Source organism: Musa acuminata, chromosome BXJ3-10 (genome assembly GCF_036884655.1).
Source record: "Musa acuminata AAA Group cultivar baxijiao chromosome BXJ3-10, Cavendish_Baxijiao_AAA, whole genome shotgun sequence".
NCBI lineage: Eukaryota > Viridiplantae > Streptophyta > Magnoliopsida > Zingiberales > Musaceae > Musa > Musa acuminata.
The window spans coordinates 23304935-23375424 of NC_088358.1; the positions used below are offsets into that span (position 1 = coordinate 23304935).

The window sequence follows — 70490 nt, forward strand, 5'->3', positions numbered from 1 at the left end:
ATTCGTTTGGGTTGATCTTTGTTTGATCACATGAAGGATAGTGGATATTTTACGTGAGAGACGGCATCGCTTTGGAGACTTTAACGTGGAGTTGGTAGGCTAACCCAAGTTGAGGTCTATTTAAGCCTTTGGAGGAGCCCAAGCTTACCATTATGACAGCATCCACCATCACAGTTGGAGAAACCCTAATTCCATTGCAGCCAAGTCATGCAAGATTTATAATACTGATACAACTGTTAATGTTGACCAATGTCACCTAATGGTTGCCACCTCTTAAGAACTGGATCACTAATAAAGATGCTAATCTTTGTTTAGTTGCATGAATCATTGGGCTACTACTATTAAGTTGATCTCTAGTGGGACACCTAAGTTTGTCCGATCAAGATGATGATGATACGCATGTTCAGTTGGAATGGAATGACGTTTGAAAGGATTACTTTGATCTTTAGGTACGAACTTACCTTTAAACTCTTTGGATTTAACTCACTTAAGTTATTGAGCTATGTCATTTTGTAAGAGTCGACTTAAGAATTCGATATCATAATCATATGGATATGTCAGATTATGTGATAACAAAGACAAACGCGTACTCAATTGGAATGGCATTTGAAAGGATTATTTGAAAATATTTGTAAGAGTCGACTTAGAAATTCTATATGCCATTTTGTAAGAGTCGACTTAGGAATTCGATATGTCATTTTATAAAAGTAATATGTCAAATTATGTGACAACAAAGATAAAAACATATTTTTACTAGTATCGAACGATCAAGCGAATTTGGTCAACTAAGTACATATCAAGTGCGTGAGAGACACGATATCACTTTGGAGACTTCAACATAGGGTTGGTAGGATAACCCAAGTCGAGGTCTATTCAAACATTTTTTATAAATACTATTATTACAATGTCCAACATTATAATTGGATAAGCTGCTCATGAATAAAATAAAAAAAATAACTATTTTATTTATTTATTTTACCACATCTTCATTAATAATAGAATTATATGTGTGTGAATGAACCACAAATGTTTAGGTAATATACAAGTGCTAGGTCATGTATAGAAGAAATAAAACAATTTTCTATGAGGAAGAAAATAAAATATAGACCTTTCTCCACCTTCTCGCGATCTAGATCGCTCTCCACCTTCTTGCCACCGTCTTCTCCATCTCCTCTTTTTCTCATCCTTCTCCTCCTTCTCGTCCCTTTCCAAATTGTATTGTTATAGATAATTTGACATACCAACATGCGACATACTAGAATGATGAACGGCACACGAATTGGTCCAACCATAGACCGAGTTCAATACTTGAAAAGTGAATCTCTAGAGAAACCATAAATTGTTCAACAAAGCAAATCCTTCACCATCTCGGTTGAGAGTTCCTGTAGTCTATAATATTAAGAGAGGTTTTATGGATCGGTGATGAGTCTAAAAATAGCTAAACTGGTATTGGAGGTTAAAGAAAACATTTGCTAATAACTAGTCCAAGATGTCCATATCTCTACTCTAATAACTAAGCTCTCATAGGAGCTAAATGTGGGGATCTCAATAGGGCACATTTTAAAGGCACCGATAACTCGCAGCTTTACCATTTTGTTCACCAAGGTCATGCTTTCGAGCACACTGGCTATTCTCAAATCAAGTTCATCACTGTTCTCATTTCCGGGTAAGGATGTGTCCTTTGCAGGAAGAGAATGATACATGTGTTGATCTTTGCGCCTACTGCATAAAGCTTCCACAATTTGTCACATATATCTGCATCCAGTAAACCATAACATGAGATGCTATATAACCAACCACTGAAAAGTAATGGAAATAAATACATTAATAAATATAATTTCAGTAAAAGATTAGAAAATCTCATCAATAATCCACTTGGAACACAGAATATCCAGAGGTATACAGTTCTAATTGTTGAATAAACACAAGCAGAATCAACACGCTAAAGCTGAAAGTATTCAAGTCTGGAACATAGACAAGCAATCATAAGCTTCTCATTATAGAATATATTTTTCTTGTTCAGTGTCACCTGGAGCTCAAGTATCAATTAAAGAAGTACATTCAGATTCAACAAAAACATACAGAATGTATATAGTACACAACTTATTTAAAAACAACTCAACTATCTTATTTGGATAGCCTCATGATATGTCTTAAGTACATTCAGATTCAACAAAAGCAAAACTTTTAAAGTGCCATCTTAATTCTAATTAAAATACTCATGTGATACATGTTGGAAATCCATACTGCCTTGTCAAGGTGGTAATCTAAACAAATGGGACAGTCCAAATCAATGCAGTGTTTCAAATAACTTATTACCATCATAAAAGATTATATTGATCCTCAGAGGTGTGGAAACTGTTATCTAAAAACTGAGAGAATAAGAATTATGAAGACATCGATCATGATCAAAGTTAGCTTGTGTAATATCCAAGAACAGATTAAAAACAGATATTAGGAAATATGTCTGAAATCATGGTTTGAAGTTTTAATATTGGTTTCAGCTTTGGTCTTTTGTCTGAAGTAGACCATTAAGGCAGCAGTTCTAGCTCAGTTTCAGCATTTGCTACTTCAGCCACATCAAACATCAAAAAAAAAAAGGAGATAAAATTTTCATTGTTCCATAATGGGGACTAATAGCTACAAACAAGTAAATAAATGTTGTCTAAGCCTTTTTTTTATCACAGTTTAAAGAAACTTTAGACCATGTCTAATATTATTCCAACAGAAGCAGAAAGTTCCAAATGGCAATTTGTACACAAACTAGAGTTTGTTTCCATCAAGTTTGTGTTAACACATTGAGTAAAATTAATGTGCAAGTCTACAAGAATAAATAGAAGAAGAAATTATGCAGTGTGCCCTTTGGATAAGAAATAAATCCCATGCAAACGAGAACAAAGAAATTGTAATATAAATGATAATTTACGAAATTTTTACATAAAGTTGTGCTCAAACAAATTTTATCAGGGAGAGGCAGACTAGTTAAGAATCAATTGGAGCTTAAGTAGATGATGAAATCAGAAACAAGCAATATGTGCTTGCTTAAAGATCTGAAATCCAAAGGCAGCATTATCGGCTACCCATTTGAAATGATTTCACAAGATGGTTATGCCAAGGCTGGCCCAAATTACAGAACAAGATATGTTAAAAGCATGTACATGAATGGTAAATAAATTAAACAGATGTCTAAATTTGTGGGGGTTCAATAAACAATTTGTGTACCTTGCCGTATTCCAAGCTGATTGAAAAATGGCCCAGATTGCTTAACAAAATATGCCAAAAGTTCAGGTAGATCCAATGGTGGAACTTCCTGCAATAGATAATCAGATTCTTTAGCACATCAATGACATGTCTCATATATCAGAAAAACATTAGTATTTAACAATAATAGACAATTGCTGTGTGCGCTATAATTCTCATGAATAAGTTTCTTTTTAAACTCGATGCAAATAATGATGCAGGAGCTGTTTAGTCTTCTCCATAGGTGAGTCATAATCATGTTACATTATAGTCAAGTTTTAGATATGTCTCGTTGGCTCCTACTTAGATTGAATTATCATTTTAGACAAGATCTTCAATTTTGAATAATACCGACTAGTACGGGTGATACATACCGGTCCGTTAGCAGACCGGTACATGGACCGCCCGTTACAGGGCGATGTATATATATATATATATATATATATATATATATATATATATATATATATATATATATATATATATATATATATATATATATATATATATATATACGAGATTAATCAACATACAGCAAATCACAAAAAAAATTCTGATTTGGAAAAGGTTTATTCATAGTAACTCAATACGTAAAGTCTAAAAAGAAACTCAATTTCATCCAGACTGAATAATACCAACAGTATTCCACCAGTCCATGTGTAAATTGGGCCACCCGCATCTTCTTTTTTCCATTATTTAAGCGACAATTTTATTGTTTTTTAAGGTAGAATCGTGGACTTTTAGGGATCACAAGCAACATCTCTCTCTCTCTCTCTCTCTCTCTCTCTCTCTCTCTCTCTCTTTCTGGTCTCTGTTGTCCTCTCTACTCCACTCTTCATCTCCCTCTTCACTCCTCTCTTTGTCACTCAACTGCTGCGGCCCCGCCACCCAGATCATTCAAAATGCTTAAATTAAAGTAATTTTTTGCCTCTATCAACTATTATCAGCAAATCAAGTATCTAATGAATTTGGATATGGTGAAGTATCAATTATTAGCAAAAGATATAACATGCTGCAAAAATAGCAAAAAAGAAGCCCCACAAAGAGAAGGAATCGGAAGAATTCATATTCATAAAGAAGTTGAACACATCGCAATTGATAGTGAGAAATCAAGGGAAGATTATGATTCCATCAGATGTCTCAGTTGCCTTCTCCACATATTGTAGTTCCAGTATAGTGCCCTCAGATTTTGCAGTTATACAGGAGAGAATCCATGGTTTTCTTAAGCTCAATCTAGCATCTTGGCAGTTAACCAAAATTACCAAGTTTGTCATATCTTGATAACCTCCCAAATCTTAAATTCTCATGCTTTGAGCATAATTTATAGAAAAATAAAAGAAAAATAAAAAACCTAAGCATTCGACAAATCTTCTTGATTTATGGAATGCTTAGGGTTTTTAATGTTTTTTTTCTCCTGGGATTAATGCACTATTACGGAAGACAAGTGAACTCACCAGGCTCGATTTCAGTTTTTCGACGAGCTCGTTGCTCGTGGACTGGCTCTTCCGTTCCAACTCCTTCAGCCCTGTCTTGAGGATCCGAATGGGCTCCCACTCCCTCCCTTGCTCCTCCTCCTCCACCCCCTTCCACCGCACCATCCTCCAGCTCTGGCCCTTGACCTTGCCAACATCGAGGACCGCCCCGACCTCGTCCACCTCTGAGACGATAGCGTTTCGGATGGCGGACAGATCGATGCGGATGGTGGCCTTGGGACTCCACTTCTCGAGCACCCTCCTGCTGAAGTCCGGCGACGAGCAGGCCCGACGGATCTCAGACAGCTTGGGCTGGATGCGCTTGACGAACTCGTGCTCCGGCGGGGAAGGCCGGGGCGGCGTGGACAGGACGGCGGCGGAGGATAAGTATTTATTAGATTAAGACGACTCTGATGAAAGTCCAACTTAACACTTAGTAAATTTTATTTTATTAGATTATTATCGTGATTAGATCATAAGTATTCGAACTCGTTTTAGATCCATTTTATTCTCTCATCTCAAATCTGACTCGAATATCCAGTGAAAAGTGAGCTCATCAAATTTCCAGAGTAACGAAATCTAATCAAAACATGCCCGATCTACTTGATGATGACAAGGATGACATCTGAAAGCCAATATTTCCCTCTCTCGGTGTGTATTTACCTCTAAACTCTTCGTTTCTAGCTTAAGCATCCAAAGGTTATTATCGAGCATGTTTATAATGTTGTTTTGTAAGAGTCAAAGGGTATCTGATAGAGAACGGGTCATGTCAGATGATCCGACGACACCAAACGACGGTATTGATGACTTCCTCCGCATATGTTAAATTAGCAGCTCGACGCACGTTGTTCGTCCAACTCCATCTTGGTCTTCCTGTTTTGCCTTTGCATGCGGCAACGCTGTCCATCCAGGGAGCCATTCCGTGTTTTGTGCGGATTCTTCCTCGCCTCCTCACTCTTCAGCCTTGCTCGAGAAGACCATGGATCCCTCGGAATCCCGGCCATCGCCGCGCCGGCAGGTCCAAGGCCCCAGGCCCACCCCACTCAAGGTCTCCAAAGACTCCTACAAGATCAAGAAGCCCCCGGTGGCACCGCCACCACGCGTTCCCCTCGTCATCTACACCGTCTCCCCCAAGATCATCCACGCCCAGCCCGGCGAGTTCATGACTCTGGTCCAGCGGCTCACGGGCCCGAGTTCCTCCGCCGACCCTTCGCCCACCGGCGAGCTCTCCCCCGCCTCCCGCATCGCCGCGTTGGAGCGGGAACCGACGGCGTGGACCAGCTGGGGATCGAGCGGTGGCCGACGCTGGACCGGCCCGCCTCGTTCCCGGGGATCCTGTCGCCGTTGCCGTGGGCGCTGCCGCCCATATCTCCGAAGATGTTCTCGCCATCGTTCGACCCCAACGTGTTCAGCATCTTGCAGGAATTGAGCCCAGTTTTCGGCAGCAGCAGCAGCAGTGGAGGAAAAGCCTTCCTAACAAGTCCTAGTAATAGTTTCTTGTCGACTCCAATTGTTCCTTCTCCGGGAGCTTGCTGGGATCTGCTAAGTCAATTCCCAGATTTGTAGAGAAGACGAAGAAAATATAACGAAAGAGTGGAGAAAGGTTCAATCACCGTAGAGGTCATGACATATGGACTACTACCTCAGTCTTTCACTAGTGATCATACGAACAACTTTTCTACGTGGACTTCCCATATAGGCATTAGATTTCCTGACCATAGCAGGAAAGATAAACATTCTATTAATTTGATGTTTATGTCAAAGTGATGGAAAGCTTGGCCCCTGCAGAAAATGAAAGCGATGGACAGCATAGGAGATCAAGTTCATCTCTCCAAGAAACCATGAGTGACTTCATAATTTAAGGATTATGCTTTCAGTGTTTCATGCTATGCTACCCTAATCAGATGTAAATTCTAATTATTTGGAATCGACTACATAAATCTTTTATCATCATTGAGATTTATTAAAAACTATATATTTAAACCATTCATGAAACAGAATCTGCCTAAAGATACCTATAATAATTATTTCAGATGTAAAACCAAATCTGGACAATTTCTAAAAACCCATGATTAGAAATGGAGTTGCAGGTGATGCTTTCACATCAAGAAGTTGGCTCACCCAGAAACACACACAAGTTTGTCAGAATATAGTGATACCTTGCAGAAATCCATTACAGTCACCTGAAACATTAACATATTGTATCTCCTATTGAGAAATTTAAGGATCAAGTGCTGTTCAAAAGCATTTCATGATGAGTATGAACATCTTGTTTCAAATCCAGATTCCAGTAGAATGATACCTCACTCCATATTAGTATGAAAAATGGCTAAACAGATTGATCATATTTACCACTATTTTTTTTTGGGTAATTTGTGAGCCATAAACCAGAAAGTTTCTGAAACCTAACATTTTGCTGACAATAGTAATTCAAGCACTAAAATCACTGAACGGGTCTCTCTGAACACGAAAAAAACATCTTATAAACCTTGTTGAGACTCGAAACATCTAACTGAAAGATAATTGAAGGTTCCCGATTTCAGCAATGATTAAACAATTCCAAATTATCCACTATTAGAATAATTGGTTTCAAGTCATCAAAAGTGTACTTATTCATAGAGTCAACAGCTGCCTAGGTCTAGATTTTTCTTGAACTGTCAAAATCAGGGATATGAGATTTCTACGGCACAAAAAACTTATGCAACCAATTTAAACATATTCTGATATAACCAGCCACTGAATGCTACTCATTCTCATCATGAACATTAAACTGAGAAATATAAGGAAATAGTACATGTAGCAACATCCAAAGAAATCATGCCAAGCAAGAATGTGCTAACTGTAAGCTTCTTACCCAAAATCCATATAGCGACCAGTAGGACTTGCGAACTTGAAAGCTGACATTTTACATCTATCTCTATGTAGCCATAACATGCAGTTAAACTAACAAAGAAAGGAAAGAGATGGTGATCAAGAGGCTGAAAGTTCAATCGGCAAATCTTATCTCAGTATATACTGAAAGAATAAGTTTTTATAACAAGCATCAATTCATGCTAAACTTAGCTCAGGATTTATAATCTTTATGAATGATAGCATAAGAGGAGAACAAACAGTTCACGCTGCAGACTTTCTGTTAATGTCAGAATTCTGGATTATTCATGATGGACTACAAAAGGATATACAGTTGAGTATCACAATATTTTCGTGTGTTTGTTGATGATATAGTTCCTATCCCAAACAAAGAACAATCCTTGGTGTGTGAATGTAAATGTGATAAAGTGGAGCCATATAACTAGGGAGAACAACAATGAAGTACATAAGCTTGCAAATTTCTAGATTAACTTCTGCATCGAAGTTTTGGAGCCTTTACAATTCTTTTGATGTGCCAGATGAACTTGTACTTTTGTCTAATGATATTGAATGAATGATTGTGTTAAAAAAATCTGTTGAGATTTATTAAACAGCTGAAAAGGCTCAAAAGAAATCAACTTTTCTACAAAGTCATGTGTAAATCATACAGTTCGAATTTCATAGCATAAGACACAATCCAAACTAGTCAGTTGCCTCCACACGCGCAAGCAAAGAAGAAACTCAAATTCTCTCAAGGAACCACCAGTACAAACTCTCAGCGAAAGGCAATGGGCATGATGAATGGGAGTGATCAAGTGATTGGACAAAACATAATTCCAAATAAAACACGATTCAAGCATCTCCCACATAGAGCTTCAACAAGCAAATCTAGTCCCTACTTCCACACTAATGGTGATTCAGATGTCATTTCACAAGAATCTAAGAGCATGGCTTGAATGTCTGACATATATCTAAAAGCACAACCAGCAGAACGAGAAATCAGTGGAATGACAATTCTTCGATGGTCATTTATTCTAAGACTAGGAAAAACCTTACTCTTTCATTTCTCGTGGTAGATAAAATGACTCTTCCACTTCTCATGGTAGCTGACTACACTTCAAGCGCACAGTGGAACACCACCACACACCCCATGGAACAGACAAACATGAAGGCCTCATCACAGAGCATCATGAATCAGTGTATACTATCTTCTTCTTAGGGCAGCTGCAAAAGTTGAGACTGTCTTTGCAACAGTGGAGAAAGAATGGATGAAGTCGTCTAGAAAGGGCTGGTTGCAGTGATGGCTGAATACTTTTAGATGTGCAACCATGAAAAGCCAGATGATTAGGAGGGAGAGAGCCAGTGCATTGATGAGGGTAGAAGAGAGTCTCTGTTGACTCATAGCACTCCACCAAGAGTCACACATGTTTTTTTACGAAGTACACTATGTATGCAGCAAGAAAGACGTGGCTGATCACATCTCAAAAATTATATGCATGCCAGTTAAGAGCTTATAAAGAAGGAAAATAAGGGTAAAGTTTTAGCAAGTAATCTACACCATTTTGGCAAAAAATAAAAATAAATCCCATAATTTACATATTGGATGATACGATAAAGTCATTTCTCAACAATGTTTCCATGAAGTCGTCTAACAAAATTTTCTTCTAATGCAAGTTAGGATCCTACTCTAGATCAATGGTTAGGGCAAACAGGAAGACGGATCCTTCCAAAGACATAACAACCATTTGCCAAGAACACAGGTCAAGAACACAACAGTTTCTGTGATTCAAGGACTGATGAAATTAATTTGATCAAACTTTGTCAAAAGCCCCATTTTTGAGGCAGTTTGAATAATGTATTTTTATAATATCAAAATTCAAAAGCCTATTGAAAATCTACCTTCAGCACCACACCATCTTTGTGGTACTTGTACTAATGGCTGTAAGGACGTAGGTATTCATGCATGAATTCCCTTTCTGATGGATAAACAAAACTGTGTAGGAAAAATATTTTTGGTACAATAACTATGAATTAGTTGGTTTAGTAAAGATTAAGATGGCCATGTTAGAAAGCATGAAAAGATTCACGAGACAGGCGGATACATGGATCATGCAGTGTGGTAGGATTGAATAGAAAAACCATTTGAGCCAATAGTTGCTACAGTGGCAAAATCCCATACCACATTTTAAATTATTCATAGAAAATGAACCTCCAATGGACATGGTCATCGACTTTGAATCACATAATCTTAGCCCTTAGCTTCCAATAACTAGCCTCTTCCTCACAAACTTTATGGGGTTTATTTGGATGATCACATCAACTTTGGTGGAAGTTGCATAATAGATCTCCACACAAAATAGAGAATTCAAGGGGAATATGATGTTAGCTTTTCTCTACCTTCAGATAAATAATGTTGTTGCTTGTTCCATTTTCCGAGATCCATATGCAAAACCTTTGGGTCAACAGAGTAGCAACAATAATGAATGGATGGATGGTGTGACCTCTAAAGCCTCTAAAAATACCCAAATATCCGACACTAGCAATCAGTCATTCTCTGTAGGTTTTCTAGCCTGCATGATTTGGTGAGGGTGTGGAGATGGACAGGTGGATGGTTGGATGGTGTTGATGGTAGTGCAATGGTTGAGGTGTCGGCCATAGGAAGATGACACAAAATGCGAATAGTCATATCTACAGGGATATACACCTTAAAGTACGTTTTGCAAATATAACAAAGGATGTCTACAATTGGTGGAATCCAAGTCAAAGGATGTCTACAGTTGTGAATAGTCATATCAGTACTACTTTACTTTTAAAACATTTGGTGGAATCCAAGTCAAACTGTTAGACTTTTACAGTTGTTTTCTGGCCCACTTTTGAAATGGTCAAGGACTTTGACTCCCATGTCATCCGCTCGTCTTAAATGAAAGCCAACTGACATCTGAAGTTTGATCTGAGACGTGGGCTATCCTTCAACCAAGCACCAAAAATTTCATTGACTTGGGCCTTTGACTCGTCAAATGGGAAAACGTTTGAAGTGTGCCATCAGTGATGGGAAAACGTTGAAGTTCACAGTGAGTGAGCTTGAGCAAGGCTGTCATCTTAGAAACCTTGAACCAAACTCGTTGGTGGGGACTACTACACTAAGTGATCTTGAAATTTTCATTTAAAGCTTCCCAACAAGAAAGCTGAAACACTTGGAGTACCACCTAAATATTTTGACCCCAATAAGTAGAAAAGAATGACTAAGTTACAGTTGTACTTAATAACATTTTAATTCATAGTCAATTAAGGACTGCTACTCATGATTTATATTGGGACATGCGTCGAACAATGATGTTGAGAAAACTCTGCTGACATTAGGTACTGATTTGAGACGATCTCATACATCAAACCTCACTGAAATTGTAGTTAGGTATGTGATAGAGCTTATGTATGAAATCATACAGTTGCACGTTGATGTTTACAAGGAAAAAATCTATAGTTCAACATTTGAGGGTAAAAGACATGCAAAAAAAAAGAGCAAAACAAAAACTAATGGTTTGAGACGAGATGACCAGATGACTAAGGCTTAAGCAAGTATTGAAGATGAAATGAACAAATCTAGCTCAACAAAAAAAGGTCCACTGGTTTTGAACATATGTTGGGGAAGGGCTGGAACTTGACTTTAACTTTTGGATTTCTACGTGATCCTAAATGGATGGTTTGCATTGATTGGATTAAAAACAACAGCTGACAAGAATAGACAGAATATATGACATATTAGGGGACGAGAACCAGAGGATTTATACTAGAGGTCAGGTGAAGCCTATTGACACTGCAAATTAAGGATGATTTGGAATCCACATATGGGCATAGGACTTCATTTTAAATTATATTGTTTAATTTACAATTCTAGCTCTTGTGAGATGGAATACAATTAAGCTTCATAATATTGTGTTCAGCTAAATAGTAAAACGAACACAGAAATCATTTCTAAGCTCGACTCTAGCTGAAACGTGAACATCAATCCAAATTTTCCATGGAAAACTACAATCATGTTCAATTGTCAAATCACAAGCTGCAACCTAGTCAAACTTCACCTACTTCTCCTTAAGATTTTCCATTCTTTTTTTTTCTGTATTCGGTTCTAGATTGTAAAAATAAGTTATTTTGACTCCCAAAAGCACAAGACTCAAAGGAGAGATTGACCAAGAGAAAAAAAAAACCAGCAAGCTTCACGCCAAATCCCAAGCTAAGCTCCTATTAAAAGCCAAGAAAAATCCATGATGAAGGACAAGTAGCAATTATATACTAAAACAAAAAAAAACTAATTTTTAAAGTTGAATTATCACCCCCAAACAGAAATCTTGAACTTTCATTATGACTGCAACAGGAATGATATCAGATAAGCTTAAACTTCGTTCGATAAGAACGCGGAAACCAAACGAGTCAAAGGAAAGCAACCACTAACCAGTACTCGAGAACCCAAAGTCGCGTGCGTGAACCTTCTTCTGCACAGGTGGGGCCCGTCTCCTACGTGATTGTTGTCCGCGTTGGCCCGTTTCCAAGTCTCCCATATTTATTGCGGTTGGGAAGACCAGCAAAACGCCATCGACCAATATAAAGCTTAAGCGCCCACGACAAATCCACGAAAAAAATGTCACCCTGTCCCTCTCCTACATTTATTACTGTTGTTTCGCCCACCCCGAGCCAACATTTTCCTCACCTTTGTTCCGATCATCCACATTTGACCAAAGACCAAATCAGCTTGCCCGTTCAACGCATCTTTTGGAATAATAGTAGTATATGTAGTAGAGAAGGCATTCTCTACCTTTCCTAACTTTACCTCCTCCAACATCATATATGCTTCCAGAACTGTTCTCCTGCAATCTCTTCGAACACCTGTAAGCAAAGAGACAAGAAGCGAAGGTTTGAGGGAAATATTATGATGAGGAGGAAGCAAGAGAGACTGGAGCAGGGATTGCAGGTGAAGGTACCGAGCCCGTTCCGGTGCCCCATATCGCTGGACGTGATGCGGTCACCCGTAAGCCTGTGTACCGGCGTAACTTACGACCGCGCCTCGATCCAACGGTGGCTTGAATCCGGAAACACCACGTGTCCGGCCACAATGCTCCCTCTCCCCTCCACCGACCTCGTCCCCAATCTCACCCTGCAACGCCTCATCCACGTCTGGTCCTCCTCCGCTGCCTCCGCCGCCGCTTCCCCCACCCCTCTCGTTTCCCGCCGCATCGCCGGAGGCATCATTCGCGAGCTCCGCTCCGCCTCTTCCTCCACCAGTGACGACGATCTCGTGCCCCAGCTCCGCAAGCTCGCCGACTTCTTCTCCGCTGACAACGTCGACGATACCGACAAGAACGACCTCGTCAATGCGGGCGGCTGCGCCTCCGTTCTCGTGTCTCTTCTCCTCGGAAGAGATTTCAAGTTGGAGAGCTTGGTGGAGGTGGCTAGGATTCTCGCCTTGATCCTGACCTCCGATTTCGTCGAAGAGAGCAACAAGAAGATCGCGGTCTCCCATCTTTGCACCGATCTCGATCGATCGGTTTCAGCTTTGATTCGAGTTTTGAGGGATGGCAACGGCTTGGAGTCGCGAATTGACGCGGCGATTGTTCTTGACGCGATCATCGCCGCGTCTGATGCGGGAACGAAGGTCCTGATCGCCGAGGAGGTACTTATCAGAGAGCTGGTCCGGCTGATCGAGCCATCCGATGAGAAGGGAGCTGCGATGGATCGCCGGGCAGTCGAGGCGGGCCTGGGATGCCTGGCAAGGATCTCGACGGCGAAGCGGGCCCGCCCGCGGGTGGTCCGCGCGGGGGTGGTCCCAGCGCTGGCGCGGGTGCTGATGGCAAACTCAGCGGTCGCGCCGGCTGCCACGGCGGAGAAGGCGCTGCGGGTGATGGAGGCGGCCGCGGGGTGCGCGGAGGGCCGGGCGGCGATCTGCGAGGACGGGGCGGCGGCGGCCACTGCGGTGGTGGCGAGGATGGTGAAGGCCGGCAGGGAGGGAGCCGAGTCGGCGGTGGCGGTGCTGTGGAGCGTGTGCCATGCGTTCCGGGACCGGCGGGCGGTGGAGGCGGTGGCCGCGGCGGAGGGAGGGGCGACGAAGATGCTGCTGCTGATGCAGAGCGGGTGCTCCCCGGCGGCGAGGCAGATGGCGGCGGACCTGCTCAAGATCTACCGCGTGAACTCCAAGAGCCGCCTCGCGGGGTACGATACCAAGACGACCCACATCACCCCCTTCTGATCCCAACAAACCAGAAAAGGCACAGACAAAAATAGAATAAAACAAAAAAGAATTTGTAAATTGACAGAAAAAAATTTATAGATGAAAAGTGACACAAAAATGATGAATCTAACTTTTACTTGTTGATGATGTTCATATAAGACATGATGAGCAAATAATAGTGATGCGAATGGCCATTCTACCATAACATCATGCATAACGTTCGCGGTGGTTCAGTGCTTCTTTACCGAGAGACTTCGCGTGATGGATGTATGGGGTGAACGAACGGTGAGTACTTGTGCTGTCGACATGCATCCTTAATGGATCGGGTCACAAACAAGTCATCTTATTCATACACACATAATTATGTGTGGCACAAACACAAACAAGCCATCTTCTTTTTCTTCTTTCATTCATAGATTAGGAAGCTCGATATGGCTGACTTATTGTCATGGTTTATAGGGTTGGTGGATATCAATAACCCAAGTGGTTCTTTTAGACTTAACATTGACTTTAGGGGGAAAAGCATTAGTCAATTAGTGGGCAATTAGTGAATTTAATTCTGAACTGAAGCCCAAAAAAATTTTGATGCCAAAAACTTTGGCCAACTTTTAATGTTTGTCCTTTCATAATAAGTGATTTTTGGATTTTACCTCTAAATTCAAGTTTAAGATATGTGTTATTACAAAATCTTAAAAATATAAATATATAATTATATAACATATTATATTATTCAAATTTGTATTCGCGAACATCAGTTCAAAATAATCTCCCTATATTTAAATATAAAATTATATACATTGACCCTCGTTAGACTCCAAATTATTAATCTTCTTTAGCTACTTATTATTTGTATTAGTGGAAACTCTAAATGACATTTGTATCATTTGCAAACTAATTTGTTACGATTCTTTTGTTTTCTGAGCTTTTGAATAATGTTTATGAAATTTGTTTAGTTTAAAATCGAATAAAAATTTATTTAATATTTATTTATTATTAAGAATCCAAATCGGATTTTGGATGAAACTCTATAAATAGAAATGTAATTATTTCTTTTCGACAAATAATGAAATATTATTCAGTCTTTTAACTAATCCTAGAAGGTCGAGCTCCTCGAAGTGATCAATCATTTTTTTCTACTATAAAATCATAAAATCTTATCATCATTATAGTTATAAGTTTTATGTATTAAATTATTTTCCTAACTCAAACTGTATAATGCTACCTACAAGAAATGAGTGCATAGTAATATCGGATTTAGTTTAGACTATGTGGCAAAGGTTCCTATCACTTTTACATTACACAAGTCTCCTCTCGCTTACCACATCGTTTGCGCTGTATCTGTTTCCGCATGCGCTCGGACCTGCCATTCTTAGTGCTCTCCTGGAAGCTTGACTCTCCTCGGGTATGGACTTTCTCCCCACAGCATGGCCGACAACTTCGACCTCTCCTCGGGAAACCACGATATAAAGGGAACGAAGCGCTGCTTTGAGAGCACACAACCCCCGCCTCCTGCAACGCGTCCACGATTCATGGCTTGCAGAGAGACCATGCGGTTGAGGGCGGCCATCACCCTCCTCGTGGCTCTCATGGCGACGCTCTCATCTCAATGCAGAGCCTCGTTTCCGTCACCACCTTCTCCTCCGCTCCAATTCCACCACCGTGGAAACCAACTCCCCGCGACGCCCGTGCGCCATGCAGGAGCTCAGCCTCCATTCTATTACCACCCATCGCCAACACCAACTGGTGTCGACCAGCCGCCGCCGTCGCCAACTCACGAACGCCGCCCTCGAGACTACTGGTCGCGGTCGGTTTTCCGTCCCGGCCGTCCTCGTCACCCGCCGTACAGTTTCCGGTTCCCACCAGCGACGCTGTAGACGTACCCAGCCCTCCAACCGATGACCTCCAGACGCCACCGCCACCAACACCATCAAATAAGCGTCCGCTGCCACCTACCTCCTGCCCAATATATGATGGGTAAGCATTTTTAAGAGTAATATAGCTTGAGTCTTCAAAATTTTAGAGAGAGAAAAATAAGACATGCTCGATCAATCTTCTTTCTAGTTTCTGAAAAGAACTGAGAGAGAAGTTATTCAGGTTGCTGCAAGAATGTAAGAAGTATATAATGAGTTATATTGAGTGGAGAGGGTCTACAAGAAAATTTACGATTGGTTGGGAATAACTTAATGTCTTATAATTGATCGAACCACGTTAATCTTGTATAGACTTTCTAATATGCTTTTGATTGTTGATCTTTTAAGTATTTTTTTTAGTTTTGTTACTTTTAAAATTCTTTTCTCCCTTCCAAATGAGCTTTGATAGCACTTTTGTTGACGAGAGAGAAGAAAAATAGAAAACTAAAAAATAAGTTCAAGGAGAAAATCATATTCTTCAATATATGAGATCAATTAAAAAATCTTGAGTTATCCCCGCTTAAATATAATTTTTACTATACACCTTTTATATGTCTTTCTAGAAACCTTAAACCTGAAAGATTATCCTTACGAGTAATCAAAATGTCTTATCTCTCTCTCTCTCACTAAAACTTTAAAACTTAAATATATTTATTCGAACAAACCCTAATTCATTAAGAAGTTTTAATTTAATTAGGACTCTACCAATTAATTTAAATATAATTAAAACTCATAAAATACTTAACAACCCTAACAATCTCCAACTTGATAGAATTCATTATAACTATACAAATCGAATTAATTCATTGTCCAACACTTGATTCCAATAAACCCGTCAATGTATCTGCTAAAATTGAATTAGTGACGTTAGTTGAGTCTTTAATTCCTTAAAGAGATCTATATCTCACAATTTTACCATTAGCAGGATTTTTTTTCCCTTGCAACCACTAGTAGCCATAAGTACTAACTATCATGCAACCTGTTTTCAACTCTTTAAGGTTTTTAATATATTTTATTCCGGATGGTATAATCTTTAATATAATTATTCTTTATCATACAACCCTAAGTAATTTTTAGAATTCTATCTTTAACTTTTAGTTATAATTTTAAAAATTTATAAGACTAAATGAAATTAGATTCCTCTGCGTCATATCTTCTAAAATGTATATTGCTCGATTGAAACTTACTTGAACATAAATAATTCCTTAATCATTTTAATCTTCATTTCATCGACACTTATGACTCTACTATAGAGTCATCGTCCAAACTCAATTTACTAATCATTTTATCATTTAGTGAATCAAAATAAATCATTCTAAGAGTAAATATGAGTAACACAAGCAGAATCTAAAAACTAACTCTTTTGAAAATATGCATTGTTACGGTTAGAAATTATGAAAATGCCTTAGAGAGTAATCATAGGTTTTTTTCTTTTTATTTCTTTTTCTTCAGATAATTTCGCTTAATATGTTTATACTATTTACATCTATAACATTTTACATTATAAAAAAAAATTGATTCTTGATCTCAACCCATCGTGCTGAGATCCACCCCAATCAGAAAATCCTCCTCATCGACCTCTATCTTAAATAGCTAATGTATCTCCATCAATATTCTCATATTTATCTTTTTTCTTCATAGCATAACATATTTATCTCGAGTATTATCCCCACAAAGTTATCATAGAAGTTAGTAAGAGATGTGAGAAGCAACAGTGACTTATTTTTTCATCAATTTTGATATCAACTTTCTTATTGATCTAATATTCATTTGAAAATGTTCATATACTCTACCAAATCTATACATTCCTTCATCGGTTTATATAACTTTCATTTCATATACAACTTATCAATTAAACTTTTAGTCATATAAAGCTTTTCAAACTTATCTTAAATAATTATGATGAAGTTATTATCAATGAAATTATCGATAATATTATCAATGATGCAAAGATGAATAATATTCATGTACTTTATCTTAAGCTCTATCAATATTTATCGCTCATTTTTTTTAGTTTGTCTTTTCAATTCTCTAATGTTCTTAGTAAGTTGAATAAGAAAATCTTTCACCCTCCTCTATCGTACTATGAAATTATTTCTTTCATCCAATTTTAATACACTAAAACTAACAAAAATAACTCACAACATCTTTATTGAATTGCCACCTACAAATCAATTCTGCACACATTATTCCGGTTCAGACCGCCCACAAAACTTGAACCGAGCGGTTCAATCTCCAGATTACGTTCGGCTCAGAAGTCTAGGCCAAAACCAGCAACCATAATCTACAACATACGTGTCAAGATATGGTTGGGCCTGCACGGAAGGATCTCATGGGGTACAGGGGATCGGCAGTGGTCGATTGGGATCCACGTAATGTGTCCCCGGTGGCACCATATCGCGATAAAACGTAGCGTTAATCTCGTGACCGTCAACATCTCACGTTCTTTTGGCGAGTTAATCGGCCTACAACTGTCGCTGTCGACTCCTCCATCAAACAGCGTGGATGAGTCGATCGTGCTTGCGACAGCAATCAATTCACCCTACGATTCGTCGAAGCTCTCACCGTAACATATTTATATACGTAGATGGCGCGTAGCTCATTGTGGATGGAATCAATGATCTGTGTGTGACGTCGCCCAATAGTATCAACATGCCACGCAAGCCAAAAATCATTATTACGTTCCTGAATAACCATGCTGGAAAAGAAAAGAAAAATAAAAATACTTTTTCCCAAAAAGATATTGCAGATTGACTCCACCTAATAATAATTCAGACCCCACGGAATCTGGTCAATTTTAATATCTTATGCGTGTTCATCATGCGAATTAAATAAAGGAAATGTCTCCGTCTCCTCCATGTGGGTAGCTTTTGTATTCGCCCTTTGGATTATTTATTTATTTGATCCTTTTATTTGTTTATGGGCGTGGATTGGGGCCTATCCTTATCCGACGTGGCTCAAGTAAGCTGATGTGTAGTATCACTATCATAGGTTGGAATTGACGCGTGATGCCTACTTGAATTACACGTGGCGGGCCAAGCCAGGATGGGTACGGAAATAAATGGCATCGTGGTCCACATCCATGTCGCCATGATTGAGGTAAGGATCGATGAGATGACGTGTCCTCGATGGCTTGTGGATGGCCACATCAGCCGTCGCCTTCGTCCACAGGAATTCTGCACGTGCTGCGACACGTGGACACGAGAGCGGAGCGAACCCATGCCGATGGCGTGAACGTCTCCGTTCTAATTGGACGGCACTCCGTATTTTAGTCTACCCGCGGCGCGGCGACGTGGGACCGTCGTGTTATCCAATCAGAAGGCAGGTGGACGTGAACGGCGTGGTTCGGAAGGTATCACCGACCTTGTCCTACAATTATGGAGTCTCGACTGTTCACACCTGTCCCGAGAAGACGACGGTAAATTACAACGCAGACGTCGAAATATCTGTCCGTTTATCCCTATAAATACTCGCTCCTCCTCCTCCTCCTCCGCTCCCTCCGCCGCCGCAGCTCCCTCTCTCTGTCCCTTCTCAGTTCTGCGCCTTCTCTGTTGCTAACTGTGCGTTTTTTGAGGGGTAGACATGGTGGGAAGCATGGGCAACAGTTTCATGGATTCGCGGGAGGAGGAGGAGGAGAAGACGGAGCTGCTGTGGCCGGAGGAGCTCGAGCTCGCCAATGGCAAGGCGTCGGAGTCGAACGGGGCCGGCGAGGACAGGGCGATCGTGCTGGGGAGGAACATGCACACCGTGTCCTTCGCCATCAAGGAGCCGGAGTCGGACGACGAGCTCACCGGGGAGCGAGAAGGCTACATGGCCAGCGTGCTCGCCAAGTACCGCAAATCCCTCGTCGAAAGGACCAAGCATCACTTGGGTTGTTCTCCTTTTCGGCTTCAACCTCCATGCTATCATCCCATGAGATCTCCTCTTAACTCCCTCTGTTTTCTGGTCCTCCGCAGGCTACCCATACAATCTGGACTTGGACTACGGGGCACTGAGCCAGCTACAGCACTTCTCCATCAACAACCTCGGCGATCCCTTCATCGAGAGCAACTACGGCGTGCACTCCAGGCAGTTCGAAGTGGGTGTGTTGGACTGGTTCGCTCGCCTCTGGGAGCTGGAGAAGCACGAATACTGGGGCTACATCACCAACTGCGGCACCGAAGGAAACCTTCACGGCATTCTTGTGGGGTTCGTGCCCATCTCCCATACCACCATCTCTCCACAACACAACCCCATCGTCTTCTTCCAAATGATGTTGCAGGAGGGAGAGTTTTCCGGATGGGATTCTCTACGCGTCGAGGGAGTCTCACTACTCGGTGTTCAAAGCAGCAAGGATGTACAGGATGCAGTGCGTGAAGGTGGACACTCTGACATCCGGCGAGATCGACTGCATGGACTTTCGAGCGAAGCTGCTGGATCACAAGGACAAACCGGCCATCTTAAATGTCAACATCGGTGAGTGAGTCCTCCATGTTTTCCTCCATTGTTCCACCTTCTTAATCTCATCTCTTGGTGCTCTGTAGGAACGACTGTGAAGGGAGCAGTCGATGATCTCGATGTGCTCATACAGACTCTCGAGGAGAGTGGGTTTAAGGACAGATTCTACATTCATTGTGATGGTGCTCTGTTTGGGCTCATGTTGCCCTTCGTCACGCGTGTATGTGCCTATCAGACGTAGTTAGTATGTCACAGGTTCCAACATCACTCTGATACCGGTAATTGGACAGGCACCCAAGGTGACGTTTAAGAAGCCGATAGGGAGCGTGAGCGTGTCGGGTCACAAGTTCGTGGGATGCCCCATGCCCTGCGGCGTCCAGATAACGAGGTTGAAGCACATCAATGCCCTGGCGAGCAACGTCGAATACCTGGCGTCCAGGGACGCCACCATCATGGGCAGCCGCAATGGCCACGCCCCGCTCTTCCTCTGGTACACCCTCAACCGGAAGGGGTACCGGGGATTCCGGAAGGAGGTCCAGAAGTGCCTGCGCAACGCGCATTACCTGAGGGACCGGCTCATGGCGGCGGGGGTGGGCGCCATGCTCAACCAGCTCAGCAGCACCGTGGTGTTCGAGCGGCCCAAGGACGAAGGGTTCGTCCGCCGCTGGCAGCTCGCCTGCGAGGGCAACATCGCCCACGTGGTCGTGATGCCCAGCGTCACCATCGAGAAGCTCGACGACTTCTTGGACGAGCTGGTCGCCGGGAGATCCGCCTGGTACCGAGACAGGAGCCGCCCCTCTCCTTGTATCGCTGCAGAGATCGGGCAGGAGAACTGTCTCTGCAGTATGCATAAGAAGTAATGTTTCGTGATTTGATCAAGAAGAATAAAACATCCAACATTTGTTTTCTTCTGAAAGAAAACATTGCAGCAATTACGATAAAGTGTTTTCAATTGCAGAAAAACACCTGATGAAGGCAGATTGAAATCATTCCATTAACCAACAACAGTGTTACACATTCCAATGGAGAAACAAATAAATAAGAGATCATCATGTGGATATGAATCTCCCTATCAGCTCTATACAGAATAATAGCGACCAGCATACTGTTCATATCAATATTTTGCTTGACGGTACAAAGAACAACAATTCCCTAAAGGAAGTACTACGAGATACATTCAGCATAAATAACCTTTAATTTATCTTACTTGAGATCCATCTATGTCATGGAGTTTGCTCTCACATGAAGTCCATGGGATCACCTGGGGAATGGACATTAAGTGACTGACCATTGGAAGACATTTGAGATGGATGCAGATGCTGAACTTGACGCCCACTTGGGGGACGCAACTGCTGTGGCTGAGAGTAGTAGTTTGGTACAGATTGCTGAATCCCTCCGTTAAAACGATTTCCATTCGTATTTGGAAGCTGACCAGTTGCTATTTTAAGCCGTTGCACTTCTTCCCTCAAAGCCTCGTTCAAAGCTGCATCACGAAAGAAAAGATTATGATCGGTAACATAATGCACCACGACTCAACCTTCACAATCAGAACCTCCAGGTAGCAGATGGCATTTTGCGCTCAGGTTCAGGAGTCCTGAGCAACAAGATTCGGCAGGAAACTTCACATCTTAGGGAAAAAAAAAAACAAAAAAATAACTTAAAAAGGAAACTAGCATATCATTTCCTACTCGCACACCGGTGATACCATGGCACCAATTTTAGAACAAAAGAAACTATTACAATCCTTAAAAAGCTTTTCTACAGATGATTTATAAAACTAGTATAAATCGCAAACAAAATCAGGACAGTTAGAGCAAATGGCAGCAGCAACCTCCACAGTATAATCCACAGCAAATGGTGGGTTCTTGAGCTTGGACCATCAGACAATTCACACTTCTCAGTTCGTTGGACTTAGTTTCAGTTTCCCTCTACAAGATGATTAATCAGAAAACTTGTTTGACTAGTACAAAATATTTGACTTTCTATTTGCTTATTTATCTGATATATGTATGAAGCTTTGCGTTTGTTAGATGACCCAAATTGTTCAGGCATGACCTGGCATACTAGGAATTTAAGTATCTTTCTTTTACTGCACTTATAAACAAACTACATTTGTGTGTCCAAAGCCCAACGCTGGAAGCAATAAGAACAAGTAGAAGATTAAATCATGGTAATCTAATTTTTTCCAGAGTCTAAAATGCAGAGCACAACATGTCATGTTAGGAAAGTGTTTTTTGTCCACTCTCCTTGAGAGTTGAATTTTCTAACAAAATGACATTTATGTGCCCAAAGACCAATGCTGGAAGCCTAAGAAAAGGTAGAAGATGAATTCACAGTCATCTAGTTTTTCCAAAGTCTATAAGCTACACAGCATTCATGAGCCATGTTAGGAAAATGTCTTTCTTTCACTCTGCTTAGAGTCAAATTATCTAACAAAATAACATTTATGTGCCCAAAGACCAATGTATGGGAACAAGTGGAAGATTAATCATGGTCATCTAGGTTTTTTCCTAAATCTAAGCTGCACTGTACCGTGGTTTCCATACCAAATTTTACTTCCAAACATAATAAGCAGTAAACTACAACAACAGACCAAATCTAAACTGTTACAGGGACATGTTTGTATCTTTTGCCAAGAAATCATCTGATGTATGATTTCATTTTATGATTTTTATAAATAGTTAAAGGTCATCTGACAGATATCACTGCAGTTAATTACAATTACTTAACACGATATACAATTTTCTTCTACCCATTCAGCAGTATAACTAGAAGGGAATACTTGCTTGGTTTTGTTGGTGAACATCTTAAGCTTCAAATGCACTAAGAAAGCTCAAGATTAACTGAGCTTAGATTAGCAAACATCAAGAACACATACCATCACGAAGTTGAGCTTGTTGCTCCATGGCCTGCAAGCGCAACTTGAGTTCCCTGTTCTCAGAAGTCAAATCAGTAGTATCTCTCTGCATTACCAAAGAATCAAACATTAAGCCACTGTGTTTTTGTTTTCTGAAAAATAATAACAGTAATATATAAAAAAAATTCAATTGTTAAAAAGTAAGCCCATTAATTTGATCTTGTGGAATGTAAGACATGATGATTGTGGAAGACAAGAGATAAACAAATAATATATATATATTTAAATTCCTGTGAGGATGTAGAAGGCAAATACATAATCATCTTAACAATTGAAGAGGATGGGAATTAAGACTGGATTTATCTCAATGCAGAACCTTAACTGTTTCTAGAAACAAATGTTTCACATTTCCTGCTTAATCATGCAACACTTCCTGATTTAATCGCTAGGCTATTAATTATATAAAGTTTCATGATTGTGAACAAGGAACTGAAATCATATTTGTTCAAACCTCAGTTGTTACACTTCATTATGCTACTAGATAAGTTTCTTCGTTTATCGAGAAGAAGAACTAAGACAAATGCAAGGTTTTAATAGTAGTGACTGTTAAAAATACAAGAGCATTTATCTTATACATCCATGCTATAAAATTCAGTCATGATATACTATTAAATAGAAAAGGACGTGTGCAGTGAAAATATAGATGTTCCATGATACGCACCGAGACAAGGGTTGTAAAACTCATAATTTGAATAAACAACTGTATCCAAGTATTTGATTGTTAGAAATCACATATCCTAGAGGAAAGAGAAACCTCCGAAGAGAGAACATGAAAAAAGAAGATAAATAAACTTTGATTACTATTAGCATGAAAGATAAGGTTTTCACAACTAGAATAGTAGCAAGCTGGAAGTTAAATATTTATGCTCAACAAGTAAACAGTAAACAAAGTAACAAACTGTAAGTTCAATTTTTATGCTAAAAGCACAAAATAATTTGCAATATGCATACACTTGCAATATAATGATCACTAGCAACATCACATCAAAAGGACATCAATTAGATTCAACCACTGAGAAAAAGGAATGCAATCCGGCTTGACTAAAACCAAAGAAATCCCGAGAGGAACACAAAAATTTTGCCAATATCTAAATATCAAAAGACAGTGGAAGCCCATCAGTGGTTCATACCTGTAAAAGCGTGAGCTGTGCAGAAAGAGTGGTTGCTTCAGTCTGAAGTGTTTGCACCTTCCGTTCAAGTTCACTGGTGTAACGGACCTTCCTTTCCTTCGATCGTGCGGCGGATTGCCTGTTCGCAAGAATCCTATAGCAAGAAATAGGAAAAAAATTCTCAAAATTATAGATAAGTAAACATCTTTTGCCATAACTTGGTACGTAGAATGAAGCCAAATTGAGTGGCACTTGACACATTAATCTAACAAAAAAAGGATTGAAAAAGGAGCAAATATCAGATTTTTCTACATGAAGTGAATATAACGAATTAGGAGTATGCAGGAAAGGGAAAAAACACAAATTAATTCAGAGTAAACAGGAGAAATGGATCTTACTGCCATCAAATTACAATAAACCAAAAACAAGAAGCCCTCAAGTCCAATTTGAAGTAATATATGGATATTACTGATTAAAACAAACGTCATCGACCCAAAAATCAAATCACAGCGTTTTGGAAACGAAAAAAGGATCAGTTCTTGAAACGTACGAAAGAAGCAAAGGAGATGATTTGAACTCTATGCAGAAATTAGTAACTGAAACATCCGCAATTAACCCAGAAATCGAATCACATGTCGTCGGAAAGCAAAAGAACACAAAAGTTCTTCGAAAGTTACAGAAGCGAGCAAAGGAGACGAGGAAAGAAGATTATGCCTTTTTGCTCTTCTGGGATCGAGCAGCGACAGCTCCGCGAGCTTATCAGCCGTCATGGCTTTCTTCGCGTAGTCAGACAGCGGCGGCGCCGACTCCCCCTCAAACGGCGAGATGGACCCGTCCATCGATCCGCTCCGCCTGTGGTGTCCTCTCCTTTCCTGCACTCCACCACCGCCGCCTCCGGCTGCCGCTCCGGCCTGGAACCCCATCCCCTCGAAGAGCGCGTTGTCCACCGACAGGCTCCTAAGGTGGGTCCCCGGGACGGGCCTCCCGGACGGGGCCACCGCGAGGGGCGCCGGGCATCCTCCTATGTCGCCACCGCCGGAGACGTTGTCGTCGGACAGCGAGGGGAAGTCGATGTCGGAGATGCCGCAGTCGGGATCTGCGTCGAAGAGGAGGTCGTCGGGAAGGTGGAGGAATGTCTCGGAGAGAGCCCGCCGGTGGGCTCCGGCAACGGTGCCCCCGCGTGGATTCGGCGGCGGCTGCGGCGGGATCTGTCCGAACCGATGTGCGGCGGTCGTCGGCGTGCCCTCCATCTCTGATCTCCACGGATCGGATGGTGGACACGATAACCCAAAAGGCAATGGACGGTGGAATTGGTTGGTGGACTTTAAGAGTATGATAGTAAACAAAACTACTTCCACACCCGAATCTGTTACTTCCGTTCTTACCTTTTCAATCCGCGCATCTTATAACACTGGACCACAAAACTCTCCAATCAAGAGGCTAATAAGATTTCGGGTATTTCATAAACTGGTGTCGTATGTAACTTCGACGTAATTAGGGGCCAAAACGTAAACATCAAATTCGACAGATGGCATCATGTGAAGCACCACCGCGTCTGTTATTCTCAGCCATTTGATCAGAGCACGGACGGTGATGGGTGGCGGGGGCAAGGTGTGTGCTGGTACTGCTTCGAGGGGACCGCACGCCGAGTACGGGATAAGAGAGACTAGGACGCGAAATCGATCATTGACGCTCGATCTCAATCGGACGGCTGGAAAGACTAGGAAGCGGGTCCATTTGACTGTTAAATTCGACTTTAGTCTCGTGAGCCCCCCTTTAGGAAGCAGGAAGCTTCTTCTCGTCTTATCGTCTTATGACTTCGTAATCCCTCAACTCGCTCACATGTTAACTCATTAATGGACAGTGGGATGAACTATATTGATCATAGATATATAGTGACAACAGCCAATGGGATGAACTAAAATAGTCTATCTACGTGTTAGGCATACCGTTTGGCCATCATGGTGGTGGCCTATTTTTAGCTACGTGGGTTGTCAGGTGTAGGTGATCGCGATCCGTGTGCTACTTCATCAGGAAATCTTGACCATTCGCTGAGGACCAATCTGACGATCCATATCGACTCCCGCCTCGGAAACACACCCAAATATTTTCGAATTCCACGAGTACCGGCCTCGAATACGCTCTTCAAATACGCGCCATTCCGCTCCATCTTCCCCATCCCATCTCGATTCACATCCCGTCGTTCGACCAAGAAGTTTCAGCCACCTCTTTCTTCAGAGCCCTCGGCGATGGCGCGTACGAAGCAGACGGCCCGGAAGTCCACCGGCGGGAAGGCCCCACGGAAGCAGCTGGCGACGAAGGCGGCGCGGAAGTCGGCCCCGGCGACTGGCGGCGTGAAGAAGCCACATCGCTTCCGCCCCGGGACGGTCGCTCTGCGGGAGATCCGAAAGTACCAGAAGAGCACGGAGCTGCTCATCCGGAAGCTGCCATTCCAGCGTCTGGTCCGTGAGATCGCCCAGGACTTCAAGACCGACCTGCGCTTCCAGAGCTCTGCGGTGGCGGCGCTGCAGGAGGCCGCCGAGGCATATCTCGTGGGTCTCTTCGAGGATACCAATCTCTGCGCCATCCACGCCAAGCGGGTGACTATCATGCCCAAGGATATCCAGCTCGCCCGCCGCATCCGGGGCGAACGGGCCTGATAGTCTCAGTGGCGCTTCTCTTCTTTCTTTTATTTAGGGTCTAGACCTAAGAGTCGATTGTGATGTGATGTGGGGGTAGAAACGAGGTCGGTGGTATGTATGGTATGTTGTGCATGTTAATCGAATGGGTTTATGCTTCTTTGACCAGTATCATATAATTAGTTGATCTCTCCAATTTGTCTGCCACTGAGGAATGGAGAACATGTTTTAGTTTGGGTGCAGGAGCAGGCAATAACGTTGAGATCGTCTTCTCATCTTCTGCTGCTACTGGTTCTGCTCTAGTTGGAGAAGCCTGGCCAGACGCGTCATCGCCGGCCTCTCTGCATCTCCCACCCAAGATGCATCCTGGGAAGAAAACCTAAGAGAAATAAGGTGAGTTGTTTCTCTATAAAGATTTCTGAAATTTCACTAATTTGATTCATTCCTTGGATTTACACTCTTTTTTGCGGCTTGTTGTATCCAACCTTGTGCATTTGTTGATTGGAGAACACTTTGCAATACCAAAGCAAATGACGAATCCTAATTAGTCGATTTGCATCAATTTTAGAGCATCAGTGTGTGTTAAGTCTTCACCAATGTGTGTTTGTGTGTGTGTGTGAATTGCTGATTTCTTGATAATAGATTATATTTATGTGGCAAATTAAGCTGAACATCGATTTAAGATGAAACTAAACCTTTATTTTTAATCTGATGTGTTGTATATGCCAACAGCCAACAGATGAACATTATCCACATGGTCATGCAGCTTTTAATTCTTCTTGCAATGATATATGTTTCTGTTTATGAGATGAACATCTTACATTCTGAAACTTCCTGAATGATATCAAGCTTTTTTGTGTGACAGAATTGCTGGCTTTGAGTGCTAACAGTTCTGGTGGGCTGACTATAAAATTATGTGGTTATTGATTGTGTGATAAGGTAGTTAGTCAAGGTATGATCTATGTTCATGATATAGTAGCTAACTCTCATCCTTGTATATTTATAAACATGTGATTATTGTTGATGAATCTTTATGTGCATGACTTGGTTTGATTTTGGATGTGCATGGTTGCTCATATAGAGACTTGGATAGTGGAAGTGAGTGTTAGGTTGGGTTGAGCTGTGGGTCTCGTTGTCGACTTTTTTGTCGCCATCCCCTACACTTAGGTCGAGGTTAGGAGGGAAACTTCCCAACTTGATCTTTCCAAAATTTAAGTTATAGTTAAGTTGAATAAGAATGAGTTGAATATGTAAAGTCTCCTACCATTGATTAGAGAGTTAGCTTTTATACCTGCGAAGGGGTGGTTGGTCGTACATGGTTCTTTAATAATTATCAATTTTTTAGGATAATGGCTTGTACCTTGTGGGTAAGTGCTCATTGACCTGTGCAAGTTGGTGCCATTCAATATTGGTTTGAGTTTCGCAGAATGGTGCCTTAGTGTTTGGTGTCGAGCTTTTTTTTTTGTATATGAGTGTCGATTGACCTGTACATGTCCTTGTCATGTGGTATCATTTTGAGCTTTTTAGAATGGTTTCGCTGTGTTCGGCGTCGAATGGCCCTATCGTGATATTTATTTGTTGTCACAGTATTGAAATGAGCTATGTCAATCATCATCAAGAATCATAGTTAAGCCAAGTTAGTTGTTGGCTGTGATTAACCTAGTTGTCTTCACAATTAGCAACAAAAGCATGCTTTTGTTATATTCTTAAGAAAATGCCCTAAATGAAGTTGTAATCACAATTTTCTTAGCTACGTTTCTGCTCTTACATGATGACAAGCCATACACAACTTTGATTCACTCACAGCAATTGAAAAGAAGACATGTGGATCATACTGTAGGTTGAAGAAATATTCTCAATACTCTATATACATGAAAAGCAATACCAGCTGACATGCTTTTAATTCACCATGAACATTTTGAACTTATTACATGGATTATATGGACCAGAACACAAAGTTAGAAGTTCATAACTACATATTGGTACAGCTAATTAGCTCTTCTTATTACATTTATCATTCCCTCTCTTTCACTTCCATCTTCTCATTTTGTACTTCCATATCATGCTAATTTTCTGTTACTGCTTAAAAGCACTCTACTTAGGAAATCTTTGGCTTGGCATAATTTTCTGTTCCATGCATCTGTCTTCTTCATAGCTCCACCAAACATCTACCTCCCTCAGTTTTACAATGGCTTGAAGGGGGAGCAGGAACTTTGCTGCAGTGGCCACACTTATGGACATGGTTGTCAAGATATTGCCAAGGATGCATCTGCTACTTTGACTCTAATTTGTCTCAGATTAATGCAAATGGCCATGTAAAAATTCTGATCTGAAACTGATATTGCTAGTTCAAGATCCTTTATAGAAACAATTTTATGTGCAGATATGTGCTTTATGTAGTACATTACCACAGGAGCTCCTTGCTATATGTCCATTTATTCTCATTTTAATCTCTATCCAATTATACTTGTCAAAATTTTAATAAAATAAGCAATGGGTTTTGGTGTTATTTAAAAGGACATAAAAATCTATCCCCAGAAAAGCACTGATTATTGTCTCTCTCTCTCTCTCTCTCTCTCTCTCTCTATAAAGAATAAAGTCATATTTTTCTCTGAAGAATGTTGACATCAACACATTCCAACAAAACACTATAGTGGAAAAATAAAAGAACACTAGAGAGAAAAGGGGAAGATATGAGCATCCACTTCAGGTTCATTGCATCATGAACTAAATCTTAAAAGATGTTGATTCCATCACGGAAGCTTCTCTCAAACATGAGCATCATGTTCTGACATGACCCCATCTACCAACTACCCTTATATACAAAGTACCACAGCATATATATATATATATATATATATATATATATATATATATATATATATATATAAGGAATCTTTGATGACAATCCTTGTCATATTTTTGGGTGCAATTCATCTTTTTTCTCCATTCACTAAAAGTAAATTATATCATTAATTTTAATATAAATAATTAAGGATCATAAAATTAATTGGCTCAACTAAGACCACAAATTTTTATCATAAATATAAATTTTAGAGGTCTAATAAGTTCCAAATTGCCAAACCCATGTTTGAGAGAGAGAGAGAGAGAGAGAGAAAAAGAGGAAACACAAAAAATAGAGGCTCATTCTCTTCCATGTGTAACAAAATACCAAATTGTGAGCTCCGTGGTCCCCAACTGCTCTCCATGTTGGTACCAATAACATGCACAACCCAAAGTGGCACGTGATAGTGTCCCCACTTGCGTTGCCGACTACTCGACTCCACGCTCACGACTCACGACAAACTTTTGCCGCTTCCCCGCGAAGGATTCGGACTCCCACCTGATCGCGTAACATTTTCGCGTAGATAAATCTCGTGGTAGTCACATTCCCCCCTCCCGTGCCCTGCATCCAATAATTTGCCCTCTATTTTCTGTGCTTCTCCTCAAAACGAGCTCACCTCATTTCGCGATCCTCCTCCCGTTGTTGGCGATTCTTAGGATCGCATTCTTTTCCCGACAAATTCCCGCTGGAAAAGCCCTGATCTTGACCCGCTCGCGTCGCAAAGGCGTGGATTTGGCTCCCTGTGATCCAGATAAGTGCCGTCTTTCTTCCCTTCCCGACTGGTTTCTTGGGTTTTCTTGGTGTGTCACTATGGGCGCCGTGATTTAAAGTCAGGCCGAGCGGTTTCTTGTAGGACTCCGTTTACGATACCAGGGTAGAAGATTCACATGCTCGTCGCGGTCGATTTCATGTCTTGTTTTGCGTAAAGCTGTGTTCCTTTTGTGATTTTCCTTCCTGTGCTTGCTGCCACTAGGGTTTGGCACTTCCGAGAACCAATATCTTTTAGATGATTTAGTTTGTTCTGAAGAAATCAGTAGGTGCTGCAAGAAAGTTGGAATCTTGATGTTATTACCATTGAATTCTGAAAAGTTGGAGAAAACTGTCGCTTTGCAAGGAAGAATTGCTAATAGATCTTTATAAAATTGTACAATTCGAGTTCTCCTGAGTGAAACAAGGAAGAAGTTGGACGATACTGAATGGGAACTTTTGTTCCTGAAGGACACCAGATGGAGGGAAATTACCCGGCTGGGAGCATGATGCCAGGAGCTTCTTATGGTGTGCTAGGTTTGCAAGGGAACATGCACATGCGTCAAGGCTCGATGATCCAAGCGCCAATGATTGATGCTTTCCCTATGTCAGACAACCAGTTGCAGGAATCTGACTATCAAGCAGGGGTTTCAGTGATGGGCTATAACAAAGGCAAGGTTGGTAAGACCTCCATGAGTGATGATGATGAGCCGAGCTTCACCAAGGATGGAACTGATGGTCAAATTGATGCAGGCAAAGGAGAGAAAGGCTCCTCATGGCAGCGGATGAAGTGGACCGATGCAATGGTCAGGCTTTTGATAACCGCGGTTTCTTACATAGGGGAAGATGTTGCGTCTGAATGTGGTGGAAGGAGGAAGTATGCCATACTGCAGAAAAAGGGAAAGTGGAAGGCCATATCTAAAGTTATGGCTGAGAGAGGGTGTTATGTATCGCCTCAGCAATGTGAAGATAAGTTCAATGATCTCAATAAGAGGTACAAGAGGCTCACAGATATTCTTGGTAGGGGCACATCTTGTAAGGTTGTGGAGAATCCAGCACTTTTGGAACATATGAATATCTCTGAAAAGTTGAAGGAGGATGCGAGGAAGATCTTGAGCTCAAAGCATCTGTTCTATGAGGAAATGTGCTCATATCATAATTGTAACCGGTTGAATTTACCTGAAGACCCAGCACTTCAACGATCACTGCAGCTGGCACTTCGAATTAGAGATGAGCATGACACAAAGAGGAGCTCGCATGAAGATGTTGATGAAGATGACCAAAGTGCTGATAGCGATGATGAGGAAGGTGATGCCGAAGAGCACAATGCTGTGCATGGCTTCCCAAAAAGGATGAAGCTTGGGGTGAACCATGAAGAACTGGCTTTTTCGAATTGTTCTGGTTCACGAGATTGTAACAGAAGCCTCCACCCTCAAGGTTTAACTGTAGATATGAACCAAGTTTTTTCAGAAGGATCCAAGTCCGCAATGATACCACAGCAGTGGGTTAGTTCTTACCCAATTCAGCTTGAAGAGAAGAGACTGCATATTCAAGCTCAGATGTTGGAGCTTGAGAGACAACGTTACAAGTGGCAAAGGTTTAGTAAGAAGAAAGACAGAGAACTAAACATCATGAGAATGGAAAATGAACGAATGGAGCTGGAGAATAAACGCTTATCCCTTGAACTACAAAAGAAAGAATTAGAGTTGAATCTTACTTTGAAGAAAACCCAGTGATGCAAAATTCTTTGGAGGAAAATATGGAATTTCAAGCATTCAGTATGGTAAGCTTAGGTGATGCAAGGAACTAGCTTGTAGTAAAGCCTCTTGTATGGTGTTTTTGCAAGTCAGTGTACCAATAGGGTTTTTTATGATAGCTGTCAACTGTCTTTTCCAAAAGGCTGAATTCCTATTTCTACCTTTATATTTGCAACTATTGGAAACTTGGAGATTGAATGGGTTTATCATCTGTTATATTTGTCCTCCCCAGTCTTTTAATTGGTAGTTATTTCGACTTGTTTGTTCTTCCCTGTCAATGCTTTTATCAGGTTTCTGTTTAAAGTTTGTTGCTCTTTGATGTTGGATTTGGAAGACAATTTTCTCTTCTAGCTCCTCATTACGTCGACGAAAGGGTCTTGCATAATGATATATTGTAATATCTTATTGAATTACCATGCAAAATATTCAAAATGACGTTAAATTCCGAAACACGTGTAGGTTGAACCACAGAGGTTCTTCTGAGAAGGATACTAGAAAGTCAACAATATCACTGTCTAACAGTTGGTATTAAGGAGGTCATTTTTATGCTTGCTCGTTTAAAATGGACAGAAAATCAAATGATACTTTCTTTTGGCTTATTGAAGGTTATTATTTCTATTGCATGGATTAGATTATACTTTGATGTAGTAGCTTGACCTTTCTTTCAGATTCTTATCTCTCTGAGCTGTCCAAGATTAAGTGCATTCCTTTACATGGTGTTCTTTTACTGGTTTGTGCTCCTCGGTTATAATTTGATAAGGTGATTTCTAACTATTTATTTATATTATATTATTTTTAGTTTCTGAAATTTGTAATTTCCAATATATATGGTAGCAGGACTTTTGCCCAAATGTATACGATTACATTGCTTGTGACCATTTCGTTTTCACATATGATGGAATTGTTTATAGGGAGAGACAACTAAACAATTTATGTGACTAAGATGGGTCTGGCTAAGTATGTGATAATGTAAAAGCTATGACAAAATACTCTCATATGGGAGGATCTGATTGGATTGTGCAAGTCCAAGAACCACTTCTAATTGACATCGGCTGTGTGAGTTCTTTTCTACTCAGTTATTATGAACAACAGTAATTGTGTGTGCCTGATAAAAACTTGTGACAGCATTTTATTGAAGAAAGAGTTCGACAAAGATGTGGTGAATATCCTTTTTGTCATTTTAAATCTATAACTTTAGTTGTTTTGCATTATCTTTGTCGCAATTTTTTCTTTTATTAGTTTGCTATCGTCGAAGTTATGTAACGGGCGAAAAGGCTTATGCTGAAGGTCATGTGGTTCCTTTGATTGGATCAAATTGTATTCTCTCCCATTGTTCTGCGAGAAAATAATGTGTGTAATTTGTGGCTGATTTAAAGTAATACCTTTGTGGAAGTTTGTTTCAATAATATGCTGTGTGTGCAGCAACAACATAGTGATGATGATCATTGAAACCAAGAGGCTGTCGCTTTGGCATGTTAGTCACAGTATTCCATCCTTTTTTTGTTTCTGCAGGAATTATAATGCTGCAATCAGCTTTAAACCTGAGGAACAACTAACTTCCTTTGGGTAATTGCTCAATCTTTTTACTGTGATATTGGACAAGTCTACAATATGTAAAAGAGGTAAGAGTAGTTCGAAGGGGATGCATCAGACATAGTTACAATGTGTCATCTTCAAATAGAATTGGTGCAGCAGAACATGCATGTTGTCTATGATCTCGCCGGTGGAAGCTATCATTTGAGCCTGCGAATTGTGACCAACTGTAGTGACAATCACCTTCGTCGACCTGTTTTCTCACTGCTATATCTAATTCTAGATTTAATAAGAGGAGTACTGTGATTATAAATGAGAAAAAACTACTAACAATGAGACAAAAAAATTGTTATAATAATTTAATTTAAAAAAAAAGAAAATAGAAGAAAAAAAAGGAAAGAGAAAAATACAAGCAATATTCTCATCCAAGCAATGTTCTCGTCTTAAGTTACATCTTATCTACAATAAATTTTTGCTGTGATTGCTTGGGAAGAATTTAGATATTGTGTATAGTGATAAAATCCTTGTATCTCAATTATATTCTTGTTGCTTAGATTTTAGGCAAAATACTTTGAGATTTATATATTTATTAGGCATTATAGATTTTACTCTTCACGTTGGAGGGGTTTTCTATGTAAATCTTGGTGTTCTATTTTATTATGATTTTTATTTAATTTTGTTACGTGTTATGACTTACTATTATTTGTTCATATACAAAAGTTTTGTGTCAGTAGTGTTTCTCATATAATTAGCTTGAATGGAAACAATTGGATGATATGTAAATCAAGAATGAAAGAACTCCTGTATTACAAAGATTTATATGAACCTTTGTAGGGGGATAATGCAAAGCCCACAACTATGACAGATGATGAGTGAAAGATGTTAAACCGAAAAATAATCAAGTTTATTCGATAGTGGCTCGATGATAGTGTCTTTCACCATATTATACTGAAAGTTCAACATATTATATTCGAAAAAAGTTAGAAGGTCTCTATGAAAGAAAAACAAAGCCTTCTTGATCAGAAAACTTGTGAACCTGAAATATAAAAAGTGTGCTTCTATTGCTATGCATTTGAATGAAATACAAAGTATCACTAATTAGTTCTTTGTTAAAAAGTTGAGAGACACCGGTGCTTTCCCTTAGTAATTCTACGTTAGATGATGTTGTCATCATGAGTCAAATAATAAGTAGTTTGTTGAATGAGGAGTTGAGAAGAAAGAATTCAGTAACATCTTAGAATGATTCACGGGCATTTATCTCACAGAATATAGAAAGATCAAAGTCGAAGGATAGAAATAATTCATGCATGAGTAGAAGTAAGTCAAGATCAAGAAAAAAATATTATTTATTATAACTATGGTAAGAAAGGACATTACAAGAATCAATGCAAATAACTTAAGAGAGCAAGAAAAAGAAAAAAGAATGAGAATCTACAGAGTCAAAAGATAATATCACAACTACAATGCATGGTGGTGATTATTTGATTTTGTCTCCTTCCAGTGATATTTTTTCTTGTATATGTCAGGATCTTCAGTGGGTGATTGACACAGGTGCTTCTTATAATGCTACACTATGGAAGGAGTTTTTTGTGACATACAGGTCTGAAAATTTTGGTGTTGTCAAGATGGGCAACTATAGCACGGCAGACATCATTAACATGGATGATATCCACATAAAGACCAACCTTTGTTGTAAGTTGGTGCTTAAGGATGTGAGACATGTGGTTGATTTGAGATTGAATTTAATTTTAGTTGAAAGATTAGATGATGAAGACTATGATAGCAGATTTCACAAAGGGCAATGAAAGCTCAGTAAGGGTTCTATTATTGTGGCTAGTGGAAAGAAATGTCAAACTTTATACAGGTTACAGGTCAAAACTTATGGTGAGCAGTTAAATACTACAAAGAAAGACTTCAATATGGTGTTGTAATATAAGCGACTAGGACACATGAGCTAGAAGGGGCTGCAAGCTTTTTCCAAAAGAGAGGTATAGACAGACCTCAGAGATACACATCTGAACTCTTATATTGATTGTTTGGTTGGTAAACAACACAGAGTTTCATTTGCTAGTCCTGCTATATATAAAAAAATGCATGATCGTGTTTATACAAATATATGTGGTCCTTTGAGGATAAAAACTCTTGATGGATCTATTAATATTCCTAGTATTAGCGGTGCACTTTATTTGTTACTTATATATATGATTTTTCCAAAAAAGTTTAAACCTATGTTATGAAGATCAAAGATCAGGTTATTAATGTCTTCAAAGAGTTTCATGCCAGAGTTGAAAGGAAGACAGAAAGATAATTGAAATACATAAGATCAGATAATGGTGGTGAGTACATAAGATTATTTAATGATTATTACAGATTACATGACATCCAACATAAGATTATAGTTCCTGATACACCTCAGCATAATGCTATTGCAGAGACGATGAACCGCACCATCATGAAAAAAATCATATGTATGCTTTCACAGGCCAAGCTACCTAAAAAGTTTTGGGATGAGACTTTGAGGATTGTAGTTGATGTGATCAATTTGTCACCATATACAACCTTAGATGGTGATATTACAGAGCATGTATAGTCAGAGAAAGATATTTCTTACAGGCATTTAAGAGTGTTTGATTATTATATATTTGCACATATTCCAGACAATAAGAGGTCCAAACTAGATAGTAAAACAAAAGAATATATTTTTATTGGCTACTCACATGATCAGTTTGGTTACAGGCTTTGGGATCCAGAAAAGCAGAAGGTATTTAGAAGTAGAGATGTGGTATTCTTTGATGATCAAACCTTTAAAAATTTAAAGAAGAAGGCACTAGCCAAAACTTATGTAGAAGGATTAACATATTGTGACCCAGTTACTCCTCTAGTATATCAGGATGATGGGGGAGATATGTATGAAGATGGTGTAGAGCTCGATATTGATCTACTTGCATGACATGTTGAGCAAGAAGAAGTTAGAGAGCAACTTCCCATCGAACCTTAATTAAGAAGATCTTCTAAACAACATTAACCTTCCAAAAGATACCCTACAGATGAGTATGTGATGCTTACTAATGCAAGTGAACCAGAGAGTTAACATGAAGTAGTTGAAAGTAAACAAAAAAAGAAATTATTAGTTGCTATACAAGAAGAGATGGATGCTTTTTAAAAGAATTACACTTATGATTTGATGCAATTACCATAGGGAATGAAGGTCTTGAAGAACAAGTAGATTTTCAAGTTGAAGACTCAAGAATATTATTCTCAACCAAAGTAAAAAGCTAGACTGATTGTAAAAGAATTTGGTCAAAAGAAAGGTATTAACCTTGAAGATATTTTTTCTCCTATTATTAAAATATCTTCTATCTGTGTTGATCTTGATATTGTTGCTTGCTAGGACTTGGAGGTTGAGTAGTTAGATATAAATATAGCTTTCCTTCGTGGTGATTTGGAGGAAAAAATTTATATGGAGCAACTTTGTTAGCAAGTTGAGGAAGAGCTTGTATGGGATGAAGAAGCTATAGGTACAGAAAGTTTGATTCATTTATGACTAAAAATGAATATAAAAGAACGACTTCAGATTATTATATGTACATCAAATAGTTTGATAAGAATTTTATTATTCTTTTATTTTACATTGATGATATGCTTATTCTTAAGAAGATATGTATAACAATTGATAGTTTGAAGAAGGAATTGAGTGGGTCTTTTGCAATGAAGGACATAAGGCTAGCAAAGCAAATACTGGGCATACAGATTTTTCATGATAGAAAAAATAGGAAGATTTGGTTGTTATAGGAGAAATGCATCGAGAAGGTGTTGGAAAGGTTTAGTATGAACAATACAAATCAAGTTAGTTTTCTTCTTGCAGGTCACTTCAAGTTGTGCTTAGAACAGAGTCCGTCAAGTAATGATGAGAAGGAGAAAATGTAATAGATTCCTTATGCTTCAGTAGTTGAAAGTTTAATATATGCAATGGTATGTATGAGACTATACATTGCATATGCAGCGGGTGTTACTAGCAGATTTCTTGCAAATCCAAGCAAAGAGCACTAGACAAAGTGGATCTTTAAATATCTCAGAGTGAGCTCTAAGATTTGTTTAAGCTTTAGAGGTCGACCACTTGTGTTGATAGGCTACACAGATGCAGATATAATAAGAGATATTGATACGAGGAAGTATACATAAGGTTTTATACTTACTTTTACAAGGACTTGTGTTGATAGGCTACACAGATGCAGATATAACAAGAGATATTGATACGAGGAAGTCTACATAAGGTTTTATACTTACTTTTATAAGGGGAGCTGTGTCATGGCAATCCAAATTGCAAAGGTGTATTACTCTCTCTACCACAAAAACAGAATATATTGCTGCTACAGAGCTTTGTAAAGAAATATTATGGATGAAAGAATTTTTACAAGAATTGAGGCTGAAATAGAAAAACTATGTGGTGAATTAAGCGAGAGCGTCATCCATTTGTGTAAGAATCTAACTTTTCATTCCAAATCAAAGCATATAGATGTCAAATACCACTGGATTCAAAATATATTTGAAGAAAAATAGTTGTAGCTTTAGAAAATTTACACAGATTACAACAGAGCAGACATATTGACAAAGACCTTATCAAAAGAAAGACAAGAGATATGCCAACAACTGATTAGCATGGCTTCACATTGAGGAGTCATGGAACAACCTCCTTTATAAGATGAAAGATGAAAGGGGAGGTTGATGGGCTGATAGCCCACAAGTTCAACCCATAGTGGGATTTAATAGCCCATAGCCCACCTCTCCTTTAATCTAACTCTAGATCTAATAAGAAGGGTGTGGTGGTTGCAAAAATATATGTGAGAAAAAACTACAGCAACAAAGTAGAAAATTGTTGCAGTAACTTGATTCAAAAATGAGGAAAAAAGAGTAAAAAACAAGAGAATGAAAGGGAAGAAGACAAGTGTCACATCCCGGATTTATAAAAAAAATAATAAATCAATAATTTATAATCCATAATTTACATAATAAACTCCATTCTTTTCTTTTTATTCGTCTTTAAATTCAAATCATTATCTTTACAATAGTAAATATTCTATTAACTAGAAAAATGATAACATCTTCTTCCTAGGGTCATAAGTCTCTTTCACCCAAGCTTTAGATCTATTACACAGTAGTAGATTACTCTGAAAATAAATATGAAATAAAAATATATCAACAACCACACATGTTGGTAGGAACCTCAGAAAAATCATAAAAATAATCTTCAATATTCATGAAATATAAACAAATATCAATAATTTAATAAAAAAAATATATTTATTCATCATAAAACTTATGCATTAAAAAAATGATGATAATTTCTTACATAATAAATAAAATCATGCATTAGTCACATGCAATACATATATAATAATAAAGGCGTACATCACCCGATTGTACACTCTCCCAATAGCGGATGGAGAGACATATTACATAGGATGGATTCCTCCCAATACGGACGGAGATAATCCATATCGCACTCCTAACAGCGGATGGAGTGGTATCCCTCACCCGCCCAAGTGGGGACACGTTTCTCCCAATAGCGAATGGAGGAATCGTCTAACTATCATGTCTAATGGCCCGTTAATCCTCGAAGGGAATCGCCATACCTGCCCTCGGCAGGGACACATAAACATCAATGATCATTCATTTACACTCATCTAATCACTCACGCATACATCAAAAAATAAATATAATTAAATATTATGAGAGACCATACTTGATGTAAATATGCTAGACTATATTCATTAGTGGCTCCACATTGTGATGGCTCGTAGTTTCTTTCACGGGTTACACTCTCAATGTGAATTACTAGTCTAATTACATTTAATACTCATCATATCAATATCATAAACATAAGAAAATAGAAAGCCAATAATCATTTTTAAATGACATCTTCAGATAAAACCTTTAAATTCATCAAATCATAAAGGCATGAAATATCAATCTCTCAATAGTCCTCAATCAACCAAAACTCTAATTGGAATAACTCAATTGACTTAAATCAAACTCAATTCGATTATGATCTAACGGAACCAACATCAAATCCTTATAAAACCGGTCTGGAATCACCCTAGATTGGTCTAATTTAGATTTGATTGATCTCGATTAGGTCAAATATGTTTAAACTAATCAAGTTAGTCTGGAATCACCCTAAACTGACTTTTAACTAATCAAACCTATTTGATTTAATCAATTAATGAGTTCAAACCAATAGAGAGGGAGGAATTAGACTATGTCGTATAGTGCTAATCCAAACCGAACCAACCCACCTGAGTCTTGGACATGTCATATACACTATATATACCTGTTCCAAGTAATAGGTTGAGTTGAGGTACGACATGCTATATAAAAGGAGCGATGATATGTCTAATACCAATCGTGTAGTTAGGCAAGCTTAACTTAATGAACTGGGCTGAGCCTTACCATTGACCTAGGCCATGCTTGACTCGCAAGTTGATCCTAGACATATGAGTTGGGGTCATATTTGACCACATGGATTGGGTCATACCTAGCCACATGAGCTGGCTCATGCCTAGCCACATGATTGGGTCGTACTTTATCACATGAGGTGGGTCATACATGACCACATGGACTAGATCGTACCTAACCACATAGGTTGGGTTATGCTTGGCCACATGGTTGGGTTGTACCTTACCATATGTGCTGGGTCATACATGACCACATGAACTAGATCGTACTTAGCCACATGGGTTAGGTCATGCCTGGCCACATGGGTTAGGTCGTACCTTGCCACATGGGTTGGCTTATACCCGGCCACATAGGTTGCGTCATGCTGAGTCACATGGACTAGGTTGTACTTGGTCACATGGGTTATGTTGTACTTGGTCACATGAGTTAGGTCGTATATACCCATTCGATCTGATCGATCAACTTGGCTCAAGTTAGACCCCAATTTACTCCTCTTATCAAATTAGATTTCAACATTTAAAATTATTAAAAAATGACTCAAATCCATTAATAAAAACTTTACATTCAAGATCTTAAATTTAAAACTAATAACATTATAGAAATTCACATATAATTTCTTGAAACATTGATATATCTAATTAAATAAATTAGAACTAGTATGTTAATCCAAAAATAAGTGTTTTAATAATTAAATCAATATTAAAATTCACTTAAGCTTAAAAGATTAATATAAATCAAATAATCATTCTAACATCACAAATCAATTATTATTATTTATAAATAATAAAATTTCGAAATTAAAACATCATCATTCATTATAAAATTATAACAATCTAAACATCAAAATTTTAAAACATAAATCAAAGCTAATTAAAAAGAAATGATCTTACCTCTTTTCGATTATTCCTTCCTCAATATCATCTCCCTATGAAGTTATCTCCTCAATCCTTCCATTATTAGGTTTAGTGGGGAATGAGGGAAGAGTAGCTTCTTTATATAGAAAAAGATGAGATCTCCCCGAAACGTAAGTAATAATTTAATTCTTATTTTTAATTTATTTATATTTTTCTTTCACACACCAAGAGAGAAAGAAATATAATATTCATTTCTTATAATTCACACATGAAAATGGAATGTAAATTATTTACTTCCTAAATATCAAATAACTCATTAGAAAATAAATCAATTAATAATTTAATTGATTAGTAGATTTCTTAACTTATCCATGTGATTAAGAAAACTAAATTTAATTATTTCTTTAACTATAGTACACAAATATAGAAGTTAATAATAAAGTAATATATCATTTATAGTAATTAATTTATATTAAGGAAGAAATTATCGGTGATTACAACAAGGACAACGCAGAGAGAGACTATTCTCAATCATCCAAGCAATATTTTTATCTCAGGTTAGATCAGATCTACAATAAATTCTTACTGTAATTACTTAGGAATAATTTGAATATTGTGCATAGTGACGGAATCCCTGTATCATAGTTATTCTCTTGAGATTGTTGATTGGGTTTTAGATAAAAGACTATGAGATTTATATATTCATTATTCTTATATATGATTATCTCTAGTTTGCCTTATGATTTTTACTCTTTACATTGGAAGAATTTTTTTCCTAAATTTTGATGTTCTATTTTATTATAATTTTTATTTAATTTCGTTACGTGTTACGGTCTATTAGTATTTGTTCGTATACAAAAGTTTATTTCTTTTTTACATCTCATCATGTAACATTGCATGTTTCCTAAATAAATGGTGATTACATGTGAATCTTTAGTGTCTGCAATTATGTCATTAGATTTTTTTTGTCAAAAATAAAATAAAATAAAAATAAAAGATGTTAGTATTTTAATCAGAGTGTTAGAGATAATGCTAGCAAGATGTAATATTAACTCGATGAGTTGGCTTAGGAAAGCATGATTACACTGCATAGATGTAATACTAATTAGGTTTGTCGGAAACCATAAGATTGACTCCTAAATAAGGTTCGTAGGAAACCTTCGCAGCGGAGAACTCACCCAGCTTCTGTAACTCCACCTGCATCTTGGGAATGGCGAGGGGGCCATTGTCACTGGTGTCCCTGCTTGGTGAAGAAAGGTTCTCCTATTGCTTCGCTTCTGATGACACAACCACCGGTCTGCTCTTCGGCTCTTCGGCAAATCCTAGCACACAAGTTGCTTCCACGCCGTTCGTCAACAGCCATTCTCCCCTGTACTACCTCTCCTTACAAGGGATCTCGGTTGGTGCAACCCTCTTACCTACCGACCACAACCTTGGCGCTCAAACCGAACGGGACTGGAGGCTTGGTCATTGATTCCGGCACCACTTTTACCCTGTTGACGGATCCAGCTTACGCGATGTTGATGCAAGCGTTTGTGTCTCAGATGGGTCTACCGGTGGTGGCCGTGAGCGGGTATGATATCTGCTTCTCGTTGCCACTGGATCCAAGTGGGGGGAAGCTGTCATTTGAACCTGCGAACTGTAGTGATCTCTGAAATCCAACAGCTTTTATTAGCTTGCTAATAAAACCTATAGCTATTAGCTTGCTCTAATTGTATTATATGATTGGAAGAATTCATCCTCCACCTTTTCTACCAATCATTCGACTCATCTCTCTCTGAAATCCAACAGATAACAATTCTGTTCTGGAAACCTGTTTTCTTATTGCACTTGGTATGCTCATCATCACAATGTTACTTTCTTTGTACTTACTATGTATTCATTCAATAGACACATTGTCTTGAATCCTATAAAATGAGTACTAAACAATATATACATATATATATATATAGTGATAAAAAGAGTCACTGTTACAAGATTTATGATCAGATCCTCACGTATATCATTCTAAAAGTAACATTAAAGTGGTTGCGCATCCCTCTCTTGCAATCAGGTATTTCCATCTTCAATTGAAACCACGCAGGGCATGGTCTCCTTGCTCTTTCCCCATAGAAAACTATACAGGCCTCCCACCATTAGAAGTCCACCTAAAATACTGAAATCCAGGAGTTGACATGACATTAGATTAGCTAAATTAGACACTCAATTTGGGAGAGAGAAGAATTCGATCATCCACCTTCCTAGAGTAATCATCTCCCCTAAGAAAATAGTCGAGCATATCATGGTGAAAACAAGAGACAGTGGTGTGAATATTGCCACAAAAACAGGGCCCTTCTTCTCAACGCACCAGCTCTGCAAGTAGAAAGAAACTCCCGTAACGATGAACCCCTATCAAGCACGACAACAGAGTAGAAGACGGTGGTGAGAACTGCAAATAAGCTTCTTCATCATCATGTGAAGAGATGACTGTGGCGAGAATTGCTATTACAGAGTAGAGAATGGCAAGTAGGCCCATGTCCCAGTGCAACTTCCACTTGGAGCTCTCTCGCTCGAACGCCATGGCCACAAAAAGCGACTGAACCGTGCTGAGGAGGCACTGAAGCGTGGTTAACAGAAGCTTGGAGGGGTACTCCTTCAGCAAAATCCCCTGTCAAGAAAGAGGTGGTTGGCACTGCGCACTTCCGATCTTCTACAGCGAGCAGTTCTCGGGTATCGGTCAGTACCTGGTAGACCAGCCACAAGGACCAGGTGAGGTTGGCACCGATGATGAAGAAGGTTCCTTCGATCCAGGTGGCCTTCGGAGTGTTGACCAGCGCGTGGTCTCGTCGGCCCGCGCTGTGGGCGAAGTGGCTATAGAGGTGCAAAGGGTGGATGCGAGGGCCTCTGTAGAAGGCAATCGCCGCAACACCAGCCAAACAAAGTGTTACTCCCACTGCTTTACCTACTCCTGAGAGGCTCTTTACTTTGATGCTCTCCATCCTGTAGCATATATATATCTATATATTAAGCTTCATCATTAAAATAGAAACATATAATTCAGGAGAATACGAGAGCCACAAACCGGAGGAGTAAGGCCAGAAAGAAGGTAAACACTGGCACTGAGTTCGTAGCTGCCGATGTCACTGATGCTGTAGTATATTTCAAGCCAACGTTGTACATGTTTAAGCTGCAAGTAATCCTAAAACGATCGCAAACCGAGTTAGACCAACAAAAAGGCAACACAAACTCCTCTCTGAGAGATCAGAAATCAGCGGAAACCAACGTCAGTAACGTACACACCCGATCAGCGCGTGCAAGAACATCTTCACAGCCGTCACGAGCTTCAGTGGCGGAGACCTTTCCCTGAAATCAACAGTCAGTTCACAAACAACAGAAGACTTTGCTGTGTGTATTTGGGAACCGATGCGTATACCTCTCGAAGATAACAGCGAGTGGTACTAATAACACACAAGCAGCTGCTTGTCGATAGAAGATGAAGACGAACGTGCTCACACCCTCGACGAAGGCGGCCTTTGACATCACGTAGAAGCCAGTGTACGTCAGCTGTACGAGGACTGCAGCAAGATAGGGTTTCTGCGCATCCATGGAGGCGAAGGATGTGGAAGAGAGGGGAGGGAGAGATGATGGGGATGAGATGAGCCTTCTCCCTCCTTAAATAGAGTGATGGAAGAATGAAACGCCGAACTGTATCAAAAGGAGATGCCATCGTAGGATTTGGACAACCTTTTTGGGGAGCTAATGACATGCTTGCAGAAAACATAGCTTAAAGCCTTCACAAATCATATATATTAGTTCCGTTTAGGATGAAGAAATCATATTAGGGAGAAGGAAACGTGGTGACTATCTTAATCATATTAGGATTGAGAAATCATGATTCTCTCTCAAGTCATATATATTAGTCCTTCATGAGTTTTTGTATTTATTCCTAATTTGTATTATCACCAAAATCTCATAATTTTCTATTTTGTAATATTTTTTTACGTATATATATCATATATAATGTCAATGAACACTATTGCTTCATCATTTATTTTATGATATTAGAGCCACAAGTTCTAAAGGACGTTTCATTGTTGCCCAAAGCTTCCTTTCTTCCTGCTTTAGTATATGATACTTCTATCAGTCAATCCTCATCGATTGTCATTATCTATTTTTTTAATTTTATAATAAAATATTATTCATTAATGTCATGTCATGGTCTAACTTTTCTGATAAATAATTATCTTTCATAAATAATTAAAGAGGATAAAATTGAGGTTGTTAATCCTAAATATATTTTTTGGATTTCCAAAGATCATCATTATCTCTCTTTCCTATCAAACTATTTTTTATATGACATCCACAAAATATTTTTATGAAATTTAGTCAAAGCTTAAAATAATGTATGTCAACTCATCTCATAGTCCTCTCATGATACTCCATAACCATTAAGATATAGTAGTTACAATTGCTATGATTGATGCATCTCTTAGTGATAAAAAATATTATTTTCTATTATTAATTTGTACTCATGATAACTTTGTGATTATGAAGTTAATCTTAAGCGAGACTCATTACAGTCTAATATTGGTTCATTCACTATCAATTTTATTAATAAACATGGTTTTTATGACAAACGAAATAATCTAAAAGGATAATGTGTCACTCTTTTTCTTGTGAATTCTCAATTGCACTTTAAGAATTCAGAGAACAATGGATGAGCAAAACCATAGGATCTTAGTAAGGGATGTCTACCTAATCAACATTGTGGCACCTTCTTATTTTCCATATTTATCATGTCAAATGTACTTTTGCACTAATCTTGCTGTCAGTGAGGAATTCCTTTGTGGCTTCGAACACAGTCTTGGCCCACACAGGCACTGACGTTACCAGTTGATCGCCATGTACGTACTAGAAACCCTAAAGAAGACCAAGGAACACCATCTTGGTGGAAGAAGAAAGAAGTCCATAAAGAAAGCAAATTACCAAGCGAGGAGCATCGACAGCAAGAATCTTCGTGGGACATGACATCAGCTGACGCTGCCACTAATTTGGGCAGTGCAGCTCCAAACTCTTCTCTTTCAGAGCTCTGATCACAGTGACATTGACCTCAAACATGTGAGTTTGAATCTTCTTCCGGTTGGAATTTAAAGAACGCCAAACACCTTAAAATGCTCATCGCAATCGAAGATTCTGCATTTGATCCATCAGTATCTTCTCCATCAGCTTCACTAGATGACATTATCATGAGTAAAGCATCAATGGAAGTATTAATTGCCCTATGATACAGTGAACAAAGTGAGATAGGGAAATCAAGTATTTTTCTCTCAACAAAGTGCAAGAGAGTGTGTGCAAAAGGTGGCGATTTGGAGGCCATTGCTTTGGGTTGCTAAAGCATCCCAGTGAGAAACCCAAGGAACTTTCAACCCTTTGTTTCTTCCATCGATGGAGTGCTTGAAAGTGTGGCAGGAAGATATGTGCCGTCCAGATATATAATTGTTCCTTCGATAAGAATGTGGAATCTGCTGCAGCAAGATATGTGCTTGAATCTGCTTGCAAGGATTTGATGGTTGTCACTGAGATAGGTTACTTTCATTTGCATCATCAGACAATTATGGAACCACAGGGAATGATGTGTTATCAAGGAGCAGTCAAATCTTGCTGTTATTGGAACCTAAAGACCCACTTTCTTGTATGTGGTTGTGGGTTCATTGTCGTCAAAGTTTACTCTCTCTCTCTCTCTCTCTCTCTCTCTCTCTCTATGGTTAAGATGTTACTACCATAATTGTAACCTTAAAATATATCATCGCATCATAGAATATGTTAGTGAACTGATGTGCCGTGGCTGGTGACTCAGCACGACCTGATCCACAGGGTGATATTAGGAGTCTTCGGTCGGCTGAGTTGTCCACTGGGTCGGTCACGCCCTCCATACTATGGGCTGGCACTGCACTATTGATTGATGTCTCCTCGTCGGGTCGATGGTTGGCGCTCCGGGAGGAAGTGCGGCTCTATCGATTGGGATGATCTCGTCTCGGGAGCCATTGCTTTCCTGCACAAAAGGCCTCCGTCGGGTAGTTACCGATTGTGGCCACTCCGATGAGCAAGTTAGTAGTGGATTGAGTGTTGTTTTTTCCTCTCCTTCTGGGCTGGATGCAGTCCAGAGGCTTTTATGAAACTGTACGAGGGTCAGTCGTACGCGGGTTTGGCATGGCGACCGATCCTCAAGGGATGAGATGGTATCTTTGTGCGACTGTCGTCCCAAGCTTTTTGGGACGAGGCGTGCCGAGTAATGCCTTGGTACAGATTCTTGTTCGACGTGTGGGGGTGTTCCTCTTACTGACTTGGCTGTGACATAGTGCGACATTGGTTATGACATGGCTTGGACCCAAAATATACTTTATCAGAATATATATAAAGAAAAGGATTATGATTTGTAACCTTTGCAATCAAACAAAAGATTCAACTACTCCATGGATAACTTTCATGACTCAATCATTCTCTCCGTTGTATTCCTTAAGCACATTTCAAACAGTTTACATTATCTTTGAAGCACTGAACGAACGTTCTACATGCATTTTGGTAGAAAGAAGATGCATGTATCAAGCAATAAAATTGATTCGAAATAACTCTTAAAGTAGCAGCAAAAGGTCTTCTTTTTTGCCCGATGATGTGCACATCAAACTTTGGGAGGGACGACCACAAAGCAAACTTACTCGAATTGAACGGTGAGAAAGAGTTACATTACTTTTAAGTTGCGTGATCTCTTAACCCCACAAGTATCGAAATTATCTACAAAAGCTTCTGATTCTAATTGGAACACACCCTTTTGCTAGCTTTATGACTACTAAGAAAGCAATCAACTTTAATAGATGGGTCGTTATTACACTTTCTCTTTGGAGTGTTAGTTATCATCGAGATGTAAACTGGAATAGAAGTCTCTATCGGTAGCCAATAAACATGTACAGCTTATTTGATGAAGTAGGTAGATGGGGTTGGATAACATGATACCCAATCTGAAAGTAAAGATGATTAAGATGGGAATGATTTGATTGTTAATCGAGTCATTTGTTCCACTCTCAAAGAGGACATCCTGCCATCTATAATCCCAATGAAACAAAGTATGGTTGCGTATAACATTGCATTGTGCTTACTAAGTTTAAGTTGCTATAACACAACAACGCAACATAATACTGTGCTGGAACCGACGTACGTTGCATGCAGTGGATCGGCGCCACCCATCCGGACCACCTGAGAATCTCAAAGGACCGTGCAGCATCACGTACGAGTGCCATCTGCAACCCCCACCACCGTTAATGGATGTGCGGGTTCACAGTGTCGAGCACTATGCATCCACCTGAGTAGTTGATGTTGGTGTTGGTGATGAGACTGGCTTATTTTGGTCGTGTCAGTCATCGAGCATGGAGTACCTTCCTCCAACGTAGTGTTTGGGGGCCACAGGCATCTTCATCTCTCATCCCTCCTATCCACCGTAGATCACAGAACAAACCAGAAGAAGAAGAAGCACAAGGAGTTGGAAGCTAGCAGCCGATGACCTAGGAGATTAGAGTGACAGCTTCACAGAAGGAAGATCTCATAAAAGTCGTGACGTTGTCTTGTCATGTCTGCATGCGTGCAGTGGTAGCAGATCACCAAAGACTTCCTCACAGTATCTATGAACCTCTGGTGGATCTTGTTTTCTGCATCAACTCATGAACCCTAATCCTGAGACCCACCGAATTTGGGACTGTGGTGAACACTGACATTTCACTTGGAACACAACCTGGACAGAGAAGGACAAAGAAGGCTTTACAGCTAAGTTGTGTTCTAAAGCCAATAAGAACTTGTGGCCAGTTTATTTTTATTTTTATTTTCATTTTCAAAGCAGCAAAACATATGAAAGGATTACAAGCATACTCTCTGCATCAAAAACCTCCAAGAAAATTTAGATATACAGAATAACAAGTCTAATGAATCATGATAATAATTCTGATTTCACATCCATGCTCTGATATCTCTCGGCCAAAACAACTTACAATCCCATTAGGACTACCATAGCCTCACAGTATGTCACCTCTCCTTCTTCAACATCTATACTCAACAAAAATTGGATCAGCACTCTCACAACATAAATTTTATTATTATTTTATTATAGATGGGTTTGGGCTTCAACCAACAGCTGAAAAATGCCTATTGGGGCTACAGAGTTAGGCCCCAAGTCAATTAGCAGCCCAAGTTTGGCTACCAAATCTTTTTGCTACTTTAATGGATATTCTCCAATTAGTTAACACACACACACACACACACACACACACTCTCTCTCTCTCTCTCTCTCTCTCTCTCTCTCTCTATATATATATATATATATATATATATATATATATAAGGATTGATATTGAGAGGAGAGGAGAGTCAAACACAAGGCTTCTGTCAATACTATGATGTTACTCATGTCACAAAGAAATAATCTTGTCTTATTATTGCACCAAATTCACCTTATAATTTTGATTAGTCTACCCTTTTATCTATTATGAACTCCCAATGATCATTTGAAATTTATGTTATTCTTTAATTTTGGAGGTAGCTTCTTTTATCAAAAATTTTGGGGAGGAGAGGATGATGTGCTTGAGACTTGACTGAACAAAAATTCCAAATAGTGGATTGGCCATGAATGGTTTTCCTTTAGTTGTTTATGGTATCTTGAGCAGCCATTATGTATGTAAGAGGTCACATCAATCTTAATCTTACATGACTCGTAAGGTTACAAGATGATCATCTTAGATTATTCAATAATCACATATGATTTAACAGTTGGAAGTTTAATATATGTAATAGTATATACGAGGTCAGACATCACATATGCAGTAGTTGTTATTGAGCCGAAGAGGGAGGTTAATGGGTTGATAGCCCACAAGTTCAGCCTATAATAGCCTTTAATAGCTCATAGCCCATCTCCCCTTTAATCTAACCCTAGATCTAATAGGGAGGGTGTGGTGGTTGAAAAATAGTTAGGAAAAAACTCCAGCAAAAAGGCAAAAAATTGTTGCAGTAGAGAAAATGACAAAAAAACAAAAGAAGGAAAGAAAAGAAGACAAGGACAACGTAGAGAAACTATTTTCAATTATCCAAACAATGTTCTCATCTCAGGTTAGATCAGATATACAGTAGATTCTTGCTGTGATTACTTAGGGAGAATTTGAATATTGTGCACAGTGACATAATTCTTGTATCTTAGTTATTCTCTTGAGTTTGTTGCTTGGGTTTTGGGTAAAAGATTCTGAGATTTATATATTTATTATTCTTATAGTGGATTATCTTTGGTTTGACCTGTGATTTTTACCCTTCGTGTTGGAGAGATTTTTCATATAAATTTTTGTGTTATATTTTATTATAATTTCTATTTAATTTTGCTACGTATTATGACTTGCTAGTATTTGTTCGTATATAAAAATTTATTTCTTTTTTATATCTCATCATCTGTGTTTGAATCATTGTATCCTAAATAAACGGTGATTACCTATGAATCTTTAGTGTATGCAATAATGCCATTAGATTTTTTCTGTCAAAAATAAAATAAAAATAAAAAATGTTAGCATTGTAATCGAGTGTTAGAGATAATGCTAGCAAGATGTAATATTAACTTGATGAGTCGGGTTAGGAAAGCATGATTACTCTACATAGATGTAATACTAATTAGGTTTGTAGGAAACCATAAGATTGACTCCTAAATAAGGTTCGTAGGAAACCATCGCATCAGAGAACTCACCCAGCTTCTGTAACTCCACTTGCGTCCTGGGAATGGCGAGGGGGCCAGTGTCACTGGTGTCCCTGCTCGGTGAAGAAAGGTTCTCCTATTGCTTCGCTTCTAATGACACAACCACCGGTCTGATCTTCGGCTCTTCGGCAAATCCTAGCCCACAAGCTGCTTCCACGCCGTTCATCAACAGCCATTCTCCCCTGTACTACCTCTCCTTGCAAGGGATCTCGGTTGGTGCAACCCTCTTACCGATACCGACCACAACCTTGGCGCTCAAACCGAATGGGACCGGCGGCTTGGTCATTGATTCCGGCACCACTTTTACCCTGTTGAAGGATCCAGCTTACGCAATGTTGATGCAAGCGTTTGTGTCTCAGATGGATCTACCGGTGGTGGCCGTGAGCGGGTATGATCTCTGCTTCTCGTTGCCACTGGATCCAAGTGGGGTGGTGATAGGGTCCAAACCACGGCACAATCAAAGCCACGCCACGCTGCAGCCAAGTCAGCAAGAGGAATACCCTCATGCGCCGAGCTGGAATCCGTACCAAGACATTGCTCGGCACATCTTATCCCGGAAAGCTCGAGACGGTGCCGCATTGTCACGGACAAACTTCCGACCCGATCTTGACCGTTCGATCTGGGCATCCCTCCTATAGTGGCAATCCACCGAAGGCTCCGTGGGCTCGGGGTGCCGGGATGGCCTTTTTGCTTCTCGGGGGTTTTCGAGGGGTAGTTCAGCCCTCCTCCTCTTGTGCAGGGAGACCGTGGTCAAATAACACTGCCTTGACTCGCGGGGGCTCCCTCTGACATCTCCGACCCCCGCACGGGTCAGGAACTTCACGGTCTGGTGGTTGGTGGAGATAATCGCTCTGAACTTATTGAGGGTGGGGCGCCCCAGAATCGCGTTGTAAGCGGTAGGAAGGTCGACTACCAAGAAGATTGCAATCATCGTCTTCGTCCTCGGTACCTCCCCGAGGGTTAAGGGCAAGGTGATCATGCCCAACGGTGAAATCGATTCACCGGTGAACCCGGTGAGTGCTAAGCTCATAGGCTCCAGGGCATCGCGGAAGAGCCCGAGCTTTTGGAAAGCGTCCAGATAAAGGATGTCGGTCGAGCTTCCCGTGTCGACCATGATCCTTTTCACTTGGGCGTTGGCGATCCTGGCGGCCACTACCAACACGTCATCGTGTTTGTGTCGCTCGGCTATCTCAGCGACAAACATGACCTCGGGCCCGGGCCCGCGCTCAAGGTCTTCGGTTGCGTCAACGCAGGCATATGCTTTCCGCCCGAACATACTGTTTCCCCCAGACGCCGGGCCGCCCATGATCACGTCGATCTGCCTTTCGATGAGGCCCTCGTGTCGTGGGGCAAGCTCTTTATCCGGCCGTAGATAGTGGCTGAGGTGCCCTCGTCGAATCAGCTCCTCGATCTGTCGCTTCAACTCGCGGTACTCCTCCATGTCATGTCTGTTTTGCCAGTGGAAACGACAATATCGCATCTGGTCCGCGAGCTCCCGTGGGCTCCTCATTGGGTTGGGGGTTCGGAGTAGCCCCTTCTCCTTTATCTAGAGAAATATCTATGTTTGGGATGTTTCCAAGGTGGGGAGCGGCGACCTTGACGCGGACGGGTCAGACCGGTCCATCCTGCGCCTCGGCGGGCTGGGTAGTTGCCCTCGTGGTGGCTCCGCCCTGGGTCTTTTATGCTCCTCTTGCCTCCTCGACATCCATGCTTCCGTTGCAACATACTACTTGGCTCGCTGAAGCATTTCCGAAACTGCGGTGGGGGGCCGTTCCATGAGGGACCAGAAGAACCTATAGGGACAGAGACCCGCCATGAATGCCTGCATCAACAAAGAGGGATGAGCATCTGGCAAACCTCGGATTTCCGTGGTGAATTGATTTACAAAAATGGGAGAGGGGTTCGTCCTCTTTTTGGTTTAGTCCAAGGAGCAAGGCGACGGATGGCTTCGGTCGGGCCAAAGCTAGGAAGTTGATCTCGAAATCCCTGGTGAGCTGATCAAAGGAGGCGATTCCCTCAGTCTTCAGGTTGCTGTACCACGTGCAAGCTGGCCCCTCAGGGTCGTAGGAAATGCCCTGCACATCAGAGCGTCTGAAGTTCCATATAGCGCCATCTGAGCCCGAAAGGCGGACACATGGTCCATCGGGTCGGTGGTGCCATCGTAAGCGTCTAGGGAGGGAAGTCGAAAGTTCACAGGCATCGGTTGGTCTTGTATTTCAGCCGTGAACGGCGACCCCCGGAGCGCCTCGTCCCCTAGCTTTCCCTTTGAGGCACGGACCTCCTTCTGTACTTCTTCAAGTCGTTGACCGAAAAGGTGCAGCTGGGCCTGGAAGGAGTCTATTGAGCCCGAGGATATCGTCTCTTGCTCGGGTCAGCCGGTAGGGTTTTCCATTGCTTGATCTCCAAGGGGAAACGCCCGGGTCCAGGGTGAGCCAGGGAGCACCGGGGTGGTTACGTGAGCATACGCTGATGGCTCCAGTCGACACGTAGGCTGGACTTGACGGGTTTGTTGATTGGGAAATGAGCGAAATGACGGTCTGCACCATTCCCGCCAAAGTTCGGACCTGATGGGCAAGGTCCTGGAAGGCCTCGGTCGACACTCGCGAGGGGACGCTGGGAGCGCTCTCGGGCGGAAGCAGACCCGGGTCGTTGAACAAATGCCAGTAGCGTTCTGAGGTCGTCTGCCCGAGACCCGTCACGCGAGGGGCGCTCGCCCGGCGCCCCTGTTAAGAACGATCTCTCGGCTAGGGATTCGTCGGGGTCAGTTTGAGGATCCCTCGACATTCGACCCTCCTTCTAGCACCAATATGTTTATGTAAACAACTTTATGACGTGGCCTTGGGGCCAACACGGCTTGTTTCGAGTCCGAATGGTGGGGATCGGCTAAAGGTCTCTCGGGGTTATTGATGTGGACGGTCGTGCAGATCGGATCACGTCGAAGCTCGTTGGGACGTTCCGCGTGGAAGGGTCCCTCTCCTCGGTGTTGAATAGGAAGTAGCTCCGTCTTCATACCTGCAGGCAAGTCGGGTCGAAGCTCGGCCCGACCCCTCCGACGATCAAGTCAGATGATGTGAAGAGGTCTTTTTTGTGTGTGTTCGGTCCCCCTTTGCTCCTCTCAGGAGCGGGGTTTTTATAGGGTGACTTACTGTGTCCGATGTGCCTGTTTTGTAGGGAGCAGGATCGTACTCCTGGCCATGTCTGACAGCAGTGTTGGTGTGGCGTGAAGGATTGGGCCTGAGCAGGACGTTAATGCGCCTCGACTGTCGCTTTGGTCCGTTTGACCAGGTGCTGTCGAGTCAATCGAGGCATGAGGCATCATCTGGGGCAAGTGACGTCAGCCCGAGTCTTGTCGTCATTATTATCCTCATCACCAGCAATTGAATCTATAATGGCACTGACAATACCAACTCACGGGGCCGTCGAAACAGAGGTCTCGCCAAACTGTATGGAAGAGATCCTCTGCTTCAAGAAGGATGGGACAAAGTCTGATGACTTGACGGTTGGAAGATGACTGAGGTGAACCCAAGCCTGGTTCTGCGTGGTTGGTGGAAAGTTGTACCGAAGGGCTTTCTCTCAACCCCTCTTGCGCTGTCTCGCGCCGCCAGAAGCTGAAATGGTCCTCGCTAAACTCCACGCGGGGATTTGCAGGGAGCACATAGGAGGATGAACCTTGGCCTTCAAGACCCTCAAACAAGGGTACTATTGGTTGACCATATGCCAAGACGTCATATCATATGTGCAGCGGTGCCAACAGTGTCAAAGGCACACCCGACTGCAACATCAGCCAACGGTGCCTCTTACCCCGATGGATGCGGCCTGGCCCTTCACCCAATGGGGACTCGACTTCCTTGAACCTTTTCCTCTAGCTTCGGGACAACAACGCTTCCTTATAGTCAGGGTCGACTACTTCACGAAGCAGGTTGAAGCTGAACCCTTAGCCTCCATCATCGAGAAACAAGTTCAAAGTTTCATGTGGAAGAACATTATTACCCGGTTCGGGATCCCGAGGGCTATCGTCACCGACAATGAGGCTCAATTCAACAATGTTAAGTTCAAGGCCTATTTCCAGTCGTACGGGATACAACTGAAGTTCAGCTCAGTCGTTCACCCCCAAACTAATGGCTAGACCGAAGTAATGAATCAGGCGATTCAAGAGGGCCTCAAGAAGAGGATCTTAAGCATGCACGGAGCCTGGGTGGACGAGCTCCCTAGCGTTCTATGGGCAATGCGAACAACTCCCAAAACTACTTTGAGAGAGTCTCCATTCAGCTTGGCATTAGGGACCGAAGCAATCCTCCCACCTGAGATGGTGTTCCCAACCTTGCCGACCACCAATTACAATCAAGACGACTCCAAGGAGGGCATACGAGCAAACCTAGATCTCCTTGAAGAAGGAAGAGCCAAGGCACACCTACGTACCTTGGCATACAAAAAGGCTATGGCTCGGATGTACAACCATAAAGTTCTTCCACAACCAATCAAGGTCAGGGACCTCGTCCTTTGAAAGGTAGAGGTGAGCGACCCGACGTGAGCGAGGGGAAAACTTACGCCAAACTGGGAAGGCCTCTATCGAGTCTATGACGTGGTCCGAGAAGGGACCTACCACCTCGAGACTATGGAGGGAAATCCTCTGCCAAGGAAGTGGAATGCGGTAAACCTAAAAAAATTCTATCCATAAAGACGAAGGGTCGAGGTGCCAAGAAAAATGTTTCATTGATCAAAAGAAGCATGCACAATCAGGGAAGACAAGAAGTTAGGATGCCAAAACAATAGCTTTCATTGATAAAAAGAAATACACATCGTGGTCAAGCGATACAGTCTCAAAATTCGACCCGACTAAAGCAAAAGAAAAAAGAGATACAACCCTTAATTCAGAGGGGGAGTCTTGGGCCTGTCGTCAAAGGGAATGCTCACTAGCATGTCGACATTCTCATCCGCTGGTTGGTCAGCGAATGGGTCTGACTCCAGTTTCAGGTCCGGGTACCTCGCTCGAAAACGAGCGTAAGCCACCCGATACCCGAACTTGTATGTCACTCGCCCTGACCTCACCAGGCCGCACTCGAACCCGACGGATGACTTGTACTCGGCAACCGCCCCCTCGATCTTCTCAAGCAGCGCCAGACGCTCCTCCTTCAAAGTCTCCTCGGTAGCCCAGGTGGTGGATCTAGCAGACTCGACATCCCGGGAGAGGGTCTGCAACTCGTCGTCTAGCATCTGCACGCGGGCCCGACTTTCCTCCAGCTCGGCCTTCAGATGGTTCACCTCCTTGTCCAGAGTTGAGGTGTGCTATTCGATAGCGGCAATGGCCTCTGGCCCCCCCCAGCCTTCAGCTCTAGGATCTCCATCCGAAGAGCAAAGTTGGAGTCCGACTGATGCTCGATCACCTGCCCGGCGTCGAGGACCCGATTGATCAACACCATGGTGTAGTGCTGGCCCTGCACAAAGATCGCCATTAGGACCCACACAAGGAAGGAAGGATCGAACGAGGAAAGAAAACCACTACTTACCCAGACAAGCGACTTGGTCGCCCGGTCCGCCAGCACTTCCGAAGAGGAACAATAAAGCTCCTTTGCCATGGCTGGGTGAAACACCCCCCGGATAAACCCTTGGGTAGTTAGCATGTCACCCCAGATACGATTGTCTACCTTAAGAGTCACCCACTAAGAGGCGTAGGGGGCTCCCGACCACCCAGCAAGAAGGTCGGCCATGTTTAGGGCCTAGTACTGCTCGCCTTCGGCCCAGGAGCGGACGCGACACAAGTCCCGCCTCCTTGAGGGGTCGCTGCCAGACGACCCAGCCACCCCCTTTCCTCTTGCCCTCCCTGAGCCCTCGCCTTGGGGAGCAGCCCTAGATGACTCTAGAGCGGCACTCTCGTGAGCAACCGAGCTCTCACACATCTTCCGCACCATAGTTTTCGCCTTCTTTTAAGGGCGACCTACCTCCTGAGACCTCGACATCCTTTTTGGTGTCCCCTTCTGCGAGGCACCCCCAGCTCCAGAACCCTCACCACCCCGAGCCACAGCGGCCTTGGCACAAGGTGTCTTCTTCACTGACTGGAGGTCCACCATCTCTGCAAGTAAAAGCTCGGTCGGTCAGCTAACTCGAGATGAGTGAATGATCCATAACATGTGAATAACTATACCCCTGGTGGCTGGGCTCAATCTCGCTTCGACCAGCCACTCCTCAGTCATCTCCCTTATTGCTCCAGAAGAGGACAAGATGCCCCTCAACCGATTCACGCCCACTGTTTCTCCGACAGAAAGCAACGAGGGGACGTTGTCAATGGGTCAGGAGGTCCATCCAGTACTAAAAACCCACCCCCGACTGTAACTAATGAAAAAGAAGCGACTCTTCCAACCCTTGTTGTTGGAAGGAGCGTTGCTGATCTTAAAACTGCTGTGGTCAGTCAGGTAATACCCGCCTCACCCCTTGCATAGACGGAAGCAGGCCAGGAAGAGGGTCCTGGTCGGCTCGATCTCGCCTCCCCAACACTCCCCAAGGAAAGCCACCAAATAGTGCCAAGAGTTCGGTGCCATATGAGACAGCAATATTCCCCACTTACAGAGGCACTCCTCGATAATGGGATGCAGTGAGAATGGCAGTCCCGCCTCGAGGACTCCCACGGTCAGCCTAAACCCGTCGGGAAACTGATCGTACGGTCACTGACCAGGTTGAGGGGCGTGAATGCCATGACTGTTAGGATCAAGAGCACTAAGAGGGGGGGGTGAATTAGTGCAGTGGAAAACTTTCGACGATTAAAACTGCGTTCGTACGTTGAAATCCGATTCCAATGTAAAAGTCATTTCGTGCAGATAATAACTTTGAAAGCTTACGGAAATGTATTTGAAGTAAAGTAAGGCAGGAAGTTTGTAGTTAAGATAGAAATCGGAATGTAAGCACAAACTGAAATATGATGTTCGTATGATAAAACTGATTTCCGATGTAAAACCATTTTCGGAAACATAACTTGAAAGTGAGTTTGTAAAAGAGTAGAAGGCAGTAAGCTATTGAGGAGGTTTGCAGTAAAGATAAAATGCTCAAAGTAAATGCAAACCGAGATTTAGAGTGGTTCGGTCAATCTTGACCTACATCCACTTTTGGCTTCCTCCACCAACGAGGTCACCGACGTCCACTAGAGGCCTTCCTTCAATAGGCGAAGGCCAACCACCCTTTTACAGTTTCACTCCTTTTGACGGGCTTAGGAGACAAACCTTACAAACTTTTCTCTCCTCTATTGAAAGATCAAAACTTGGAAAAAGAGGGAGGAGAACTTCTAGCCTTTACAATACTTTTAAGCTCTAAAAATCACATAGTAAGATTGGATTTTCGATGCCCTTTCATGCAGGAAAGGGTGGGGTATATATAGGCCCCAAAATAGTTTAAATTTGGAGCTCAAAAATATCTTTTCTCGGATTTTCGAGGTCCTGGCGGTACCACCTCCTGACTGGGGCGGTACAACCACCTTGCAGCTCGGAGACTGAGCCCTAGCGATGCCACAGCCTGTCAGGGGTGGTTGCACCGCCCAGTCTCGCTCAGAGACTGAGCCCAGGCGGTGCCACCGCCTGCCTGGGAGACCCTCTCCTGTGCGGTGCCACCGCCTAGTAGGAATTCTGGTCCGAATGGGTTGATCCATTCGGCCCAATTTGGGTCTGTCAAGGGCCCAATTGCCCCCAAATTAAGTTAATGGGAACACCTCTCATTCCCAACTTAATCTACATGCTAACTACGACAATTCTTAAAACATTTACTACAGCTTGCTTCGGTGCGTCAATCGCTTCTTCTAGCGAGCTTCCGGCGAACCTCCGACGATGCTCCGACGGACTTCTGGCAAACTCCTGGACTTGCGACGATCCACTTGGCGAGTTCCGACGAGCTTCTTTTGGCAAGCTCTTGGACTTCTCATATTTGTTCCCGCAGAACCTCTGACGACCGTCTGAACTTTCATCAAGCTCTCGAACTCCCAACGTGATCATAATCTTTGACTCCGGCTCAACTCCTGCTGCATGTCTTACTTTCATCGTAGTTAATCCTGCACACTTATCTCAACATATAGATTAGAAAACAAATGACAATTGACTTCATCATCAAAATCTGAGATACAACAATAACAATTCGAGATGCGGTAGCGATCCCGAAGTACCCTCAAAAGTTCCTCGGTTACCACCGAGTCTACATCATTCCACGACTTGAGGGTTTCAAGCACAATAGAACTCCCTGTGGCATCCGAAGGCGTGCCATCCGATGATAAACTGACAACTTCAGCTCGCAAGCCCCCAAAAGAAGAAGATGAAGAAAAAGAAGACGAAGAAGAAGAAGACAAGGAAGAAGAAGGTGAAGAGGAAGACAGAGACATTCCCGACCACAAGGCTGGAAGGAAGGAGCTAGGGTGCAGGACGAAGGACTAAGCAAAGTGACGACAACTGTCCTAGAGGAAACTTATAAAGGGCAAGCTGATCCACCGCAAAGCGAAGATTGGGCTACCCGAGGAGAGAGATGGCCGCAGCATTCAAGGCCCATCATGACTCCTTGAATTCCCCCGGATTTGTCGGCCTCGGATCTCCCACCAGAGGCACTTCGTCATGAAAGATTTCCCACTAGAAGTAGCCCATGACAAGAGACTTCCAGCCAGAAGCCACCTGTGACAGGAAGTTTCCAGCCAAGCCCTGCGCTGCTCTATCCGGCATGACACGTGGCGCGGTGGCACCCGTGAAAACCCCAACACGCCACCCAGTGACACATGTCAGTCTTTCCCTTTTCCTAAGTCGCTCTAGATCAGTCCCTGACTTGTGACTCGTCAATCTTTCCCTTTTCCCGAGTCGCTCAAGATCGGTCCTCCGACTTGCGACTCGCCAGTCTTTTCCTGGGTCGCTCTAGATCGATCCTCCGAGTTGCGACTAGCCAGTCTTTTCCCGGTCGCTCTAGATCGATTCTCGACTTGCGACTCGTCAGTTTTATCCGGGTTGCTCTAGATCGGTCCTCTGACTTGCGACCCACCAGTCTTTATACCGAGTCGCTCTAGATCGGTCTTCCGACTTGCGACTCACCAAATCTTTTCTCGAGTCACTCCAGTTCGGTCCTCCGACTTGTGACTCGCCAGTCTTTTCCCAAGTTGCTCCAGATCATTTCTCGACTTACGACTTGTCAGTTTTACCCGGGTCACTCCAATCGGTCCTCCGACTTGCGACCCGCCAGTCTTTATACTGAGTCGCTCCAGATCAGTCTTCCAACTTGCGACTTGCCAAATCTTTTCCCGAGTCGCTCCAGATCGGTCCTCCAACTTGTGACTCACCAGTCTTTACACCGAGTCACTCCAGATCGGTCTTCCGGCTTGCAGCTCACCAAATCTTTTCCCGAGTCGCTCCAGATCGATCCTCCGACTTGCGACTCACCAAATCTTTTCCCGAGTTGCTCCATATCGGTCCTCCAACTTGCGACTCACCAGTCTTTATACCGAGTCACTCTAGATCAGTCTTCCAGCTTGCGACTCACCAAATCTTTTCCTGAGTTGCTCCAGATCAGTTCTCTGACTTGCGACTCGCTAGTCTTTTCCCGGGTCGCTCCAGATCGGTTCTCGACTTGCAACTCGTCAGTTTTATCCGGGTCGCTCTAGATCGGTCCTTCGACTTACGACTTGCCAATCTACTACCAAGTCATGCCAGATCGATCTCCGACTTACGACTCACCAATCTCTTCACGAGTCGCGCCAGCTCTATCTCCAACTTGCGACTCGTCAGTTTTATTCGGGTCGCTCTAGATCGGTCCTCCGACTTGCGACTCACCAGTCTTTATTCCAAGTCACGCCAGCTTGATCTCTGACTCCTAATTCGCTGGCCATAAATCTAAGCCCGAGATCAGTTACTCGGCCAAAAGGTCTAGTATTCGCCTGAATCCCGCAGCTCGGTCCCTTGGCCAACGACTCATCAGTCTCATCTCACCTAGGCCCAGCCGCCTGACCAACGGAGCCAACCCTTCCCAAGGCATGGGGCGCCACCCCACAAACTGCCTCATGATGAGTCAATCCAACTTTCCCTCATAAGCGATGCATCCGCGACACTCCGACCTAGGCGCACCCCAACCAATGCCACGTCAGCAAGAGGGGGAGAGAAGTGACAAGGTATATTTTAGGTCCAAACTGCTAGTCATAGGTGCCTAGCAAGCCAATCACGTGAGTGATGGCACGTGTGACTTGATACAGAATCTTTTTGCTTATTATATTTTGGCATATATCACTTTATAACTATTGCATAAATGCATACATATATTGTGATGTCCTTGGATTTGTGCAATGGGAATCAGATCGTGATGAGATCACGATAATGAGATCGATTCACCTTTAAACACATATCCTAAATAATCCCGGTCATAGGTTACTCGAGAGGGACATCGTGATAACCGGATAGACTGGTGTGCTGTATACCCGTTCATATAATGGATGCAGCTAGTCTCATAGCTGCTCGTGTAGGGACACTAGGGATACAGTACAGGTGCTCATTGGAGAATGAGTTCACTGATTGATCCGCTTACGGAATGCTGGATGGTTGATGATGCCTTATTGTCAGACAGTGATTCCGTAGTCCTAGTGGTGTATCTGGTCCTTAGACTTGAGACACCAAGGATGTCCTGTATGAGTGCTCCACTCTTTGATACTAGACTTATAGGTTTGGCTGTCCCCAGATCTAGTACAGCTGGTCATTGGGAGTGGTAGTCGACCTTACGAGGGCTATTGAGTGTTGATAGAGGATCATCCACTCTCGGCGTCATGAGAGGAATATCCTATGTGTTCTTACTCAAACAAATCCCTGGCCAGGGTCATTCGGGTTGAGAGAGAAAGAGTTCTCCGGTACAATCCGATTAGAGCGAGACTCGAGTAGAAACCGTATGGGTCTGACAACACCATGCTCGATATACGGTCTTTGGGATATTAGATGGATGAGGGACTATAGGTACATGGTAACTGAGGACAGACAGGTCCAATGGATTGGATTCCCCTATATCGTCTGGGGACTACGGCGTAGTGGCCTAGTACGTCCGTAGTCGATGAGTCGAGTGAATTATTACAGAGATAATAATTCACTGAGTTAGAAGGAGTTCTGACAGGTATGACTCACGACCAGCTCGATATTGGGCCTAGAGGGTCACACACATATGGTAGGCATTGCGATGAGTAGAGGTTCGGATATGAGATATCCGACGGAGCCCTTGTCTTATTGGATGCAGATCCAATACCCACTAGGGAAGGACCCATTAGGGTTTGACACGGGATCTCTATAAATAGGAGGGATTCACAGCCTCATAGGCTAGAGTCTTTGCTTGCCTTTCCTATTCTCCTCTCCCTCTCCACCTCAGAGTAGGCCTGGAGTTTTGAGTCCTATTCTCCTCTCCCTCTCCACCTCAGAGTAGGCCTGGAGTTTTAAGGAGCGTCATCGCAACCCTACTGTGTGGATCACCGCTAGAGAGGAGGACGCTTGACCTCCTTCACCCTCTCCTAAGGATCTGCAAGGAAACAGGGATATACGATCTCCCTAGGTAACACAATCTCTATACGCAGTTTTATGTTTCGCGGATTTTTCGCACCAATCTTCGCACGACGACGAACATCTTTTTGGGAATCGGGGATTTTGTTTTCTTGTTCTTCCGCTGCGCATGTGATGTCGCCCCCATTGATTTCCCAACAATGGTATCAGAGCCAGGTTGTTCGTGCGAATGATTGGTTTTGAACTGCGTGTGTTGTGTTTAAGAAGAATTTTGACGTCAAAATCGTTGACGCAAAAGCGAGGAAGGGCAGCAACTGTTGCTGCCCTCGATCTGCATGCCTGCAGCCAACCGCAGTCGCAGCCAGGCAGCATAGCGCCGGCGCATGCGCAAGCGCTGTGCCTGCAGCAGCCGGTCGGCGGTCTGCTTGCAGCAGGCTTGCGGCCGGCGGGGCTGGCAGCCCGCGTGGTAGAAGCGCCTGCGACCGCTGAGCCCGCGGGCAGAGGCGCCGCGGGGCAGCAGCGCAGGCTGAGGCACCACAGGGCAGCGGCGCCTGTGGCCGCTGCTCCCACGGGCAAAAACCCCGCAGGGGCGGCCGCCAGCGAGGCAGCACCACCTGCGGGCGATGACTCGCGGGCAGAACCGCCCGCGGAGGCGGCAGCGCCCGCGGGGGCGCCCACCTGCAGCGGCAGCGCCCCCAGCGGGCGTGTCGCCTGCAGGCGAGGGCAGTGCCCTCGCCCTCGCCGCACAGGCCGCCGCCAGCAGGGTGGCGGCGGCGGCGCAGCAGCAGCAAGGGGGAGAAGGGCATTAGGGTTTTCTGGGAAAAAAGATAGTTTTGCCCCTCGGAATTTGAGAAATTCCAGTTTCTGTCTTTTGTCCAAATTATGAAAATACCCCTATGAATTCAAAAAATCCCTATATGTCCCTGATTTCAGAAAATATTAATTAATTAAAAGGTTTAGTTGATTATTATTTTTTATTATCTAGTAGTCCTACATGATGATGATTATTTATACATGTGATGTATGATGTGTGGACGGATGATTATGGACCGTGTGATGTGTGTACTTGTGATTATTATTATTGAGGTCTGCGAACCTTCATTATATTTCTCGTTTATTGTCGGGCCTGCGTGCCTATGATTAAGTTGTAATCACATGAGGAGGCACAGCGGGAGCGTGGATGCTATAGCGGGACCCACGAGACGGACGATCGTGATGCATGGAGATGCATCAAGATGTCGACGGAACCGACGAGGACGAGATGGACGATCACAGGGCATGGAGATGCACCGTTGCACACATAGATCTTGATGTGAGTGATTAGGCCTACTGGCTCGGGCCTAATCATATTAGGTTGTGGTCCATGATCATCTGATGTGATTGCTTATACACATACTAGATATGTATATATATTTGCATGCAATGTAGATATATATTAAATATGTATATGTGTGACATGTCATATTAGGAGACCAAATTATAGAAACATCTCTCGATAATATTAAGTTGGTAAACGTGAGGCAATTAGATTGACTCACGTGGCCTTCATCGTTATGAGTAGGAACCGATTCCCGGTGTAGGTTGAGTTGGTCGAGTCCCTCGAGACTCACCTATATCGCGATTCGCTATCTTGCTTACGACATAGAGATGTCACCGGTGACCTGAGGGCATGGTATGCTTGTTCGAGTCCCTCGAGGGTATATCATCAAATCAGACTCATCTTGTAACGAAGGTGTTGACTTAACCGAGCATCATGGTTGGTCGAGTCCCTCGAGGCCATGGTGATTCGGAAGCCGAACAGGACGGGAATCACAAGAAGTTGTGATCGGCAAGAGTTGCCTACCTTTTAGGCTTAGTTTGATTGGTCGAGTCCCTCGAGGTTACACTAAGACGCTGATTGGATCCTGATCCCCACTAGAAGTCTGCCGGAGACTTCCGTTTTACGTGCTGAGGGTGTCGCATGACTCGATAGTAAAATAGTGGGAGCATATTAAGATAAAAGTCCATATCTTGATAGTTTATTTCTTGCAAAATCTACATGTTATTCATTTCTGCTACATCTTTATTTTCAGAAAAATGTCGCTTTCAAATCCCTTACGTGGCATACTTGATGTCAACCGCCTCACTGGTCCAAATTATACGGATTGGCTCCGTAACTTGAGAATTGTTCTCACAGCGGAGAAAATCATGTACGTCCTTGATACAGTGATGCCTACGCCCGAAGAAGGGGCAAACGAGGATGAGATCGCTCGCTACGTGAAGTACATTGATGACTCCACTCTTGCTCAGTGCTATATGTTGGGCTCTATGACTCCTGAGTTACAGAGACAACATGAAAAGATGGATGCCAGATCCATTCTCCTACATGTTCGCAAATTGTTTGAGGAACAGGGAAGGACTTAACGATATGAGATATCCAAGAGCCTTTTCCGCGCTAGGATGACTGAGGGGACAACGGTTCAGAACCATGTCCTAAAGATGATTGAGTGGATAGAGAAACTCACAGGTCTAGGAATGGTCCTAGAGGATAACTTGTGTGTGGACATTGTGCTTCAGTCCCTACCAGATTCCTTTTCACAGTTCATAATGAATTTTAATATGAACAAGCTTGAGGTGACTCTCCCAGAGCTCCTCAATATGTTGAGGGAGGCAGAGAGTACTATTAAGAAAGAGAAGCCAGTTCTCTACACTGGTGAGACCAGAAAAGAAAAGGAAAGCAGAAAGGTCCCTTAAGAAGGGAAAGGGCAAGGGCAAACCAGGTAAAGCAAAAGTTGCTAAGAAAGACCCAGCAAAGGACAAAGGCCAGTGCTTCCACTATGGTAAAGATGGGCACTGGAAGAGGAACGGAAAAGAGTACCTTACAGAAAGGGCGAAACAAGAAGCTTGGTGAAGCTTCAGGTACATTCATGATCAATCTCCAATTGTTAGATTTTTGTGATAGTGCATTGGTATTGGATACCAATATTGCTTATCACATCTACAATTTATTATAAATTCTAGCAAAGCTAAGGGGAGATTGACGAGAGGAATATTGCATAAAGGTTTGTTCATGCAAGACACTACTCCACATATCATGAATGTAAGTGTCTAAGAGGAAACGAGAGGAGGTGAACAGTGTATACCTATGGCATTGTAGGCTAGGTCATATCCATGAGGGAATGATTCAAAAGTTGCTAAATGATGGATATCTAGATCCATTTGACTGTGTGTCATCTGCAACTTGCGAGCCTTGCCTCCATAAAAAACTGACCAACTCTTTATTTAATGGAATTAGAGAGAGAGCCACTGAGTTGTTGGAACTCATACATAGTGATGTATGTGGACCCATGTCAACTCATGCCATTGGAAGTTACTCCTACTTCATTACATTTACTAATGATTTCTCAAGGTATGGATATGTGTACTTAATGAAGTACAAGTCCGAGGCCTTTGAGAAATTCAGAGAGTATAAGAATGAGATGGAGAACCAGATTGGAAAGAGTATCAAAACTCTTCGATCAGATCGAGGAGGTGAGTACTTAAGTACAGAGTTTACTCAGTTCCTCAAGGACCATGGGATATTATCCCAATGGACACCTCCTTATACACCTCAGCTCAATGGTGTCTTTGGAAGGAGGAATCGTACGCTATTAGATATGGTACGGTCCATGATGAGTTTCGCTGACCTACCCATCTCATTCTAGGGATATGCCCTAGAGACCGCAGCTTACCTTCTGAACAGAGTTCCAACTAAGTCAGTAGTGTCTACACCATATGAGATATGGAAAGAGAAGAAGCCTGATCTTAAGGTTGTTAAGATTTGGGGCTGCCCAGCCCACGTTAAAAGACACAACCCCGATAAGTTAGAATCAAGGACAGAGCGATGCATATTTGTGGGATACCCCAAGGAAACTTGTGGGCATTATTTCTATCATCTCGAGGACCAAAAGGTCTTTGTAGCTAAGAGAGCAGTGTTCCTTGAGAAGGAACACATTCTTGGCGGAGACAGTGGGAGAATGATAGAGTTGAGCGAGGTTGGAGAACCAAGCTCAAGCACCACTCTACAGCCCGAGTCTGTTCAGGTACCTAATACACAAGTATCAACTTTACTCAGGTCTGATAGAGTATCCCATCCTCCTGAGAGATATGTGGGACATATTAGAGGAGAGGATATAGAGGATATTGATCCTCAGACCTACGAGGAAGCTATTATGAGTATAGACTCCGGGAAGTGGCAAGAAGCCATGAATTCTGAGATGGATTCTATGTACTCCAATAAGGTTTGGAACCTAGTTCATGCGCCCGAAGGTATTGTACCCATCGGTTGCAAGTGGATCTTTAAGAAAAAGATCGGAGTAGATGGAAAGGTAGAGACCTATAAAGCAAGGCTAGTGGCTAAGGGGTATCGTCAAAGGCAAGGTGTTGACTACGACGAAACCTTCTCACCCGTAGCAATGCTAAAATCTATCAGAATTCTATTGGCTATTGCAGCACACTATGATTATGAGATCTGGCAGATGGATGTGAAAACCGCATTCCTCAATGGGAACCTCGAGGAGGAGGTGTATATGATGCAACCTGAGGGATTCGTGTCCAAGAACTGCCCAGATAAGGTGTGTAGGTTGCTTAGATCCATTTATGGACTAAAGCAAGCTTCCCGAAGTTGGAACATAAGATTTGATGAGGCAATCAGATCTTATGACTTCGTTAAGAACGAAGATGAGCCTTATGTATACATAAAGGTAAGTGGAAGTGCTATCACCTTTTTGGTGTTATATGTGGATGACATCCTCATCATTGGGAATGATGTAGGAATGCAATCCATAGTAAAGACTTGGTTATCTAGACACTTCTCCATAAAGGACTTAGGGGAAGCATCCTATATCTTGGGGATTAGAATCTATAGAGATAGATCCAAGAGGATGCTTGGCTTGTCCCAGTCCCGGTACATAGAAACCATTGTCAAAAGGTTTGGAATGGAAAATTCCAAAGGGCAAACATGAATATGATACCTTATGCCTCAGTAATAAGGTCTATCATGTATGCCATGCTATGTACTAGGCCTGATATAGCGCATGCTCTGAGTGTCACGAGCAAGTATCAGGCGGATTCAGGCTTGGAGCACTGGAAAGCAGTAAAGTGTATCCTTAAGTACTTGAGAAGGACTAAGGATCTTTTACTGGTATATGGAGGTAATAGCCTTAAGATTGAAGTCTACACTGACTCAAGTTTTCAGTCTGATGTCGATGATAGCAAGTCAAATTCAGGGTATGTGTACACCTTGAATGGAGGAGCAGTGTGCTGGAAGAGTTCCAAGCAAGATACCACTGTTGACTCGACCACAGAGGCGGAGTACATTGCCGCATTAGATGCAGCAAAGGAGGGAGTTTGGGAGTCGATACAGATAGCGATAAGTCGACTTCCTTATATTGCGACAATTATGGGGTGATTACTCAAATAAGGGAACCCGGGTCTCATCAGAAGTGTTCTGAGGAGGTTCCAGCTTATAAGAGAGATCGTAACCCGAGGAGATGTAGCAGTGGAAAGAGTTCCATCCGAAGATAACATTGCAGATCCACTGACAAAGCCGTTGTCTCAGATTGTCTTTGAGCGTCACAGGGGTCTGATGGGGATCAGACACATAGGTGATTGGCTTTAGGTCAAGTGGGAGATTGCTAGTCATAGGTGCCCAGCAAGCCAATCACGTGAGTGATGGCACGTGTGACTTGATACAGAATATTTTTGCTTATTATATTTTGGCATATATCACTTTATAACTATTGCATAAATGCATACATATATTGTGATGTCCTTGGATTTGTGCAATGGGAATCGGATCGTGATGAGATCACGATAATGAGATCGATTCACCTTTAAACACATATCCTAAATAATCCCGGTCATAGGTTACTCGAGAGGGACATCGTGATAACCGGATAGACTGGTGTGCTGTATACCCGTTCATATGATGGATGCAGCTGGTCTCATAGCTGCTCGTGTAGGGACACTAGGGATACAGTACAGGTGCTCATTGGAGAATGAGTTCACTGATTGATCCGCTTACGGAATGCTGGATGGTTGATGATGCCTTATTGTCAGACAGTGATTCCGTAGTCCTAGTGGTGTATCTGGTCCTTAGACTTGAGACACCAAGGATGTCATGTATGAGTGCTCCACTCTTTGATACCAGACTTATAGGTTTGGCTGTCCCCAGATCTAGTACAACTGGTCATTGGGAGTGGTAGTCGACCTTACGAGGGCTATTGAGTGTCGATAGAGGATCATCCACTCTCGGCGTCATGAGAGGAATATCCTATGTGTTCTTGCTCAGACAAATCCCTGGCCAGGGTCATTCGGGTTGAGAGAGAAAGAGTTCTCCGGGAGAATCCGATTAGAGCGAGACTCGAGTAGAAACCGTATGGGTCTGACAACACCATGCTCGATATACGGTCTCTGGGATATTAGATTGATGAGGGACTATAGGTACATTGTAACTGAGGACAGACAAGTCCAATGGATTGGATTCCCCTGTATCGTTTGGGGACTACGGCGTAGTGGCCTAGTACGTCCGTAGTCGATGAGTCGAGTGAATTATTACAAAGATAATAATTCACTGAGTTAGAAGGAGTTCTGACAGGTATGACTCACGGCCAGGTCGATATTGGGCCTAGAGGGTCACACACATATGGTAGGCATTGCGATGAGTAGAGGTTCGGATATGAGATATCCGACGGAGCCCTTGTCTTATTGGATGCAGATCCAATACCCACTAGGGAAGGACCCATTAGGGTTTGACACGAGATCTCTATAAATAGGAGGGATTCACAGCCTCATAGGCTAGAGTCTTTGCTTGCCTTTCCTATTCTCCTCTCCCTCTCCACCTCAGAGTAGGCCTGGAGTTTTGAGGAGCGTCGTCGCAACCCTGCTGTGTGGATCACCGCTAGAGAGGAGGACGCTTGACCTCCTTCACCCTCTCCTAAGGATCTGCAAGGAAATAGGGATATACGATCTCCCTAGGTAACACAATCTCTATACGCAGTTTTATGTTTCGTGGATTTTTCGCACCAATCTTCGCACGACGACGAACATCTTTTTGGGAATCGGGGATTTTGTTTTCTTGTTCTTCCGCTGCGCATGTGATGTCGCCCCCATTGATTTCCCAACACAAACCACGTCACAACCAATGCCACACCACGCTGCAGCCAAGTTAGCAAGAGGAACACCCCCACGCGCCGAGCCGGAATCTGTACCAAGGTATTGCTCGGCACGTCTCGTCCCGAAAAGCTCGAGATGGCGCTGCATGGTGCCATTCCATACGTCCCAAGACAGCGGCCGCACAAAGGTACCATCTCACCCCTCAAGGATCAGTCGTCATGCCAAACTCGTGTCGACTCTCATACAATTGTATAAAAGCCTCTAGCTGGCATCCGGTCCAGGGGAAGAAAAAACAAACAACAATCGATCCACCATTTACTTGCTCGTCGAAGGGGCCACAATCGGTAACCACCCGACGGATGCCTTCTATGTAGGAAAGTGGCGATGCCCGAGACAAGATCATCCCGATCGATAGAGTCGTCCTTCCTTCTGGCGCACCAACCAGCGTCCCGATGAAGACACGTCAAACAATATTTCGTTGCCAACTTATCGACGGGAGGGTGTGACCAATCCCGACAGATAGCTCAACCGATTGAAGACTACCTACATCGGCCAGTGAACCAGGTCGTGCTGAAATCCAACAGCTTTTATTAGCTTGCTCTAATTGTATGATATGATTGGAAGAATTCATCCTCCACCTTTTCTACCAATCATTCGATTCATCTCTCTCTGAAATCCAACAGATAACAATTCTGTTCTGGAAACCTGTTTTCTTATTGCACTTGGTATGCTCATCATCTCAATGTTTCTTTCTTTGTACTAACTATGTATTCATTCAATAGACACATTGTCTTGAATCCTATAAAATGAGTACTAAACAGAAAGAAAGTATATATATGATGAGCATTATAGCTGCAAATCCCACTGATATATATATATATATATATATATATATATATATATATATATATATATATATATATATATATATATATATATATATATATATATATATATATATATATATATATATATATATATATATATATATATATATATATATATATATATATATATATGATTTATGATCATATATATATATCATAAATCATATATATATATGATATATATATATATATAAATCATATATATATATATATATATATATATATATATATATATATATATATATATATATATAT

At 42.0% G+C, this 70490-nt stretch overlaps 8 protein-coding genes and 1 pseudogene across 8 annotated transcripts; 5 read left to right on the plus strand and 4 right to left on the minus strand.

Annotated features, from left to right (window-relative positions):
• Window positions 1-1423: 1423 nt before the first annotated feature.
• LOC135651279 (digalactosyldiacylglycerol synthase 1, chloroplastic-like) lies at window positions 1424-5576 on the minus strand. Its single transcript, XM_065171275.1, has 3 exons — window positions 4695-5576; window positions 3223-3310; window positions 1424-1755 (listed from the first exon to the last, which is right to left on the minus strand). The coding sequence occupies exons 1-3, from the start codon at window positions 4836-4838 to the stop codon at window positions 1634-1636; spliced, it is 354 nt and encodes a 117-aa protein (XP_065027347.1). The 5' UTR covers window positions 4839-5576; the 3' UTR covers window positions 1424-1633.
• A 115-nt stretch (window positions 5577-5691) lies between these two features.
• LOC135651278 (protein MKS1-like) lies at window positions 5692-6278 on the plus strand (annotated as a pseudogene).
• A 6159-nt stretch (window positions 6279-12437) lies between these two features.
• Window positions 12438-13920, plus strand: LOC135651277 (U-box domain-containing protein 27-like). Its single transcript, XM_065171274.1, has one exon. It carries the CDS (start codon window positions 12487-12489, stop codon window positions 13798-13800), a length of 1314 nt encoding a protein of 437 aa, XP_065027346.1. The 5' UTR covers window positions 12438-12486; the 3' UTR covers window positions 13801-13920.
• Window positions 13921-19188: 5268 nt separating this feature from the next.
• On the plus strand, window positions 19189-21050 carry LOC104000304 (serine decarboxylase 1). The gene is made up of 5 exons (XM_009422316.3): window positions 19189-19563; window positions 19649-19880; window positions 19954-20147; window positions 20216-20349; window positions 20420-21050. Exons 1-5 carry the CDS (start codon window positions 19275-19277, stop codon window positions 20987-20989), a joined length of 1419 nt encoding a protein of 472 aa, XP_009420591.2. The 5' UTR covers window positions 19189-19274; the 3' UTR covers window positions 20990-21050.
• A 49-nt stretch (window positions 21051-21099) lies between these two features.
• LOC135651799 (transcription factor VIP1-like) lies at window positions 21100-25462 on the minus strand. Its single transcript, XM_065172224.1, has 4 exons — window positions 24870-25462; window positions 24177-24309; window positions 23008-23092; window positions 21100-21612 (listed from the first exon to the last, which is right to left on the minus strand). Exons 1-4 carry the CDS (start codon window positions 25403-25405, stop codon window positions 21368-21370), a joined length of 999 nt encoding a protein of 332 aa, XP_065028296.1. The 5' UTR covers window positions 25406-25462; the 3' UTR covers window positions 21100-21367.
• An 860-nt stretch (window positions 25463-26322) lies between these two features.
• On the plus strand, window positions 26323-26953 carry LOC135651200 (histone H3.2). Its single transcript, XM_065171095.1, has one exon. The coding sequence runs from the start codon at window positions 26405-26407 to the stop codon at window positions 26813-26815; it is 411 nt and encodes a 136-aa protein (XP_065027167.1). The 5' UTR covers window positions 26323-26404; the 3' UTR covers window positions 26816-26953.
• A 3245-nt stretch (window positions 26954-30198) lies between these two features.
• Window positions 30199-32368, plus strand: LOC104000302 (uncharacterized). The gene has a single exon (XM_009422314.3). It carries the CDS (start codon window positions 30836-30838, stop codon window positions 32120-32122), a length of 1287 nt encoding a protein of 428 aa, XP_009420589.2. The 5' UTR covers window positions 30199-30835; the 3' UTR covers window positions 32123-32368.
• Window positions 32369-42914: 10546 nt separating this feature from the next.
• LOC135650992 (WAT1-related protein At5g64700-like) lies at window positions 42915-44589 on the minus strand. The gene is made up of 7 exons (XM_065170764.1): window positions 44399-44589; window positions 44266-44328; window positions 44048-44164; window positions 43710-43965; window positions 43475-43633; window positions 43223-43374; window positions 42915-43141 (listed from the first exon to the last, which is right to left on the minus strand). The coding sequence occupies exons 1-7, from the start codon at window positions 44569-44571 to the stop codon at window positions 43036-43038; spliced, it is 1026 nt and encodes a 341-aa protein (XP_065026836.1). The 5' UTR covers window positions 44572-44589; the 3' UTR covers window positions 42915-43035.
• Window positions 44590-51242: 6653 nt separating this feature from the next.
• On the minus strand, window positions 51243-52250 carry LOC135651404 (uncharacterized). The gene has a single exon (XM_065171469.1). It carries the CDS (start codon window positions 52248-52250, stop codon window positions 51243-51245), a length of 1008 nt encoding a protein of 335 aa, XP_065027541.1.
• Window positions 52251-70490: the final 18240 nt, after the last annotated feature.

Bases quoted from the DNA above. Each gene is read 5' to 3' on its own strand.
- LOC135651279 (XM_065171275.1), bottom strand. From the start codon at position 4,838: ATGGTGCGGTGGAAGGGGGTGGAGGAGGAGGAGCAAGGGAGGGAGTGG. The intron at 3,311-4,694 runs GTGAGTTCACTT...TATCTATTGCAG, and splicing joins AAAAACTGAAATCGAGCCTG to GAAGTTCCACCATTGGATCT. The intron at 1,756-3,222 runs GTACACAAATTG...TACTGGATGCAG, and splicing joins TCAGCTTGGAATACGGCAAG to ATATATGTGACAAATTGTGG.
- LOC135651277 (XM_065171274.1), top strand. From the start codon at position 12,487: ATGATGAGGAGGAAGCAAGAGAGACTGGAGCAGGGATTGCAGGTGAAG.
- LOC104000304 (XM_009422316.3), top strand. From the start codon at position 19,275: ATGGTGGGAAGCATGGGCAACAGTTTCATGGATTCGCGGGAGGAGGAG. The intron at 19,564-19,648 runs GTTGTTCTCCTT...GGTCCTCCGCAG, and splicing joins AAGGACCAAGCATCACTTGG to GCTACCCATACAATCTGGAC. The intron at 20,350-20,419 runs GTATGTGCCTAT...GTAATTGGACAG, and splicing joins TGTTGCCCTTCGTCACGCGT to GCACCCAAGGTGACGTTTAA.
- LOC135651799 (XM_065172224.1), bottom strand. From the start codon at position 25,405: ATGGAGGGCACGCCGACGACCGCCGCACATCGGTTCGGACAGATCCCG. The intron at 24,310-24,869 runs GCATAATCTTCT...TTCTTGCTATAG, and splicing joins GATCCCAGAAGAGCAAAAAG to GATTCTTGCGAACAGGCAAT. The intron at 21,613-23,007 runs GTATGTGTTCTT...TTCGTGATGCAG, and splicing joins ACAAGCTCAACTTCGTGATG to CTTTGAACGAGGCTTTGAGG.
- LOC135651200 (XM_065171095.1), top strand. From the start codon at position 26,405: ATGGCGCGTACGAAGCAGACGGCCCGGAAGTCCACCGGCGGGAAGGCC.
- LOC104000302 (XM_009422314.3), top strand. From the start codon at position 30,836: ATGGGAACTTTTGTTCCTGAAGGACACCAGATGGAGGGAAATTACCCG.
- LOC135650992 (XM_065170764.1), bottom strand. From the start codon at position 44,571: ATGGATGCGCAGAAACCCTATCTTGCTGCAGTCCTCGTACAGCTGACG. The intron at 44,329-44,398 runs GTATACGCATCG...TGTTGATTTCAG, and splicing joins CTCGCTGTTATCTTCGAGAG to GGAAAGGTCTCCGCCACTGA. The intron at 43,142-43,222 runs GTGGATGATCGA...CCTGGATTTCAG, and splicing joins GAGATGATTACTCTAGGAAG to TATTTTAGGTGGACTTCTAA.
- LOC135651404 (XM_065171469.1), bottom strand. From the start codon at position 52,250: ATGAGGAGCCCACGGGAGCTCGCGGACCAGATGCGATATTGTCGTTTC.